Genomic DNA, 72,089 nt, shown 5'->3' with positions numbered 1-72,089 from the left:
CAACACAGAGACGAGACGGAGGCAGATTTCAGTTGCAACAGGTCCAGATTTTATTGGCCGTCCTCTTGACGACCGTAGCCATACACCGCAGTTCCTTTACAGACCTACGTACTCAGGCCCGGGTACCTTCACCTTCCTTCGGTCGTAGTGACGTTCCTCGCGGATCTTTCGCTGGGGCTGTCCTAGACCTATCTACCGCCAGCGCTCCACCTGCCCGAGGTCGTCGTCCAATCGGTACCCCCGGGGCCTCGTCTGTCCTGCGGTTCTTGATGTCAGGGCCACCCGCCTGACTGTCTCTTCCCGTCAGTCCCCTGGTCGAGCTCTCCTCCGTTGTCAGTCTTCTGCTCCTGAGCTCCTCCTGGGACTAGACTCGCCTGGAACCCTGTCCTGTCCTATTTATCCCCTCCCTCTGGAATTTCCCTCCTGGGTTCCTATCTCCCCGCCCCCCATGACTAAGCGGTTTCTATAGCCGTAAGCTGCTGTCAAGTCCTAAACTACGCTCCCCCTGCCATCTTGTGGTCACATCCAGGTATTGCACTCCCTTTTCTATCTTCCCTAGTTGTTACCCTTCTGTCATTGCCAATCTCCGTCTACAGTGCACAAACCATCCCTTCTTCCTTCAGTCAAGTCTGTCCGTCAAGTCACCTTCCCCACACAGTCCCCAGCAATAATGGTCTCACTCTTTCACTGTCACTTCCTTCAGCTCTCCCCCTGCTGCTTTCTCCACCCACACCCTCTACCCAGTCCCTCCCTGTGCCTGAGAGGTGTAGTGTTGGATGCAAGTGTCTGGGTAATGGGTAGTGCCACCTCCTTACCTGACAGCTGAGTACCACACTTCTGGCTGAGGTGCAGTACCTCTGTGGTGACTGAACCCTCAGGGGCGCCAAACTTACACTAGCTGTGAGGATTTTTTCCAAGATGCAGCCCAACTACTTGATAATTAAACAATTAATTTCCCTTTATCCCTTAAAGAGTAGCTGCCACCTGACAGAAATATAATACGGTGCAAAAGTTTTAGGCGTGAAAAAAAATGATGCAAAGAATGAATGTAGCATGGTCGATCAGTGGTTCTAACTGTTGCTTTGCACTGGGGTGCTGGGCTCAAATCCCACTAAAGACAACAACTGAAAGGAGTTTGAATGTTCTCTCTGTGTTTGTTTGGATTTCCTCCGGGTACTCTGGATTCCTCTCACACTCCAAAAACATACTCATACGGAATTTAGATCATGAGCTCCAATGGGGACAGCAATAATGATGTCTGTAAAGTGTGAAAAATATAATAGTCCTATAATAAATAAATTTTCAAAATCATAATAGTGTTAACAGTTTAGTTTTATCAATTAAACTGCAAAATGAGTGAAAAAAAGAGAAATCTAAATCAAGTCAATATTTGGTGTGACTGACCACCCTTTACCTTCATCAGTTCTCCTAGATACACTTGCACACAGTTTTTAAAGGAACTCAGCAGGGATATTATTCCAAACATCTTGGAGAACTAACTACTGATCTTTCAAGTAATTCCAGATAGACTGGAGGATGATGAGATCAGGGCTCTGTGGGGCCAAATCATCATTTCCATGACTCCTTGTTATTTATGCTGAAGATAGTTCTTAATGACTTTGGCTGTGTGTTTGGGGTCGTTGTCCTGCTGCAAATAAATTTGGAGCTAAGCAGATGCATCCTAGATGGTATTACATGATGGATAAGTATCTGTCTGTATTTCCCAGAGCCATTTGCTGAAATGCAGCCCCAAACTTGCAAGGACCCTCCACCATGTTTCACTGCTGGGAATTTTTTTCAACACCTGCCTAAATCTTTTCGACAGTAATTTTTCACTTGGAAGATGCACCTTGCTCCACAAAAAAGCAAGCCTTCATATAGCTACATCAATTAAAAATCCAGGTCCTGTAATGTGATAAGGAAAAGTAGGGCAGTCACAAGAAAATAATTTCAACTTTTTAAGACATTTAGGCCCTGATTCATCAAAGCAGTTAAGCCAGAATTTTGATGAAAAGACAATTTTGAAACAAATTTTCACTCCATTTTCGCTCAACTCCATCCAAATTGTGAGGAACTGGGGTAGGACAGTTGCGTGACACCACATCTACAGTAATTCATGATAAAGTGTGGAGTTCCTTACACCAAAAATCTTTCTCCAAACCCAGTCAGGGGTAAGATTTGTGGTGAGGCGCACATGGAGTCACATGCCACTTGCCAAGACACTTCTGATGCAACTCTTAATGAATAAGGAGCGCCTGACTTCACCACACCCCCTCATCAAAGCCAGTGTGAACATCTCCAGCTCCTGAACTGTCTTACCCAGACTGTTCTCATTTATCTCCTTATTGTTTCCTACAACTCCTCTGCTATCTCCAAGGACTTCTATTACCGCTTGCTCTACCTGCTCGTGCTCCTTTGGCCACTGGATTCCAGCAGTGCTACACCAGTATTGTAATAGGACACTCAAGTCTACCATCATGGAAGCCGCCGATGGAGGAAAATTGGAGGTTCGTGTAACTAGGTTGAACTGTTTGCTTAACAACATCTAGGCAGAAGCAAACAGTAACAATAAAATACAAGGCATTTGAAATTCAGACAGCCAATAAAGTTTTTGGACAAGCTACACAGGATCTACAGAATATTGTTCAAGATCTAAGAAAAATCATTGCACAGCAGTCTGAGCAAATCCTTCACTTACAAATTCAACCTATAGCTCCAGCCTCCCAACCCATCCTTCCACTCCCACCTTTCAGGATTAGTGGAGAGTGTGAATTCATTTCTTCATCAACCAGTGCAGATTGTACTTTGGTCCACATCCTGTTCACTTCCATACTGACAGATCAAAAGTATTGTGTATCATTATGCTATTTTTACATAAAGCTTTAGTCTGGGCCAGCCTTTTATTGAAACTTCTGATGATCGACTTAATGCATTTAAAGGGCTATTAAATGCAAATAGCGTGTGAGACCATTAAAGGAGGAACCTGGTTATGGTAAAAATTTTAAATGTGCAACACATGGATAGTTAGATTAATGTGTTGAGGCGGTAGGCCAGTCTGAAGAAATGCGTTTTTATGGCATGTTTAAAACTGTGGATATTGGGGATTAATCGAATTATCCTAGGTAGTGCATTCCAAAAAATTGGCGCAGCACGTGAGAAGTCTTGGAGACGGGAGTGGGAGGTTCTGATTATTGAGGATGTTAACCTCAGGTCATTAGCAGAACGCTTTATCCCCTTGATAAAGCTGTTGAGAAATGCGCATCGGGGGCAACGGCGAGGCGTTCACCTTCAAAATATTCCAAGTGAAAGAAAAAGGGGTGTGTATAGTGGACGCGATCTACCCAAAGATAAACGCAAAATATGAGCCATAATATATTATCAATTTTTATTTGGCATACAAAAAAACACACAAGTGACAAAAATACAATTAAAAACAATTAAAAAGGCCAAAACAATTTGGCCATGAATGACACTCCAAAAAAGACAGGTTATAGGTATAAACCTGTTATATACCCTCTCCAGTATGCTGGGCAAAGACCTATAGAATTATATTATATGAGAATATAAATGCAATGCATAAAGAAGACCTATAAGAGCCATGTATTAGATATGATATTGAACATGATAAAGTATTTAAAACACCAAATGCATGTAATATACACTCACTGGCCACTTTATTAGGTACACCATGCTAGTAAGGGGTTGGACCCCCTTTTGCCTTCAGAACTGCCTCAATTCTTCGTGGCAGAGATTCAACAAGGTGCTGGAAGCATTCCTCAGAGATTTTGGACCATATTGACATGATGGCATCACACAGTTGGCGCAGATTTGTCGGCTGCACATCCCTGATGCGAATCTCCCGTTCCACCACATCCCAAAGATGCTCTATTGGATTGAGATCTGGTGACTGAGGAGGCCATTTGAGTACAGTAAACTCATTGTCATGTTCAAGAAACCAATCTGAGATGATTCGAGCTTTATGACATGGCGCATTATCCTGCTGAAAGTAGCCATCAGATGTTGGGTACATTGTGGTCATAAAGGGATGGACATGGTCAGCAACAATACTCAGGTAGGCTGTGGCGTTGCAACGATGCTCAATTGGTACCAAGGGGCCCAAAGAGTGCCCAGAAAAAATTCCCCACACCATGACACCACCACCACCAGCCTGAACCGTTGATACAAGGCAGGATGGATCCATGCTTTCATGTTGTTTACGCCAAATTCTGACCCTACCATCCGAATGTCGCAGCAGAAATCGAGACTCATCAGACCAGGCAACGTTTTTCCAATCTTCTACTGTCCAGTTTCGATGAGCTTGTGCAAATTGTAGCCTCAGTTTCCTGTTCTTAGCTGAGAGGAGTGGTACCCAGTGTGGTCTTCTGCTGCTGTAGCCCATCTGCCTCAAAGTTCGACGCACTGTGCGTTCAGAGATGCTCTTCTGCCTACCTTGGTTGTAACGGGTGGCAATTTGAGTCACTGTTGCCTTTCTATCAGCTCGAACCAGTCTGCCCATTCTCCTCTGACCTCTGGCATCAACATGGCATTTCCGGCCACAGAACTGCCGCTCACTGGATTTTTTTTCTTTTTCGGACCATTCTCTGTAAACCCTAGAGATGGTTGTGCGTGAAAATCCCAGTAGATCAGCAGTTTCTGAAATTCTCAGACCAGCCCTTCTGGCACCAACAATCATGCCACGTTCAAAGGCACTCAAATCACCTTTCTTCCCCATACTGATGCTCGGTTTGAACTGCAGGAGATTGTCTTGACCATGTCTACATGCCTAAATGCACTGAGTTGCCGCCATGTGATTGGCTGATTAGAAATTAAGTCTTAACACACAGTTGGACAGGTGTACCTAATAAAGTGGCCAGTGAGTGTATATACCAGAGTGACCCTATTGGCAAATAAGAATGCCAAGGGTATGAACCCAACACATGGTTTGCAGTTCCCAAAATGGTCTATATGGAAAATCCTTGAGGCATATGCTGCAAGAAACACGGTTTATTAAACATGGGAAGCAAACAAATGACCTGGATGGTAAATCACCACAAATAACCATAAAGCGTTACCGCTAAGAAATATGAACACAGTACATGGATTGCAATTCCAAAAATAGACTGTCTAGAAAATACTAGAAGCAAATGTTGCATGAATCATGAATGGTCCTTATGGCATAAGGAATAAAACTATATCCCTAATAGCAAATGGCTATAAATAACCAAGGATACAAAGATACTAATATATGAAAAAATCATTTACAAATAACGGTATAAAACCAATGTGTGGTTCTAAATTCCCAAAATACACTGTATCAATGATCCATAAACATGTTATGCCACTAAGGAAAAAGAGGTCTCCTGTTGTGCATTACCACGTGCAAAATTGAAAATGTAACACATGGTGGCCTCAAAAGAAAACTGAAAGGTCCCTACAATAAGAGACATGCCTATGCAAAAATACCTGAAGATTGCAAACCCAAAGGAGTAAAAAAGAAGGTCTGAAAATAAGGTCAAATACCCGCAGAATCTAAAAAACTGGAGGGGGAGATGTTACCCCCCGCGTATCGCCACCTCTAGCGTGGCTTCCTCAAGGGAAATGGAGGTGAGTCATAGCCACAAACAATGTTCCTTTTATGTGCCACACAATTAAAATAAATAGCTTACAAATGGTAGGCGAGTTCGGCGGAGTTGAAGCCGGCGTCCGGAAATAACAAATGCGCAGGCGCTAGAATGAAATCAAAACTGAAACCTGAGGATCGGAGAACAGCGCAGGCATAGTCCGGATATATGCCGGACGAGCACGACTGTGCATGCGTCAACAGGAGGCCGAGATTCTGCAACCAAAAGGCTGACATTCAGAGAGTACAAGTGTGCAGGCGCCCAAGGCTGATCATGACTAGAGCCTAGAAATAGAATGTGGCACAGGCATAGTAATATATGAAGATCAAAAAGACATATATTATGCGCATGTGTAGGAAAAAAGAGCAAACACTATGTGATGTCATGGAAACAATGCTACACCATACAATATGTAGAAATATCGCAAAATAAAATCAAAACCTGTTGAAACTGGTTACATGGGCATATGACCTGCATAATAATAATAGAAGGTTAAGTAACATAAATGCATTCTAAAAGTACTGGTGCTACTGCATTGAATCCAAGTAGGTCAAAGGATATTTAGTATAATATAGTAGACGCATCCATAACAACCTCAAGGGAATGCCCCACTCACGTCTACCAAAGAGGATCCCCCAGTAATCATGCATTACCAAATAATGTTATATCAACACCCTATAAAAAATTGTCTAAATGCCTCCTAACCTAATATATATATATATATATATATATTTATATATTCTATTTCCAGACGCCGGCTTCCGCTCCGCCGAACTCGCCTACCATTTGTAAGCTATTTATTTTAATTGTGTGGCACATAAAAGGAACATTGTTTGTGGCTATGACTCACCTCCATTTCCCTTGAGGAAGCCACGCTAGAGGTGGCGATACGCGGGGGTAACATCTCCCCCTCCAGTTTTTTAGATTCTGCGGGTATTTGACCTTATTTTCAGACCTTCTTTTTTACTCCTTTGGGTTTGCAATCTTCAGGTATTTTTGCATAGGCATGTCTCTTATTGTAGGGACCTTTCAGTTTTCTTTTGAGGCCACCATGTGTTACATTTTCAATTTTGCACGTGGTAATGCACAACAGGAGACCTCTTTTTCCTTAGTGGCATAACATGTTTATGGATCATTGATACAGTGTATTTTGGGAATTTAGAACCACACATTGGTTTTATACCGTTATTTGCAAATGATTTTTCCATATATTAGTATCTTTGTATCCTTGGTTATTTATAGCCATTTGCTATTAGGGATATAGTTTTATTCCTTATGCCATAAGGACCATTCATGATTCACACAACATTTGCTTCTAGTATTTTCTAGACAGTCTATTTTTGGAATTGCAATCCATGTACTGTGTTCATATTTCTTAGCGGTAACGCTTTATGGTTATTTGTGGTGATTTACCATCCAGGTCATTTGTTTGCTTCCCATGTTTAATAAACCGTGTTTCTTGCAGCATATGCCTCAAGGATTTTCCATATAGACCATTTTGGGAACTGCAAACCATGTGTTGGGTTCATACCCTTGGCATTCTTATTTGCCAATAGGGTCACTCTGGTATATATAGTACATGCATTTGGTGTTTTAAATACTTTATCATGTTCAATATCATATCTAATACATGGCTCTTATAGGTCTTCTTTATGCATTGCATTTATATTCTCATGTAATACAATTCTATAGGTCTTTGCCCAGCATACTGGAGAGGGTATAAAATAGGTTTATAACTATAATCTGTCTTTTTTGGAGTGTCATTCATGGCCAAATTGTTTTGGCCTTTTTAATTGTTTTTAATTGTATTTTTGTCACTTGTGTGTTTTTTTGTATGCCAAATAAAAATTGATAATATAATATATTATGGCTCATATTTTGCATTTATCTTTGGGTTGATCGCGTCCACTATACACACCCCTTTTTATTTCACTTGGTCTACTTTTTTAGGTGTGTGGACTGCAGTCCCCTATAGATTATTTGTAGTGCCCTCAAGTTTTTTCCTTCACCTTCATAATATTGGCATTATGGGTAAGTGCTAACAAGCATATTGGTCACTATGGGTATTAATCCCGGTATTCTCATTAGCCACTTACCTACAGTTGGTGTATTCTTTATTGCATAGCTGGTGCTTGGTGTTTTAATATAATCATTTGGGCCTATTGCAATATTTACCAGTACCTTGTACACTTGTATCTGTATACTTGCACCTCTGTCCTTTTCTTTGCCTTAATTGAATTTATTGCGGCGATCCCTTGCTGTTTGGTTAATCTGGATTGCACCTCTAAAATCTCATGTATTATAAATGGTTGACATTTTAACGTAATAAAGATGTATTTTCTATTATATATACAGTGGGGAAAAAAAGTATTTAGTCAGTCAGCAATAGTGCAAGTTCCACCACTTAAAAAGATGAGAGGCGTCTGTAATTTACATCATAGGTAGACCTCAACTATGGGAGACAAACTGAGAAAAAAAAATCCAGAAAATCACATTGTCTGTTTTTTTTTCATTTTATTTGCATATTATGGTGGAAAATAAGTATTTGGTCAGAAACAAGCAATCAAGATTTCTGGCTCTCACAGACCTGTAACTTCTTCTTTAAGAGTCTCCTCTTTCCTCCACTCATTACCTGTAGTAATGGCACCTGTTTAAACTTGTTATCAGTATAAAAAGACACCTGTGCACACCCTCAAACAGTCTGACTCCAAACTCCACTATGGTGAAGACCAAAGAGCTGTCAAAGGACACCAGAAACAAAATTGTAGCCCTGCACCAGGCTGGGAAGACTGAATCTGCAATAGCCAACCAGTTTGGAGTGAAGAAATCAACTGTGGGAGCAATAATTAGAAAATGGAAGACATACAAGACCACTGATAATCTCCCTCGATCTGGTGCTCCACGCAAAATCCCACCCCGTGGGGTCAGAATGATCACAAGAACGGTGAGCAAAAATCCCAGAACTACGCGGGGGGACCTAGTGAATGAACTGCAGAGAGCTGGGACCAATGTAACAAGGCCTACCATAAGTAACACACTACGCCACCATGGACTCAGATCCTGCAGTGCCAGACGTGTCCCACTGCTTAAGCCTGTACATGTCCGGGCCCGTCTGAAGTTTGCTAGAGAGCATTTGGATGATCCAGAGGAGTTTTGGGAGAATGTCCTATGGTCTGATAAAACCAAACTGGAACTGTTTGGTAGAAACACAACTTGTCGTGTTTGGAGGAAAAAGAATACTGAGTTGCATCCATCAAACACCATACCTACTGTAAAGCATGGTGGTGGAAACATCATGCTTTGGGGCTGTTTCTCTGCAAAGGGGCCAGGACGACTGATCCGGGTACATGAAAGAATGAATGGGGCCATGTATCGTGAGATTTTGAGTGCAAACCTCCTTCCATCAGCAAGGGCATTGAAGATGAAACGTGGCTGGGTCTTTCAACATGACAATGATCCAAAGCACACCGCCAGGGCAACAAAGTAGTGGCTTCGTAAGAAGCATTTCAAGGTCCTGGAGTGGCCTAGCCAGTCTCCAGATCTCAACCCTATAGAAAACCTTTGGAGGGAGTTGAAAGTCCGTGTTGCCAAGCGAAAAGCCAAAAACATCACTGCTCTAGAGGAGATCTGCATGGAGGAATGGGCCAACATACCAACAACAGTGTGTGGCAACCTTGTGAAGACTTACAGAAAACGTTTGACCTCTGTCATTGCCAACAAAGGATATATCACAAAGTATTGAGATGAAATTTTGTTTCTGACCAAATACTTATTTTCCACCATAATATGCAAATAAAATGAAAAAAAAACAGACAATGTGATTTTCTGGATTTTTTTTTCTCAGTTTGTCTCCCATAGTTGAGGTCTACCTATGATGTAAATTACAGACGCCTCTCATCTTTTTAAGTGGTGGAACTTGCACTATTGCTGACTGACTAAATACTTTTTTTCCCCACTGTATAAATCTCTTTGTCTGTGGTTAATGGCTACTCCATTTTTCTGGTGTTCGGCATGGGTAGGGTGGTAGACTGAGACGATGGAGGAAATGTAGGGTGGTTCTGAGCCATGGAGAGCTTTGTGGGTGAGAGTAATACGTTTATATTGAATTCTGGAGTGGATGGATAACCAGTGTAATGACTGACACAAGGTAGAGGCATCGGTGTACGGAGGGGTGAGGAGTATGATCCTGGCTGCAGCATTCAGGACAGATTGGAGAGGGGAGAGTTTGGTAAGAGGGAGACCGATTAGTAAAGAGTTACAATAGTCGAGACGAAAATGAATAAGAGAAACAGTAAGAGTTTTTGCAGAGTTGAAAGTAATAATAATAATAATAATAATAATAATAATAATACATTTTAGTTCTATAGCGCCGACATATTCCGCAGCACTTTACATTTCAGAGGGGACTTGTACAGACAATAGACATTACAGCATAACAATAATCACATAGATTATAACAAATACCAAGAGGAAAGAGGGCCCTGCTCGCAAGCTTACAGTCTATGAGGAAAAAGGTAGACACGAAAGGTGGGTGGTAACAATTGTCCTGATTGTATGGACCAGCAATAATGTTACGTGTGTAACAGTACAGGCACAGAGGGCTAATGGATGCAAAAAGCATGTGGGAACATGATGCGGGGAACCTGGTTATGGTAAAACTTTTGGTTGTGCCACACAGGGATAGATTAGGTTAATGTGTTGAGGCGATATCCCAGTCTGAATAAATGCGTTTTCAGGGCGCGCTTAAAATTTTGTGGATTGGGGACTAATCGTATTGACCTGGGAAGTGCATTCCAAAGAATTGGTGCAGCACGTGTATAGTCTTGGAGACAGGAGTGGGAGGTTCTGATTATTGAGGATGCTAACCTCAGGTCATCAGCAGAACGGGGGGGTGGGTAGGGTGGTATACTGAAATAAGGGAGGAGATGTAGGGTGGTGCTGAGCCATGGAGAGCTTTGTGGGTGAGGGTAATAAGTTTGTACTGGATTCTGGAGTGGATGGGTAGCCAGTGTAATGACTTGCACAAGGTAGAGGCGTCGGTGTAACGATTGACGAGGAATATGATCCTGGCTGCAGCATCCAAGACAGATTGGAGGGGGGGAGTTTGGTAAGAGGGGGACCGATTAGAAGAGAGTTACAATAGTCAGGACGAGAATGAATAAGAGAAACAGTAAGAGTTTTTGCAGAGTCAAAAGTAAGAAAAGGTTGAATTCTAGAAATGTTTTTGAGGTGCAGATAACAAGAGCGAGCCAGTGATCGTATGTGGGGGGCAAAGGAAAGCTTGGCGTCAAGTATGACCCCAAAACAGCGGACATGTTGCTGGGGAGTAATAGTGGAACCACACAAGGAAATGGCAATGTCTGGTAAAGGTACATTTGTAACGGGAGGAAACACAAGGAGTTCAGTCTTCAGATATAGTGAGGACATGATGTTAGACACAGCGTTTAGACAATCGCTGGTGTTTTCTAGACAGGCAGGCATGATGTCAGGAGAAGAAGCATATAATTGTGTGTCATCAGCATAGATATGGTTTTGGAAACCAAATCTACTGATTGTTTGACCAATAGGGTCAGTGTACAAAGGGAAGAGGAGGGGGCCTAGGACTGATCCTTGAGGAACCGCAACAGTAAGGGGAAGATGAGAGGAGGAGGAACCAGCAAAAGATACAGTAAAGGAGCGGTCAGAGAGATAGGAGGAGAACCAGGAGAGAACGTTGTCTTTGAGGCCAATGGAACGGAGCATAGTAAGGAGAAGCTGATGATCCACAGTTTCGAATGCTGCAGAGAGATCCAAGAGAATTAGCATGGAGTAATAACCATTTAATTTAGCTGTTAGTAGATCATTAGAGACTTTAGTGAGGGCAGTTTCAGTAGAGTGTAGAGAGCGGACACCGGATTGGAGAGGGTCGAGAAGAGAGCTATCAAAGAGATAGCGGATAAGACGGGAGTGGACCAGTTTTGGTCAAGGGACAGTTTTTTAAGTAGTGGATGTATGATGGCATGCTTAAATGAAGAAGGAAAGATACCAGAAGAGAAAGAGAGGTTAAATATTTTAGTTAGGTGAGGGGTGACAGCAGGGGAAAGGGACTGGAGTAGATGTGACGGAAATGGGTCACCGGTGCAAGTGGTTGGGCGAGAAGATGCAAGGAGCCTGCTTACTTCTTCTTCTGTGACTGGTTCAAAATTAGAGAGTGAGCTAGATGCAGTGGGGGAGGGAGGACAGTGCATGGTATGAGATGATTGGGAGATAATTTCCTGTCGGATCTGGTCATTTTTTTCTTTGAAGTAATTGGCCAGATCGTCAGCTCGAAGCTCTGTGATTGGGGCCTGTACTCTTGGGTTGAGTAGAGAATGAAAAGTGTCAAAGAGATGTTTAGGGTTATTGGACAGTGAGGTGATGATGGTGTTGAAATAGGTTTGTTTTGAGAGGTGAAGGGCAGTGTTGTATGTTCGAAGCATGAACTTATAATGGATGAAATCTTCGTGTAGAAAGTAAGAAAGGGTCGAATTCTAGAAATGTTTCTGAGATAACAATAGCGAGCCAGTGATTGGATGTGGGGGGGTGAATGAAACCTCTGAATCAAGTATGACCCCAAGACAGCAGGCACCAATGTCGGGCATAGGTAGGTTAGTGGAGGGAGTAAACATGAGGAGTTCAGTTTTTGACAGGTTCAGTTTCAGATAGAGGGAGGACATGATCATCTTTCCCCCATTTCATAGATCCTCCTTACCTGACCTTTCTATAACAATTGACGACATCATGCTTTCCCCCCGTACCGGAGGTCCGCTGCCTCGGAATAACTATGCCCTGTCCTTCAAACCGCACATCCAAGCTCTCTCCACCTCCTGCCACCTCCATCTCAAAAATATTTCCAGAATCCATCCCTTCCTCAACCCTCACTCTACTAAAATGTGCATGCCCTAATCATCTCCCGTCTCGACTACTGCAACATTCTTTTCTGTGGCCTCCCTGCTAACACCCTCGCACCTCTCCAGTCCATCCTTAACTCTGCTGCCTGACTAATTCATCTCTCTCCTCGCCACTCCTCCACTTCTCCCCTCTGCAAATCTCTTCACTGGCTTCCATTCCCTCAGCGTATCCAGTTCAAATTACTAATATTGACCTACAAGGCCATCTATAACCTGTCTCCTCCATATATCTCTGAATTAATCTCCCGATGTCTTCCCTCACGTAATCTCCGATCCTCCCAAGACCTCCTTCTCTCCTCCACACTTATTCGCTCCTCACCCAACCGCCTCCAAGACTTCTCCTGAATAGCCCCCATCCTCTGGAATTCTTTGCCCCAACATGTCCGGCTATCAACCACACTCGGATCCTTCAGACGGAACCTGAAAACCCATCTCTTCAGGAAAGCCTACAGCCTGCAATGATCCCCGCTGCCCCCTCACCACTACTGGAGCTACCGCCTCACCATCACTGGAGCTGCTGCAACCCCCCAGACTACTGTCTCCTTCCCCACGCTCCTGTAGACTATAAGCCCGAAAGTGCAGGGTCCTCTCTCCCCTCTATATCAGTCTGTGATTGTTAGTTTGTTTACTGTAAGTGATATCTGTAATTTGTATGTAACCCCTTCTTTTGTACAGCACCATGGAATCAATGGCTCTATATAAATAAATATTATTAATAAAAATAATAATAATGTTGGAGACAGCAGTAAAACAATCACTGGTGTTTTCTAATAATGCAGGTGTGATATCAGGAGTAAAGGTGTATATTTGGGTGTTATCAGCATACTGTAGAGATGATACTGGAAACCAAATCTACTGATTGTTTGACCAATAGGGGCAGTATACAAGTAGAAGAGGAGGGGGCCTAGGACTGATCCTTGAGGAACCCCAACAGTAAGGGGAAGATGAGAGGAGAAGGAACCGGCAAAGATACAGTGAAGGAGCGGTAAGACAGGTAGGAGGAGAACCAGGAGAGAACGGTGTCCTTGATGCCGATGGAGCGGAGCATAGTGAGGAGGAGCTGATGATCCACAGTGTCGAATGCTGCAGAGAGATCCAGGAGGATTAGCATGGAGTAGTGACCATTAGATTTAGCTGTTAGTAGATCATTAGAGACTTTAGTGAGGGCAGTTTCAGTAGACTGTAAAGAGCATAAACCGGATTGAAGAGGGTCAAGAAGAGAGTTATCTGAGAGATAGCGGATTAGACGGGAGTGGACCAGGTGTTTAGAGATGAAGGGAATATTAGAGACGGGTCTATAGTTACCAGCACAGTTTTGGTCGAGGGATGTTTTTTTAAGTAATGGATGTATGATGGCATGCTTAAATGAGGAGGGAAAGATACCGGAAGAGAGAGAGAGATTGAATATTTTTGTTAGATGAGTGGTGACAGCAGGGGAAAGGGACTGGAGGAGATATAAGGAATAAGGTCACTGGTGCAAGTAGTAGGGCGAGAAGATGCAAGGAGCCAGATTACTTCTTCTTCTGTGACTGGTTCAAAGTCAGAGAGTGAGCTAGATGCAGTGAAGGAGGGAGGACAGTGCATGGTATGAGGGGATTGGGAGAAAATTTCCTGTCGGATATGGTCAATGTTTTCTTTCAAATAATTTTCTCATCAATTGTCTTACTCAACTATATAAAACAGTGGCAGTGATAGAGGATCATAACTTTTCCGATGATGAATCAGTCTTGTCTAAACCAGCGCCTCCATCACTGTTAGAAAAGAATTATGATGTGGGGAACAAAGAGCTCTTAGTTATCATTGCTGCTTTGAAGGAATGGAGAGCTCAACAAATTGTTGTTCTAAATGACCAGGTAAATTTGAGTTTATCTGGTCTGCTAAAGGTTTGTTCCCAGGCCAAGCTTCATGGAGTCTTTTACTTAACCGATTCAACTTTTTCCAGGACTAGCTGAAGAGCCCGGCGCTGCCCGGGCATAGTAACTAACTACAGTTAGTTATAACAAATTATAATGATTATATCTATATGTATAAAGCTGAGTGTAGAGCCCCACCCATTCTGCATAGCCACATTCACTATAATATCCCACATCATCCTGTCAGCCAGAGGCACTGGACTACTACCACTAATATCCCACATCATCCCGTCAGCCAGAGCTACCGGACTACTTCCCATAATATCCCACATCGTCCCATCAGCCAGAGCCACTGAACTACTACCACTAATATCCCACATCATCCCGTCAGCCAGAGCCACCGGACTACTACCACAAATATCCCACATCATCCCATCAGCCAGAGCCACCGGACAACTACCAATAATATCCCACATCATCCCATCAGCCAGAGCTTCCGGACTACTACCCATAATATCCCACATCATCCTCTCAGCCAGAGCCACCGGACTACTACCACTAATATCCCACATCATCCCGTCAGCCAGAGCTACCGGACAACTACCACTAATATCCCACATCATCCCGTCAGCCTGGAGTTAGAACTAGAGCGCTGAGTGGAACGGTCCTAACTTCCATACTGGGGATCCCTTTAAGAGAGACCTGGCATCAGAACCAGAGCACTGAGTGGATTTTCCCTGACTTCCATACCAATGATCCCTTTAATAGAAGCCTGCGGAGAGAATCAGAGCGCTGAGGGATTTACCCTAACTTCCATACTGGACATTCCTTTAACCTCTTTCTGCCATATGATGTACTATCCCGTCCATGTGCCCTGGGACTTAATTCACAAGGACGGGATAGTACGTCATGGCATTTAATGTGACATCACGACCTAAGTCGCAGTGATCGCATTAAAATTCCGACGCCATCTTACCTTATGGTAGATGGCCTCAGCTTCCTGGGGTCTGTCGCCGCCCTCCCTTCCTCCCGAGCGCTGTGATTGGCTGTTGAAACCAAAAACAGCCAATCACAGTGCTTCTCATTGTTTCAGCCAATCGGAGTGGCTGAAACAATGATGTCCTAGGCTGGGATCAAGTACCGATGTACTCGATCCTGGACCCGGTGCCTGGCAACACCAGGCACCGGCAAAATCCCCCCGGATTGGTGCGCCGCTGTGCCCTGCCAGTACCGGTCCAGATCGATGCTGTATTAGCACCGATCCTAGGCAGGGACCTGATACAGGCCCAGCAGGGCCTGCAGGAGCTGACTGGCGCGATCGATGAGAACCACAGGGCACAGCTGCTATCACTCTGTGACCGCTCTGTGCCCTGCTGATGACCTGGCCATGACCTGCCTTGGAATCAGAGCTGTGAGCTCTGATCCTAGGCGGTTGCCATGGTCACCAGACAGAGCAGGGATTGGTGGATCGATGTTATCATTCGATCCCACCAATGATAGGTCACAGTAGCGATGTGATCACTCTGTGACCTGTCCCTGACCTGCCTGTGACCTGTATGACAGTTCTGCAGGGGTCCTCACACTAGCTAAGGATTCCCTAGAGAGAGGTCATACGTCTGGATCTCCTGGTGTGCTGGGTATTGTGGTGCCACAGCAGCTTGTAGCATCACAATACCTGCGAAAGAAAGAAGAAAGAAAAACCCTACAACTGTAAGTATTGCCTGATCCCCGATCCCTGTCCAATCTAGCTTCATCCCCCCCAATCTAGCTTCATCCCCAATCCCCCCTTCCCCCTCTTTTTACCCCCCTCCACCCCACCTTTGCGCCACCTCCGTGCGCACATTTAGCAGCCGCCGAGCGTTGATTGGTGACGCAGTTCACCAATCAACACTCATGCTTGCTTTTTTCCTAAGCCCCCTTTGCGCCAGCTCCGTATTCGCATCCCACAGCCGCCAAACTTTGATAAGTGACATAGTTAACTTATCATAGCTTGTGCCTGCTGATTTTCTTTTTTTCACCCCCCCTTTGCGCCACCTAACTGCAAGTGTAAGTGCTAGTCCCTGGTCCCTGATCCCTGTCCGAACTCTCTTCATCCCACCTTCCCCCTCTTTTTACCCCCTCCATCCCCCTTTGCGCCGCCTCTGTGCGCACATTTAGCAGCCCCCTTTGCGCCAACTCCGTAATCGCATCCCACAGCCGCCAAACTGTGATAAGTGACATAGTTCACTTATCAGAGCTTGTGCCTGCTGATTTCCTTTTTTTTCACCCCCCCTTACACCACACCTGTATGCACACCCAGCAGCTGCCACTGAACTTTGATAAGTGACGCCGTTCACTTATCAGAGCTAGGGCCTGCTATTTTAGACTTTTCTTTTCACAGGTATTTTACTCCCCATTTCCTTTTTTCTTTTAGCTTTTTCTTTACAGAATTGTGTGCACCAATCACCTGCCCCCCACACATACACATAGTCTTAAATAAAGTACCCCCAAGCACCACTTTCACAAAAAATGTCCCGCCCATCGCGTTCCTCCCAACAGCCCTATTCAATGGAGGAGGCATATTCTTACCTTACCTCCGACACTGATAGTGAGGACGAGGATCCGACTTTTCTTTATTTTTCGGATTCTTCATCCTCTTCCCCCTCCTCATCTTCCTCCCCGGGTCCTGCGGAACCGCCACGCAGACGCTCCAGGACAGAAGATGAGGCAGCACCCACCATGACCGAAGCTGATTCAGTAGACCCTGTATGGACCTCGCCCCCAGAAAATTACGAGCCACTGATTCCTGATTTTGTGGCAGAATCAGGAATCAAGTTTGACACCACCGGCCTCACAGAAATAGACTTTTTCAAAGTCTTTTTCTCAGGATTTTGTTAACCTCATGGTGGAGCAAACTTATTTGTACGCTCGTCAGTTTTTGGTGCAAAACCCGCGTTCATCATATTCCAACTGGTCTCCTGTGGACGAAGTTGAAATGATGCAGTTTTGGGGCCTGGTCCTCCACATGGGGATACTGAAGAAGCCGGAAATTCAGCAATATTGGAGTGTTGATATTTTATACTGCACTCCAGTGTTCCGAATGGTTATGGTCCGGACGCGTTTTGAGGCCAACCACAAGTTTCTGCATTATACAGATAATGCACAGTGTCCCGCACGAGTTGACCCCAACTTTGACCGCCTGTTCAAAGTTCGGCCAGTCATCGAACACTTCAACAAAAAGTTTGCTGAAGTGTACGTGCCCCAAAGGGAGATCAGCGTGGATGAGTCCTTGGTCCATTTCAAGGGAAGGCTCGGATTCCGTCAATACCTGCCCAGTAAGAGGGCCACGTACGGAATCAAACTCTACAAACTTTGTTAGAGTACCTCAGGGTACACTCACAGGTTTAGAGTCTATGAAGGAAAGGACACCAGGATTGAACCCCCTGAGTGTCCTCCTGTCCTGGGAGTGGGAAAATTGTGTGGGATTTGGTTCACCCACTGCTGGATAAAGGTTATCACCTCTACACTGATAACTTTTATACCAGCATCCCACTCTACAAATCCCTCTCTGCGCGAGGTACCGCAGCCTGCGGTACTGTCCGCAAAAATCAGAGAGGCCTTCCGAAGACGCTACTTGGGCAGATGCTCAGAAAAGGTGAGAGCAGAGCCCAATGTAGCGACCACCTGCTGGTGGTCAAGTACAAGGACAAGAGGTATGTCCATCTCTTGACCACCATACACGGTGCTGGCAGCACCCTCTGCACTGTACGGGGTACCTCCACACAGGTCACCAAACCGACCTGTGTAGTGGGGTACAACAAAAACATGGGGGAGTTGATCTCTCCGATCAATACCGCCAACCGTACAATGCTCTCAGAAAGGCTAGGGCGTGGTACAAAAAGCTGGCCGTGCACATCGTACAAATGGCAATGCTCAACGCATTCCTGCTGTCACAATGTGCACGCCACACCGATACGTCGTATCTTCATTTCCAGGAGGTAGTGGTTAAGGCCCTGATGTTTGGCGCTCAGGAAGGAGCGGGTCCCAGTACTTCCGGAACTGAAGGTGCCCGTATCGTACCAGGTCAGCATTTTCCGGGGGTGGTCCCGCCAACTGGTAGAAAAGGTGAGCCACAAAAAAGGTGCCGAGTGTGTTACAAAAGGGGAATACACAAGGACACCATTTACCAGTGCGACACCTGTCCCGAAAAACCTGGCCTGTGTATGAAGGATTGCTTCAAATTGTACCACACCTCCATGCACTACTAATTTACATTAGTTTAGATGGGGGCACATCTAGATTTCTTCTTTGGGGGTCTAGTATCCAAAATGATGTCACATGTGGGTTTTTTCCTGTTTAGGCACATCAGGGGCTTTGCAAACGGAACATGATGCCAGCAGACCATCAAAGTCTGCATTCCAAAACGTCACTAATTCCCTTTCGAGCCCCGACGTGTGCCTTAACAGTTTTTTCCCACATGTGGGGTACCAGCGTACTCAGGACACATTAGATGACTTTTGGGGTCCAATTTCTCCTGTTACCCTAGGGAAAATTAAAAATTGGGGACTAAAAGATCATTTATGTGGAAACAAAATAGGATTTTATAGTTTCACGCCCGGGCATTATAAGTTTTAGCGAAACACTTGGGGGTTCAAAGTGCTCATCACACATCTAGATAAGTTCCTTAGGGGGTCTAGTTTCCAAAATGGGGTCACTTTTGGGGGGTTTCCACCGTTTAGGTACATCAGGGGCTCTGCAAACGGAACATGATGCCCTCAGACCATTTCATCAAAGTCTGCATTCCAAAACGTCATTACTTCGGTTTTGAGCCCTGCCGTGTGCCCAAACAGTGTTTCTCCCCCACATATGGAGTATCAGCGCACTCAGGACAAATTGGACAACAACTTTTAGCATCCAATTTCTGCTGATACCCTTGGGAAAATAACAAATTGGGGACTAAACATTCATGTTTGTGGAAAAAATATGATTTTTTATTTTTACGCCCGGGCGCTATAAACTTCTGTGAAGCCCTTGGGGGTTCAAAGTGCTCACCACACATCTAGATGAGTTCCTTAGGGGGTCTCGTTTCCAAAATGGGGTCACTTGTGGTGGATTTCCACTGTTTAGGCATATCATGGACTCTCCAAACGGAACATGGCGTCCGATTTCAATTTCAGCCAATTTTAAGTTAAAAATGTCAAACGGTGCTCTTTCCCTTCCGAGCCCTGCCGTGTGCCCAAACAGTGTTTCTTCCCCACATATGGGGTATCAGCGCACTTAGGACAAATTGGACAACAACTTTTGGGGGTCCAATTTCTCCTGTTACCCTTGGGAAAATAAAAAAATTGTTGCCAAAATATCATTTTTGTGACTAAAAAGTTAAATGTTCATTTTTTCCTTCCACGTTGCTTCTGCTCCTGTAAAACACCTGAAGGGTTAATAATCTTCTTGAATGTAGTTTTGAGTAGCTTGAGGGGTGCAGTTTTTAGAATGGTGTCACTTTTGGGTATTTTTTGCCATATAGACCCCTCAAAGTGACTTTGAAAGTGAGGTGGTCCCTAAAAAAATGGTTTTGTAAATTTTGTTGTAAAAATGAGAAATCGTTGGTCAACTTTTAACCCTTATAACTTCCTAATAAAAAAAAAATTTGTATCCAAAATTGTGCTGATGTAAAGTAGACATGTGGGAAATGTTATTTAGTAACTATTTTGTGTCATATATTTCTCTATTTTAAGGGCATAAAAATTCAAAGTTTGAAAATTGCAAAATTTTCAAAATTTTTTCCATATTTCCATTTTTTTCACAATTAAACGCAAGTTATATCAATGAAATTTTTACCACTAACATGAAGTACAATATGTCACGAGAAAACATTCTCAGAATCGCCTAGATCGGTTGAAGCGTTCCAGAGTTATGACCTCATAAAGGGATAGTGGTCAGAATTGTAAAAAATGGCCCGGTCATTAACATGCAAACCACCCTTGGGGTTTAAGGGGTTAAGAGAGGCCTGGGGTCAGTACCAAAGCGCAGAGTGGATTTTCCCTCACTTCTGTACCGAGGATCCCTTTAAGAGGGGACTTGGGTCAGAACCAGAGCACTGAGTGGATTTGCCCTAACTTCCATACCCGGGATCCCTTTAAGAGAGCCTGGGGTCAGAATCAGAGCGCTAAGGGATTTACCCTAACTTCCATACAGGAGATCCCTTTAAGAGAGCCTGGGGTCAGTACCAGAGCATTTGAAGGCAATTGCCCTGACTTCCATAGCGGGGATCCCTTTAATAGAGGCCTGGGGTCAGAATTAAAGCGCTGGATGGATTTCCCCTGACTTCCATACCGGAGATCCCTTTAAGATAGGCCTGGGGTCAGTATCAAAGCGCAGAGTGGATTTGCCCTAAATTCCATACCAATGATCCCTTTAAGAGACCCTGGGGTCAGTACCAAAGCGCTGGATGGATTTGCTCTGACTTCCATACCAATGATCCCTTTAAGAGGGAAGATGTGCCTACAGGATGGAGGATGTGTGATGGGGATATAGGCATGGGAGGGGGGATTCATTTCTGTCATGTGCTGTCTGTTCCTTTCAGGGGGCAGACAATGGCTGGGAGCTTATGTTCCCAGGGATGCTAGATTTCTCCCACCAAGTCAGTGTCTCCTGAGGTGTTGTCAAGTGGGAAAACTGTTGGTCATAGTAACCAATCACAGCTCAGCTACTTTTAACCAGCTCTGGTGAAATGAAAGATGCTTAGTGATTGTTTGCAAGGAAAACTGTTGCTCATAGCAACCAATCACAGCTCAGCTTCTTTTGAACAGCTCTGGTGAAATGAAACATGCTTCGTGATTGGTTGGTGATACACACACACACACATTCATTTTTATATATAGAGATGTACTCCAAAGATTCTTCTACAGCAGCAACACCAACAACCAATCTTCCCGAGTCCAACTTCCTGGGGGTGATCCATAGTAAAGACTTTCTGGAAGATATAAGGGAAGTATATGAAACAGACTCAATTCTTCTGCATCCACCAGATGATATATCTCTTACCTTTAAAAATAAATTATGGACGCATAATCATTGCATTTATATTCCAGAAACTGTGAGACTAAGGGAATTAAAACTGATCTATGACTCCAAGTTAGCATGGCACAAAGTAATTAAAAAACACAAGAATTTCTGTGTCACTTCTTTTGGTAACCTAGTTGCCAAAAAGATGTTAAACAATATGTATCTTCCTGTAGCACCTGTGCCATGTATAAAAGTCCTTGCACATCACTAATGGCAGCTTCTTGTCCTTAGCTCTCTTTGTCTATGGACTTTATTGTTGAACTACCAGTTTCAAAGGGGAAGATTTCCATCCTAGTAGTGGTGGACCGACTCACCAAAGTAGAACATTTTGTCCCCTGCACTAATTTGCCATCTGCTAAAGAGACTGCTGATCTCATAATCCAAAATGTGTTTTGTTTTCATGGGTTTCCAGATAAAGTAGTCTCTGATCGTGGAACACAATTTACATCCACAATTTACAACCATCGATCCACCAAACCGCTGCACGACCAGCTCTACCCTCAGCTACTCTATCCTCATCCAGCCCTTGTAGATTGTGAGCCCTCCCGGGCAGGCTCCTCTCTCCTCCTGTACCCGTCATGACTTGTATTGTTTAAGATTACTTTTCTTGTTTTTATTATGTATACCCCTCATCACATGTAAAGCGCCATGGAATAAATGGCGCTCTAATAATAAATAAATACATCGAGATTCTGGGAGAATTTTTGTGCACTGGACATTGATGTCAACTCTTCTACATTCCATCCCCAATCTAATGGTCAGACTGAAAGCACAAACCAGACCTTAGACCAATATGTCAGATGCTACATTTGTCATCTTCAGGATGACTGGGTTGATTGTCTTCTTATGGCAGAATTTTCAAACAAAAATTCTCAAAATGCTACGACCAAGCAAGCACCATTCTTCGTAAATTCGGGTTACCATCCAAGTATTCTTCCTAATTTTCCCAGAGAGGCGCCTATTCCTGCTGTCACTGACCAAATACAATCCCTGCAACAGAAATGCTAAGACACTTTAAGAATCACCCAGGAGAAATATAAGGAAACAGCGGACAAATCTCACAGACCTTCTCCAAGTTTCCACATGGGTGATGAAGTACGGCTTTCCACCAAAAATTTGAAACCCCATACACTCTCTTCAAAACTGGGCAAAAAAATGTATTGGACCGTTCAAAATCATTGGACAAGCTATCTTTTCATATTCAACATTCCAGGACAATGAAGAATGCATCCAGTATTCCATGTCTCCTTACTAAAGCCGTTTGCTGTACATCCTTTTCCAAAGTGTCATCTACCCCCTCCTGATACTATTTAAGTGGATGGGCAAGAACGTTACACAGTTGAAAAGGTCCTGGACTCCTGAATATTCAGAAATAAGTTGCAGAACTTATCAAGAGTACGGCCCTGAAAATAACTCCTGGGAACCTGTTGAAAATATCAATGCTCTTTGACTGCTTAAAGAGTTTAACAAAAAATACCCACAAAAACCAAGCCAAGACTCATCCGGAGGCTGCTGTTGAAAGAAAGAGTAATGTCAGGATTCCTATTCTCATTTTACTGTTTGACCACTAGTGGCTGCTATTGTTCACCTTAATAATTGTGCTGCGATTCCACTCCTTACCACTGGAGGCTGCTGTTGTTTTCTTCAATTGCCCTTTGCTAAGCTGGCAGATTCTAAACCTGTGGAATCCATCTTGTTTCTTGTTTGGGTCTACTTAACCTTTTCACGACATGTGCCGTACATATACGGCGTAAGTTTAAACGGGTGTATGGAGTGGGTTCAGGCAGCGAGCCTGCCCCAAACCCGGCAGGGGATATCTGTGGCAGTGTTTCATAGGAGACTGTGATTCCTGCTACATGCAGCGATGAAGCGATCAGATGATCGCTTCTTCAAGCTTCCCGCATGGGGGCTGGCTAAACAAAATCAGTAAAAAGTTTTAAAGTTTTAAAAAATTTGAAAAAAAAACAAAAGCAAATTATCCCTTTTTCCCCTCAGTGTAAATATATTAAAAAAATAATACACATATTTGGTATCGCCATGTTCAGAAAAGTCCAATCTATCAAAATATAAAAATAATTAGCCTGATCGGTAAACATCGTAAACGGAAAAAAGTCAAGAACGCCAAAATTAAGTTTTTTTGGTTGCCACAATTCCACAAAAAATGCTGCAACAAGGGATCAAAAAGTCACATCTATCCCAAAAGTAATCATATAATGAAAACATTGTTTCGCCTCTCAAAAACAGGCCTACATCTAGCTCCATTGGGCGAAAAATAAAAATGTTTTGGGACTTGGAAAATGGCAACATAACTTCACAAATTTCAGATTTTTTTTCACCACCAAAATAATAAAAAAAACTGGACATGTTGGGTATGACCGTAATCGTATTGATGAGGAAAACCATATTGCATTGTTATTTTTACCAGGAAATGTACCTCGTAAAAACAATTCCCCAAATAATGTCAGAATTATGTTTTTTTCACAATTCCACCGCACTTGGAATTTTTTTCCCATTTCCGAGTACACTATGTGCTAAAATGAATGGTGTCATTCAAAAATACATCTCATCTCACAAAAAGCAAGCCTTCATATGTCTATGTGGACAGAAAAATAAAAGCGTTATGGCTCTGGGAAGAAGGGGAGGAAAATACGGAAACGAAAATGAACTCATTGCTGGAAAGTTGTCGTCCTCCATCTTCGCGCCCTTTTCTGCCATCTTCAGAGTCGCCATCTTTGCCACCATTAAAGTGTCAGTCACATCCAGGGTATCAGTCACATCCAGGGTATCAAGTCACATTAATGGTATTCCTTATCACGTCCACAGCATTGCCATGTTGCAAGGTTGCGGGATCCTGCTGCACTACACCAAGTGTGAGGGGTACCAGGGCCATAGTCGTGGCTGACAAAGATTGCTCAATCATGCCCTAGCCTCCCGCCACATGCATACAATGTCCCCTTTGCGGCATACCTTTTGTTCCGTTTTCTGATCCATCCGGATCCTCTCTGATATGCTGAGGTTTGCTTCCTGTCGGCATCACACAAAGAAAGACGGAGTCCAGTTCCAACTTAACATAGACAACATTACTTGGTTCCATTCTCAGTACATCCAAATCGGTCACAGTTACATCACAGGGATCATCACAGAGTTCATACTCATTGCCTTTCCTGTGCTTTCATTCACTTCTTCCAGAATGTTCCAGGGTCGTACAAACTCATCTGGTACCGCAGCATTCCTTCAGGTCAGCCTAACTATCTTCAGGAGTTCCCCTGTCCGTTTTGCCCCAGACAAAAGTGCATCAGCCCACGTAGTTAGCTGCCACTTGTTGGAGCTGCCCTGCATTCTCTTTTTGTTGTGACCTTCTGCCACCAGGCCCCAGACGACTGGGCTCCTTTCTTAACGTTATGGGGTCCACCTGCCCTGTCTGGGCTCCTAGGCCCTAATAACTAGAATTCAGGAAGTCCTACAACTTACCCGCTGTTGGCCCTTCCTAATGTAACTATCTGCTATCTTTTCTAGTTGGTCCTAATGTGCCCCCTCTAGTGGGATAACTTGAATACTGCACACTCCCTATATGCAATGGACACATAGCAGCATTAAGATACATAAACATATATACAGAGTAGGACAGTTACATTTATCAACATTTAACTGGGATGTGAGTTAGGCTTAAAACAGTTTTTGTAACCCCCTTACACTCTCCCTTTAATAATGGTCATCCCCAACCATATTGTACTCAACAATTTAATATTTACAATATAATACTCCACACAGGGAGGTAAACATCTGAACGAGGTAGAGTTTTTTTTTTGCCCAATGTGAGCAAAGTCTTTTTAGCCCAATGTGTGTGAGGCTTAAAACAGTCTTTGTAACCCCCTTACATTTCCTGCTCCCCTGCTATATCCATGGACTTCTATTACCACCTGCTGTTCCTGCTCATGCTCCTTCGGCCACTGGATTCCAGCAGTGCTACACCAGTAGCATAACAGAGTCAGCTAGAGCAGATAGTGACTCCATGTGAATCATTAAAATGAATGGCCCAATATGTGGTTCTGCTGTAATCCCATTTCTCAGGCCTTCATACAGAACCTCTGGCAGACACACTGACGAGTACCAAAGACGCAATGTGAACCCGGCCTTTTGAAAATGTTTTTCTGATCGATATTTAAACAAATTAAATTCCTACTCTAAATAAATGTACTGATCTCCCCCACACCTTTGTTTGCACCACACATCCCAACCATGGGAGGTTATAAGGAGATGGTTCAGAAAGACTTCTTTAGCCCTGTGACCTAGTTACTGACCTGTGTAATTACCCCCTTCAAAATTGGAAAATTGGAAAACCTGAAATTCTGGTGTCATCCAAGAAAATGCAGCCTGTGTGTCTTCCTTTAGGGATTAATTAGATGTGCTTTGTGAAGGAATGTTTAATATGTACGTCAGACAGGGAAATAGGGATTGATATAAAGATGGATGCTTAAAAAAGTAAATGAGAACATCAGAATATATGACTGGGAAATCATAGTGATGGATACAGAGACTGAAGTGCTTGGTCCTATTATGAGCTCTGTCACTCTTTACCTGCGTTCCTAAAATGCTCATTTTAATATCAGAGTTATTCAGCCATTCTCATTTGGTTGGAAAAGTAAGTACACTGTTTCTTCAGGTCTAATAGAATTTATATACAGTTTATTCTGTAACATCTGGTGACATCCGCTTCAATCCATCCTAGGAGTGTGTTCACATGCTGTTGTAGAAAGTGCTGTAAATTAAGATCAGATCCATTGACTTGAATATTGTTGTTTCTGCACAAGGACATGGATTTCTATAAGCCTCATTCGGATAAAGGAAACAGGCTGGATTCAGATGATTGATCTCCTGGTAATCTTCAAGAAAATGGAGCCTGCGGTGGACCATCTGCAAATTCAAATCTCAGTAGAATGATGAAGTCTCAGTCTGCGCATGCGCTGCCACGACAACATTATCTTGCAGCCAGCATGTGAAATTAATCTGCGCAAGCACTGCCCGCAGCAAGGACGGTGCCAGCACAAAGTTTAAATCAGTAAGAAAATAAATATACCAGAGGCAGCGGAGGGGTCATGGCAGAGCCCATGACCTTACCTACCATCCTGCCCCACCATACGGCCCCGATGTATGAAGAAATGACAAAAACCAAAACTTGATGATTTAACAAAAGCTAGGCTGCGGATTTCTTCACTGAAGGTATCTATTAAATCAGTATGACAGCGCCATTATGCCCATTCCTTTAGTCTAAGGCCGGAGTAACACTACCATAGAATACGGACGAGTGCTATGCGAGAAAACATCACATAGCACTCGGTTAATCTATGGGGCTGCTCACATCAGCATTTATTTTCTCAGTCGTATTCAGCGTGCGTGTAAAATTGCAGCATTCTGAGATTGTCATCGATACTCGTCCGAAACTCACCAATGCAAGCCTGTGAGTGCTAGAAAAAGTCGCACAGCACTCGGACCATGGGAGTGCTGTCCAATGGTTACACACCGGTGTTTGGATGGCAGGCTGCAAGGTTGCAAGATGCGACCATACAGCCTGTCATCCAGCAGACGCACTGAGCACCGTGTGCTCAGTGTCTCCCTGTGAACTCCTTTTCTCTGAGCGCACGCAAGCGTGAGAAAGTTCTCCTGCTCATGGTGCCGTCAGACAGGTCCTGCAAGTTCACAGCCAAGTAACTCACTTCACCTATGTGACGCTAGCACGAGCGCGGTAGGAAATTTTCCCATGGCGCTTGCATTGACGTCAGAAAAAACGATATGTAAATGACATAGAGAATTGCTCTATGTAAAAGCTCATGTTAAAATCACATTGCAGTTAGATGTAAATCGGATGCTAGGTGTGAAAAATCAGATTGTACTCTCATGATACTCGCATTACACTCGTGCGACACTCGGCAGGGAGACTCGGACCGATTTTTTCATACGTAGAGTGTGACTCTGGCGTAACATGGATAATCCTCATGTCAGGTTCTCTTTTACTATTTTAAAGGGGGATGATGGCCTGGCACTGTCAGTTATAATTGGGCAATTTTGGACTTTAACTATAATTTTTAGGAGCACATCCCTAATTGATAACAACAATTTGTCAATTTATTATATATTTACAGAAGGACTAACAATGCCACTTTGCTTTGCCTACTTTGTCTTCACGTTGTAATATCCAAGGCTGCTCATCTCCTGGTTACCCACATCATAATTCCTCTCAGCAGAGGAAATTTTTTTTGAAAAGAAGGCACAGGGTCTTAAGTTAGTTAATGTGGTGGGCCCCTGGGACAACACAGCCCCCACTCCCACCTCAGAGGCGTCCACCTCTATGATAAATGGTTTAGACAAATCAGGTTGAACCAGTATCGGGGCAGTCATGAAACGGTTTTTTAACAAAGAAAATGCCACCACAGCTGGAGCTGATGAGTTTTTGAGATCAGCCCCCTTTCGAATGAGATCAGTGAGGGGTTTGTCCACTTGAGAAAACCCCTTGATGAATTTCCTATAGAAACCCAGAAATCGCTGAAGACCCTTGAGATCTCTGGGTTGCACCCAATCCACAATGGCCTGTACCTTCCTAGGGTCCATACGGAACCCCTCAGGAAAACATGACCCCTAGAAAGCACAATTCTTGTGTAAAAAATTGAACACTTCTCCGGTTTGGCAAACAGTGAGTTCTCCCTGAGCCTCTGGAGAACCGCACGAAGATGAACCACGTGACTCTTTCTATCAGAAGAATATATGAGTATATCATCAAGATAAACTACCACAAAGCATCCAATAAAGTCAGAAAAAACATGGTTAATGAAATTTTGGAATACTGCTGGTGCGTTAGTCAAACCGAACGACATGACCAAATTTTCAAACAGACCCTCAGAGGTGAGAAACGCTGTTTTCCACTCATCCCCCTCCTGCATACGGATGAGATTGTGTGCTCCCCTGAGGTCCAACTTAAAGAATTGCCAGGCCCCAATTGATTGTACAAATCAGGTATCAATGGGAGAGGATAAGTGTTTTTTATGGTCATCTTATTCAGTTCTCGAAAATGGAGGCATGGGCGTAAACCACCATCCTTTTTTTTTTACAAAAAAGAACCCCGCCGCCACGGGAGAGACAGATGGCCGAATATGCCCTTTATGGAGGCTTTCAGAGATATACCCCTTCATAGCAGCCCGCTCAGGGCCGGAGAGATTGTACAGATGGGCTTTGGGCAATTTGGCACTGGGAACAAGATCAAAAGCACAATAGAATGGGCGGCGTGGTGGTAGAACCTCCACCTCCTTTTCGGAGAACACATCCTCAAAGTCATTCAGGTACTCCGGAATACCCTCCAGACTGATGGATGACAGACACAGCAGCAAGACAATTTTCAGAACTAGGTCCCCATTTAACAATATCCTGGGACCCCCAGTCAATAACCGGGTTATGCCATTGCAACCACGGAAACCCTAACACCAGGCCAGCAGGGAGGTTATCCAAAACAAAGCATGACATGCCCTCCTGGTGTAGGGCCCCCACCCTGAGGGTGAATTCTTTAGAAATGAAATGGAGACCATCCTTAGTGAGAGGTGTAGAGTCAATAGTCACAATTTTTAAGGGAGTCTCCAACCTAACTGTCCCTAATCTACAGCAGGCCATCAGCTTAGAGTCAATTGGGTTCAGGGATGACCCACAGTCTTCAAAAGCCAAAGTATGGAAAAAGCTGTTCTCAACACCAAGTTCCACCTTTAACAGAATCTTTGAAAATTAAGAAAAAGGTACCTGAGCGTCTCGGTGACCTCTACGATGATCACCCAGACTCAGCCACTTGTTAGTCGGTGGACAGGAGGGGCAGTCCTTTTTCCAATGTCCAAGATTTCCACAGTAAAAAACACAGCTTTCCATCTCGTAGCCGTTTCCTCTCTTTCTCCTGGAGGCCGGTGGCTCCCACCTCCATAGGTTCAGACAGAAGCAAAACATCAGGGTTAGCAGGGAACAACGGAATCCCCCGCTGTGTAATACCTCTCTCCCGAAGCCTCCGATCCATACGGATAGCCTGAGGCATAGCCTCCTCCAATGAGCTGGGAGGTGGATGGGGAGCCAGAGCATCCTTCAAGCAATCTGACAGTCCCTTCCTTAACAGACCTCTCAGTGCGGAGTCATCCCAGGACACGTCAGTGGACCATCGACGGAACTCAAAGCTATGCCATTTGGCTGAGTGCTTCCCCTGAACCAGACCCATATTAGTATCCTCTGCCACCCTAACACCGTCGGTTCATCATAAATAAGTCCTAGGGCCTCAAAGAACCTATCTACTGACATCCATTCAGAGGCAGTAGGGGGCAGCTAGAAAGCCCAAGATTGTAAGTAAGGAGATAATAATCCCTACCCGCTGAGTCTCATCCCCAGATGATCGAGGTCTAAGAGAAAGCCATAATTTACAACTCTCCCTGAATGTGCGAAATTTATCTTTTTCGCCAGAAAACGTGTCAGGAAGTTTAACCAAAGGTTCAGGAGAATGCAAAACAACAACTACAGAGTCACCAGGTAGACTAACAATATGAGAGGTGTTTCCCTGCATGGTATTAATAGTCTCAGTCAGTTCTTTCTGTAAGTGGGTATGAGACATGACAAGGGACCAATGATCCACAGAAAAATCCTGCACCATCAGCCTCAAACTGGACACCTGATCTGCCAAGTTATGCAGCTGATCCATGACCAGAGAAAAAAAAGTGCAAAATCCCATTTAAATGTACGGGTTAGTAATATTGTAGTGAAACCTCCACCAGGGGGAGCTGGTGAGGGAAGAGAGGTTACATACTAAGTGTAGCAACACTGAGCAACCGCACAGGTGTCACAGGTAATGAGAGAATAGTCAGACGAACCGAGTCAGAAACTATTAGGAACAGACGTACCAGAAGTAGTAGCAATACACGTAGTCAAAGTACCAAGCCGAGGGTCAAAAAGCCAAACATAAGCGCAGGGTCCAATAACGTGAGATGGAAGATGTGGTCGGGGTACAAGCCGGGGAATCAAAAGCCAGTCAGAGAACGTAGCAGCAGAGACGAATAACAAGAGACCGGGTCAGAGATCAGTCCGGGTCATATACGTGGATACAAGTCAAAGGCAGGAGGAGCACCAAGGTACAAGGGTCAGAGGCTCTGAACTGGAAGATAGAGCTATCACTAACACTGGTAAGCAGGCTGTGACAGACTGAAATATCCCAGCTAGCTCCTGAACGAGGCCGAGCAGATTAACCCCCGCATGACCAGTCCAGAGAGAGAAAAGCAGAAAATAAACTCTGGACTGGACCATGACACCTTTAGGGCTGGAGTCGGTTGGAGTGAGGAACAGAAGGATGCTGAAGCTTCACAGGGAGTGGTACAGATGGGTCGGATGCTTTTCCAGAGGCAGCCAAGCCAGGTGGCGGATGACTTCAGGTCTGGGGTGAAACAGGCAGAAGGAATTGTCATCGTGGTGATGTTAGGCCAGGAAGAAGCTGGGAAGCAGTCTAAGACGGTCCGGTCTGGACGTGTGCCGTATAGAGACATCAGCAAACTAGGGAGAGCTGAGGAAGCAAGTAAAGATGAATGTGTAACCTATGATGTGCCAACTGTGGATATATTGTGTGAAGTTATCAGTAAAGAAACCGTTCAAGTTACTATGGACTGTGTCTCAATTACTGGGAGTCGCCTCGGAGAAGGGCCATCGCTGCTTGGGAAGTGCCCAGGGGGACCCAAACCTGGGGACGCAGGTACGCTGAACAGTAAAATGCAATTTTCTGTGAGGGAAGGCTGGGACACTGATGCTTTAGTGTCTCTGGCCACGACTATAGTCCTGGCTGGCACTTACAACAGCACTGGGAAGCCTGAGCAGAGGAAAGAAATAGCACTGGAAAGCCTGAATACAGGAGAGTAGCAGCACTGGTAATCCATAGCACATGAGACCAGCAACACTGGAAAGCCATAGCACAGGAGAGGAGCAGCACTGGGAAGCCATAGGACAGCAGAGCAGCAGCATTGAATAGCCGAAGCAGCATCCCTGGAAATCCAGGTCACAGGAGAGCAGAAGCACTGGAAAGCCAGAGTACAGCAGAGCTGTAACACTGGAAGACCAGAGCACAAGAGAGCAGCAGTGCTGGACAGCCATAGCACAGGAGAGCAGCAGCACTGGAAAGCCATAGCACAGGAGAGCAGCAGCACTGGAAAGCCATAGCACAGGAGAGCAGCAGCGCCTGACAGCCATAGCACAGGAGAGCAGCAGCACTGGAAAGCCAGAGTACAGGAGAGCAGCAACACTGGAAGACTAGAGCACAGGAGAGCAGTAGCACTGGACAGCCATAGCACAGGAGAGCAGCAGCACTGGAAAGCCATAGCACAGGAGAGCAGCAGCACTGGAAACCAGAGTACAGAAGAGCAGTAGCAATGAAAATCAAGAGTACAGGAGAGCAGCAGCACTGGAAACCAGAGCACAAAAGAGCAGCAGCAATTAAAATCCATAGCACAGGAGAGCAGGAGCACTGGAAACCAGAGCACAGGAGAGTAGCAATACTGGAAAGCCAGAAAAAGGAGATCTGACTAACTAACTAAGGAATAAAGAGAATGACTCCTTTTCTATGTGCTGTGCTGTTTATGGCAAATGTCATTGAAGTTAGTCTCCTTCCAGTAGCTTAGACTGGACTGCAAGTTAGGGCTCATTCAGATGACAGTGATTTTTCTCACATGAGAAAAACGATCTGAGTTTCATCAGTACTTTTGATCAGTTTGGTCAGTGTCAGTTTTTACCATCAGAGTTTGGGAAATGATATTAGTTTTATTCAGATGGAAAAAAAGAGTTTCAAAAACTTCTCATGTCAAATAGTCCATGAATATCGGACAGCATATGGATGGCATCTGAGTGTTGCCATTGTTTTTACTTATTCATAGACATGCATTGGCAATTTTTGATCTGAGAATTGGATCAAAGTAGGGCTTCATCCTTCTGTGCAGACCAAACAGTCCATGGAAAAAATTCAACATGTGAACTACCCCATATACTTTCATAACTAAGAGTGCTGTGTGTGTAAAACATTGATTTTCTCACTGGTCTTGATGAGGTGGCATGTAGGAATTAGACGTCCCCGATTCAATAAGAGAAGCACTCCTCATAATGAATTAGATTCATCTGACGAGTGGTGTACTCCTCCGTACGCCAAACCTTTAATTTTACTCCAAGAAACACCACAGCTCTTCATTAATTAGACGACTGTGGCATCAGGCCTTCGCCCATTCTGGTGGAGCTGAAGAAGTTAGCTTCAAAATGTGAAAAGTTACAGCATTTTTGCCCAATATTGAGTTGCGCGAAAAATGTGCAACTTTTCAAAGATTTTTACGTGACATTCCTGGCATGAAAGTTTATTTATTGTCAATGTGTCTAAAATCTCTATTGCAATTTAATCCCATTAATTTATTTGAGGTTGAGATGGAATATAATGGACTAGAATTGCATTGTTTTTTTAGCTAAAAGCAACTATGTTTTTTGGGGTTTTTTTGGTTATTTTTTTACACTAGTGTAAATATGTGCAAAATCCAAAATTACTGAATCCCAGAATTGAAACTCTCAACATCTGAATTCCAAATCAGAAAGTATTGCTGCATCATAATACAAATAAAAAAGTTCAGCATCCTTTGGAATTGCATTTTTCTGACAGATTTTTCCAGTTATCTCACATAAATAAACTTTAAAGACCTTCATAATTAGTATGCCATTATTTTAAAAGGCTTGTTCGATGAAAAGATGCTTTTTTTCACCCGTCAACATGATAGTTGTTCTGTCTAGCCATATAATTTCTGTCTAGAAGGTCTAGTCATTTTTTTATGTCTTTCATTATTACAGACATTGTATTTTTGTGTGTATTAATCCTTCATATATTTCATACTGTAAGGTAACAGCACCACCTGCTGGCCGTTTAATGCATAGATTCTAGTTTAATTTGCAATGTATTGTGGGATTGTTCCTCTTACATCATAGTCTTGTTTATGACACTGTGAGGGGAACAGCAGCCTTTATTTCTCCATGTGTCTTAGGAGAAACTACACCATTCGTGTTCTTCATGTTTCTTAAACAGCCTGCTCTAAGCATAGTTGGTAAGCACTATCTAGGTTTTATAATGCTGTGTTTATAACATTTGTTGTATTAAATAGGTAATCATCAGCTATGTATTACCTCATGGTACCTATGTATTACCTCATGTTACCTATGTATTACCTCATGGTACATATGTATTACCTCATGGAACGTATGTATTACCTCATGGTACCTATGTATCACCTCATGGAACCTATGTATTACCTCATGGTACCTATGTATTACCTCATGTTACCTATGTATTACCTCATGGTACCTATGTATTACCTCATGGTACCTATGTATTACCTCATGTTACTGTGTATTGCAGACTGTATTTTATGCTCTGTGCAGTTATGTATTCTGAAATGCTCCTGTTATTGCATCCTATAGTTTCACCCTTTCCTGTCACATCTGCAATCAATAAAAGAAGATTACAATTTTACAGCCTTTTTTCTTAAAGAAGACAGGCGGTTTAGCTACATGTCTCATTGCACACCCTGCTAACGTGTATGAGGACAGTATAGTGAAACAACTGCTGAGAACATGCTCAGAAGATCTGACGTTACAGAACCCGCCATTATCCAAGCATACGGTTATTGCATACGGATATTGCAGCAACCTCCTAACGGTTGGACCGAATAATCGGACCATACAGAGCCCGCCATTATCCATGCAGAGCCAACAAAGGGATATCACAGCGGTCGCCTATCTGTTGAATCATATCACAAGGATGAGCATCCTCTTTCAAGACGAGATCACGAGTTGGTTCCTCCAAGGCATCATCCGTTAGCAATGCCGCCGCTATTGCCTGCGCAAAAGCTGAAGCGGCAAAAGCAAGAAGCACCTTTGCTGAGCAAGAGATAGAATTGAAACTACAACAAGCATGCCTGGATGCAGAAAAAGCACGCCAACAAGCATCCCTGGATGCAGAAAAAGCACACCAACAAGCATGCCTGGATGAAGAGAAAGCGCGCCTTGAAGCAACATTACAGAAACTTGCTATTGAAAAAGAAACAGCAGCTGCCATAGCAGAAGCCTTAGAAGCTGCCGTATATTCTGAAGACGAACGCAGCAGTGTGCTAGGCCTACAGCAAGTTACTCACGATCCATTGCAGCGTACTGCAGAGTACGTCCATCAGCAATCCAAATCAAATGGCGATCCAGACCCACAGGCAAAGACAGAGCATTTTGTCAACAAGTCAAGCCAACCAGATAATTCGGACCCCCAAAAAGCCAACTATCAGTCTCCCTACCAAAAGCAAGGAAATACACATTGAGATGATACTGACTACAATAATCTTTCTCTAGAACAGAAGATCCGGATGATTGGCACTGATGCCAGCTGATGGAGTGTTGTCAGAGTACATGTGTGCTGTGCGATCATACCTGTTAGATGTGTCTGGTTTGGTCTAACTGCTGTAGTACCTTTCTGAAGTGAAGGGATGCTCTTTAAGCCGGGACAGATTAGCCACGATGGACTGTGCCAAGTTCCTTGCTCAATGTGAGTTGGTCACTAAGGGACTTGTAAAGTTCAGTGATCACGCTGAAAACTACAGGGCTTGGCGAGCCTCCTTCAAAAAATACTATAAGAGACATAGGTCTATCATGTAGTGAAGTGGATCTCTTGGTAAAATGGCTACGAAGTGAGTCTGCCGAACACGCAAAGAGAATCAGAGACATTAATGTAAATTATCCAGATGTCGGCCTCAAAAGAATTTGGAATAGACTTGATGAATGCTATCGCTCAGTAGAGGTTATAGAAAGTGCCTTTTTTAAAAGAATAGACGACTTTCCTAGAATAGCGAACAAGGATTATTCGAAGCTCAGAGAATTAACTGACTTGTTAATGGAGTTGCGTGTAGCAAAAGCAGAAGGAGATCTTGTGGGGTTGACATATCTCGACACTGCTAGAGGTGTGAACCCCATAGTTCAAAAACTCCCATATTACCTGCAAGACAAATGGGTTACATATGGTTCTAGGTATAAACAGACTTACAATGTACCATTTCCTCCATTCAATGTGTTTGTAGATTTTGTCTCAGAACAAGGAAAAATTAGAAATTATCCTAGCTCTGATTTCATGCTGTCATGTGCCAATAACTCTGTTAGTAAACCTCGTAGAACAACTGTAGAGGTCCACAAAACTAACATTTCTTCCACATGTTCATTTCGCAAAGAGTTCAGCTCCGGTCAAGGAGAAGACAAATCCAAGGACCCAAGCAAGCAGTGTCCCTTACACAAGAAGCCACATTCCTTACTTAAGTGCAGAGCTTTCAGAGAAAAGTCATTTGAAGAAAGGAAGGCCTTCCTTAAGGAGAACCGCATCTGCTACAAATGCTGCTCTTCAACATCCCACTTCGCCAGGGACTGTGAGGTTAGTGCAAGGTGTACCGAATGTGACAGCACCAAACATAACTCAGTTCTACACTGTGGACCACCATCGGATGCTTTGCCCCAAGAGCATAGCGGGGAGCTGAATGACTCAAATACTGACACTCCAGCCATTACTTCTAAGTGTACAGAAGTTTGTGGAAATCTCATAGCAGGCAAGTCCTGCTCTAAAATTTCCCTAGTGAGAGTCTACCCGGAAGACGAAAAGGACAAAGCCATCAAAGTATACGCGATTTTAGATGATCAGAGTAACAGGTCATTAGCCAAGTCTGCCTTCTTTGATAGCTTTAACGTCAGAGGACCCAGTGCCCCATACTCTTTGAAAACTTGTGCCGGTATAGTAGAGACAGCTGGTAGGACAGCAACAGGCTACGTAGTCGAGTCTATAGATGGCCAAATGCGTCTGCCCTTATCAACCATATTGGAATGTAACCAGATTCCTGACAACAGGTCAGAGATACCTACACCTGAAGTGGCATCATATCATCCTCATCTGAAGCATAAAGAACGCCTGATTCCTAACCTTGACCCAGACGCTCAAATAGTCTTGCTCCTCGGGAGAGATATTCTACGAGTACACAAGGTTAGGCAGCATATCAATGGCTCTCACAACGCTCCATATGCCCAGAGACTCGACTTTGGGTGGATCATTGTAGGAGAGGACTGTTTAGGAGAAGCACACAAACCGACAGTGGTTAACAACATGCTTACCAGCACGCTTGATCTCTCTCTCCTTCAACCATGTGAAAATCACTACTTCATAAAGGAGTTGCTACACAGCACTTCAGTACCAAGTATCTTAGCGAGTCGTGCCAATAATGATTGTATTCAGAATTGCGACCAAGATCATCTTGGGTGTACTGTCTTCTGTAAGACCAAAGAAGATAATAGTACAGCAACAGCAATGTCATTTGAAGATAGACTGTTCCTAGAGATGATGGAGCAAGGAATGGTGCAGGACAAAACGAAGAGCTGGATTGCATCTTTACCCTTCAAGCCTCAAAGACAATACTTGCCTATCAACAGAGATCAAGTTTACAAACACTTTGTCCCTCTCATGCACAGCTTCTGTAGTAGACCAAAGATGAAAGACCATTTCTTAACCTTCATGGAGAAGATATGTAAGAACGGTCAAGCAGAGTTAGCACCTACTCTTCAAGACTTTGAGAACCACTGGCACCATGGTAAACACGTCCACACAGCTCTACAGCTAGAGCAGTCGAAGAATATAATTATCCGAGCTGTACAACGGGAAAACTATGCCAAAGAAATCGACTGTTTAACCAATCAATAACCAATACCAAAGGATAGTGTTCTGAGGAAACTCAGAGCAGCAAGAGAACTGCAACTCTCTTCCAACTTTGATATGAATGACGTAGAAAAATACCTAAGTGTACAAGAGTGTACTCGGACATTCAACCCACAACATTCTTCACATATGGGAGGTGTATGGGAGAGAATGATAGGTGTCACAAGGAGAATCCTCGATTTAATCTTCTTACAGGAAGGATCTGCAAGACTGACACACGAAATCGTGACAACATTCATGGCCGAAGTGTCAGCCATCATAAATGCCAGACCGTTGACTCCAATTTCCAGTGATCCTGATGACTAGAGTTGAGCGATACCGTCCGATACTTCAAAGTATCGTATCGGATGGTATTTAAAAAAAGTATCGGTATCGCCGATTCCGATACCGGAAGTCCCATTCAAGTCTATGGGACTTCCGATATCGGAATAAGAAAAACCCTTTCCTGCCCTTGTACAGCCTCTCTGGGGTCTGTACGGGCCTTTCGGGGGGCTGTGCCGGCCTGCCAGGGGGTCTGTGCAGGCTCCGGTGGTCTGTGCCGGCCTGCCGGTGGTCTGTGCAGGCTCCGGGGGGCTGTGCCGGCCTGCCGGGGGGCTGTGCCGGCCTGCCGGGGGGCTGTGCCGGCCTGCCGGGGGGCTGTGCAGGCTCCGGGGGGCTGTGCCGGCCTGCCGGGGGGCTGTGCCGGCCTGCCGGTGGTCTGTGCAGGCTCCGGGGGTCTGTGCAGGCATCGTCCGATGGGACTACAAGTCCCATCGGGCGATGCCTGCTACCATGACAGTGATTGACACATTAGCCAATGATGGGACAGTAGTAGTCCCATCATCCGGCTAATGTGTTAAATGTAAAAAAAAAAAAAAAAAAATTACATGCTACATACATACAACATGCATACTACATACATGCTACATTCATACTACATACTACATACATGCTACATACATACTACATATATACTACATGCATGCTACATACATACTGCATGCTACATATATACCACATACATACTACATACATACTACATGCTACATACATACCACATACATGCTACATATATACTACATGCATGCTACATACATACTACATATATACTACATGCATGCTACATACATACTGCATGCTACATGCATGCTACATACATACTACATACATACTACATGCTACATACATACCACATATATACTACATACATACAAGACATTCATACAATACATACATAGACATACAGTACATATAACATAGAGTAACATACTTACCAATACTTGTCACATTGTTCCCCGAAGCCATTGTCGTCTACGGAATAAATATTAACATAACAAACCACAAAAATACTCACCCACGATCCGAAGCAGTCCACGAGTGTGTCCCACGACGATCTTGGGTAGAGAACTGCAGCATCAGCTGTTGCTGCCGTTCTCTACGGGCTGCAGGAATCCAATGACGGAAGGTAGGTATCCTTCCGCACTGTATTCCTCCGCCACTTAAAAAAAAAAAGTCCCTAGTCTCACTTTATGCCATTGCTGTGTGGGAAATTCCCACGCAGCAATGGCATAAAGTGAGACTAGGGACTTTTTTTTTTTTAAGTGGCGGAGGAATACAGTGCGGAAGGATACCTACCTTCCGTCATTGGATTCCTGCAGCCCGTAGAGAACGGCAGCATCATCTGATGCTGCAGTTCTCTACCCAAGATCGTCGTGGGACACACTCGTGGACTGCTTCGGATCGTGGGTGAGTATTTTTGTGGTTTGTTATGTTAATATTTATTCCGTAGACGACAATGGCTTCGGGGAACAATGTGACAAGTATTGGTAAGTATGTTACTCTATGTTATATGTACTGTATGTCTATGTATGTATTGTATGAATGTATTGTATGTATGTAGTATATATGTGGTATGTATGTAGCATGTAGTATGTATGTAGTATGTATGTAGCATGCATGTAGCATGCAGTATGTATGTAGCATGCATGTAGTATATATGTAGTATGTATGTAGCATGCATGTAGTATATATGTAGCATTTATGTGGTATGTATGTAGCATGTAGTATGTATGTAGTATGTATGTGGTATGTATGTAGCATGCAGTATGTATGTAGCATGCATGTAGTATATATGTAGTATGTATGTAGCATGTAGCATGTATGTAGTATGTATGTGGTATGTATGTAGCATGTAGTATGTATGTAGCATGCATGTAGTATATATGTAGTATGTATGTAGTATGTATGTAGTATGTATGTAGCATGCAGTATGTATGTAGTATGTATGTAGTATATATGTAGTATGTATGTAGCATGCATGTAGTATGTATGTAGTATGTATGTAGTATATATGTAGTATGTATGTAGCATGTAGTATGTATGTAGCATGCATGTAGTATGTATGTAGTATTTTTTTTTTTTTTTTTTTTTTTTTAACATTTAACACATTAGCCGGATGATGGGACTACTACTGTCCCATCATTGGCTAATGTGTCAATCACTGTCATGGTAGCAGGCATCGCCAGATGGGACTTGTAGTCCCATCGGACGATGCTTGCACAGACCCCCAGACATCAGCACAGCCCCCCGGCAGGCCGGCACAGCCCCCCGGCAGGCCGGTACAGACCCCCACAGGGTGCACAGACCACCGGCAGGCCGGCACAGCCCCCCGGCAGGCCGGTACAGACCCCGGGCAGTCCACACAGCCCCCCGGCAGGCCGGCACAGCCCCCCGGCAGGCCGGCAGAGACCCCCGGAAGGCCCGAAATGACGGCGCATCATGATGCGCACACACCGCGCATCATGATGACGTCAGGCCGTCAATCAACTGAACTTCCGATTCCGATGCCGAATTCTGATATTGAAAAAATATCGGAAGTCGGTATCGGAATTCCGATACAGCAAGTATCGGCCGATACCCGATACTTGCGGTATCGGAATGCTCAACACTACTGATGACCCAACTGTTCTCACCCCAGCCCTGCTGCTTACGCAGGAGACCGACCCTAATTGCTCTCCACCTGGAGAATTTAATGTTAAAGACCATTACAGGAGTCAATGGAGACAAGTACAAAGTCTCTCCAATGCCTTTTGGGACAAGTGTAAAAAGCAGTACCTGCCTACTCTGCAACAGAGGAGAAAGTGGCAAACCAGAAAGCCTAACCTCCAGCCTGGCGATATAGTACTAATGACTGTCAGTCTCAGAGAAATGAATGGCCATTAGGTCTCATTACCCAGACATTCCCAAGTAAGGATGGAATCGTACGTAAGGTGGAAGTAAAAAATAGGAAAACAAGGTGAGACCAAATTGTTTCTCAGGCCAGTAGGGGAACCCATTCTGCTGTTCTCGTCCAATAAACACAATAGTGACGTCAGCTGACGTCAAGCGGGGAGTGTTCTGTCCAGCCATATAATTGCTGTCTAGAAGGTCTAGTCATTTTTTTATGTCTTCAATTATTACAGACATTGTATTTTTGTGTGTATTAATCCTTCATATATTTCATACTGTAAGGTAGCAGCACCACCTGCTGGCCGTTTAATGCATAGATTCTAGTTTAATTTGCAGTGTATTGTGGGATTGTTCCTGTTACATCATAGTCTTGTTTATGACACTGTGAGGGGAACAGCAGCCATTATTCCTCCATGTGTCTTAGGAGAAACTACACCATTCATGTTCTTCATGCTTCTTAAACAGCCTGCTCTAAGCATAGTTGGTACGCACTATCTAGGTGTTATAATCCTGTGTTTATAACGTTTGTTGTATTAAATAGGTAATCATCAGCTATGTATTACCTCATGGTACCTATGTATTACCTCATGTTACTGTGTATTGCAGACTATCTGTATTTTATGCTCTGTGCAGTTATATATTCTGAAATGCTCCTGTTATTGCATCCTATAGTTTCACCCTTTCCTGTCACATCTGCAATCAGTAAAAGAAGGTTACAATTTTACAGCCTCTTTTCTTAAAGAAGACAGGGGGATTAGCTACATGTCTCATTGCACACCCTGCTAATGTGTATGAGGACAGTATAATAGTAGATAACTTACAGATCAGTGAGGGGCTGAGCGCTGGGACCCTCCCTGAATAACAGAATGGGGCACCTACTGTAATGGAGTTGCAATGTGCATACTTGACCACTGCTCCATTCGTCCTCCATGGAGACTGCTGTAAAAAGCCAAACACAGCACTCAATGGTGAAAAAAGTGACTCATTCTGCTGGTGGGTGGGTGTGCCGACAGATGGAGCCCCACCAAACTATAACTTGTCACCTATTCAACATATAGGGGATAATTTTTTCTCCAGCCAACCCCTTTAAAGTTGTAGTAAAGTCACATTTTAGAATCTGTATTAGGGTTCACACGAGCACACAAAAAAATTGTCTGATTTTCATCTAGATGTTTTTCATCCATGTGGCATCTGCTTTTATACATCAAATTGAAATTTACGAGACCAAATCCAGTTTCCTGTGATAAAGAATTGCAATGTATCTGTAAAAATCAGATGCTTTCTGGTTGATCTAAATGTCATCCTAATTTTTTGCACACCCATAGACATGAAATGTGGAGAAGACACGTGCATGTGTAGGGATGTGGACTGTCTTACTCTGTTCCTGCCCCTGAAGAAGACGCGTTTTGTGAATACCCTCATGCGGTTTTATATGTAAAAGTAAAGAGTGTCTAATGTAATGTATTATGGTGATGCACAGTATATACGGTGTTAATGCATAATGTGAGTATAGCATAGGGATAAGTTTAGGACAGCATAGGATATAGAATATGGATAAGTAGGTTTGGCATGCAAGATAGGAAATGGCTAAGAATAGGATTAGCTCAGTGGGTGGGCACTCGTCTTGATAAAAAGAGGGGCACTTCCTGGTTAGGGGAAGTTCAGTGTCAGCTACTGAAATGCACAGTGGAGTTCAAGTTCAGGTGTGGTGGGTTGCTAGGGGCAGCATGGACCACACGTTTGAGGCAGATGGAGGCCAAACAGGGTCACCTGATGAACATTACTGCAACATCTGGAGCTTAGGGCTCGGGACAGGTACCAAGGAGCTGGCCTGGTCTTCTGACATCATGAAGTTTGTGGATATGGAATTACATTGAGGTAGGTGGTCAATCCCAGGTGCACTGCCAGAGTGGATAAGTTCCTGAGGCTGATGGAGATGGCGGGCTTGGAGGAATTTCAGAACGAACAGGTGGCAAGACAGTTGTACTAAGGAGGAATGAAGTGTGACTTGCTGTGTCCTATTCCATTTGTTCCCACCTGATGAACTTGGACTGTTTAGTAAAAGTTGGACTGTTACAATCAACTTGGTGTACCATGTATTGTGTGTGGCAGCTCCTGAGGACGGAGGCCTGAGGAATCAGTGACCAGTGGTGACATCATTGAGGTTACCATAGGTCACTGTGGCTGCGTTCCCAGCTGGGCTCCTGATCTGCGGTGACCTCAGCACCTTGAGAAAAAGTTGGTGAGTTCACCGCAGCTCAAGCTCAGTGAGTTCACTGCCGTTCACCGTGAACTGTGGATCATGCTGAATTGCGGTGAACTCACTGAGCTGAACTGCTGTGTACTCACTAACTTTTTCTCATGGTGCTGAGCTCACCGCAGTTCGGGGACCCTGCTGGGAATGAAGCCTCAGTAACGTGCGGTAGATGCCCTTCACTTTGCCCTCTTCTTTCCATACTGAGACCCCTCTACACACTGTCCTCTCACACTGTGTCCCCCCTATACTCCCCAGTCTCCATACTATGCCCCCTCACTACCCTCCGCCTCCTTGACTGACTATCCTTTCCTGGCTGTGACCTTACAATGTTCCCCTCCATGCTACACCCACATTTCTCAGTCTTTATTCTGTGTCCACTCTTTTCTCCCCCATACTGTCTCCTCACACTTTTCCCTTCAACAGTCTCCTCACACATTTACCCTCTCACTCTCCATACTGCCTCCTCAAACATCCACCTGACACCTTACACTGTGTCTGCACCCATCCCATCACCCTTGCTCCCCATACATTGTCCGCATATATTTTCCCCTTGTTCCTCATACTGTGTCTGAACCACTCCCCCATACTGTTTCCTCATATGCCCCCATCTCACCCCTTGCTCCTGATAAATTTCTCCCACGTCCCATATTGTGTCTGCACCTGTCCCTTCCTTACTCCCCAAACTTGTGTACTTAAGTCATCTGCCCGTTATACTAAATCTCCCCACCACAGTAAATACCCCCACACACAGTAAATCTTCCCCAGCCCTGTTACACTAAAGCCCCCGTCACACAGCGAGATGGCTAGCGAGATCGCTGCTGAGTCACAAGTTTTGTGACGCAACGACCTCAGCAGCAATCTCGCTACGCTTGACAGGTAGCAGCGACCAGGCCCCTGCTGTGAATCGCTGATCGTGTCGGAATACCCTGGACATTTTTTTGGTCGTTGAGGTCCCACTGGGTAGCATGCATCGGTATGTTTGACACCTTTTACCAACGACCTCGTCAGCGACTCAGAAGCGAGACACATGGCGTGACATCGTTACACAGATCGCTACGGGTCGCCGGATCGTTGCTGCGTCGTTGGGAAGATCTGACTGTTTGACATCTCACCAGTGACCACATAGCGATGCAGCAACGATCCTTATCAGATCGGATCGTTGTCGGGATCGCTGTAGCGTCGTTATGTGTGACGGGGCCTTAAATTACACACAGTAATTACCCCCACAGAATCCAGTAAATACCCCCTCACTCCGCTTCCCGTAACATTCAATCTTCATTGTCTTCAGCTCCACACTTACCACCAATGTGCAACTCTGGGTACCGGCGAGTGATGTCAGCAGCGTGATCACATGACCTGATCAAGGTCCTGACGTCGCTCTGACCCTGCAGTCAGAGCTTCAATTGTACTCGCGTATGCAACAGCCAGCTCAGAGAAGTGCTGACTCCCAGTCCGGGGACTGCAAAATGCAGCCGCTAGGGGATACACTTCGGACCGCAACCATTAGAAGGCCCAACTGCACCCCCTGCCTGCTGTGCCTGGGGTACATACCCCTTCTGCCCCCCCAGATACATCTCTGAACAGCCACTAATAATATGTGCTTAATTAATTTTGTGCCATGAACCTTTTAATGAGTTGGCTGAGTCTTATTTCTGTTTCATTAAGACTAGCCTGTGAAATGCCAAGCTTAGGCCTCAGCCATACTGCAGTTTTTCTCGTGTATTGAGAAAAATGGACCGATTCTTTCTATCAGTGTGTAAAGGAGGGCCCGGACTGTAGTCGTGACCTGTATTCTGGTGGCAGCTGTGTCTAGTCCTTCCCCTACATGAAACAATACTCTTCTCCTTGGCATACCAGCTGTCACAGTCAAATTCTTGAATCCTTGTCAGATTCTGGATTCCCTCAGTTAAACCTTTTTTTTCCTTTCAGGCCTTTGTGGACTTATGGGTTTTTTCCCCCGGTGGCCATAGGTCTAGTTACATGTCTGTTTTGGTTTCCCTGCTGATGTGACCACTCCCTTGGCTATATAAGGTCACATGGTGTATCAGCAGGTGTTGGTTATAGCAGGTCCTTTTTTGGATTCCAACCATGGTGAAGTTAGCAGCTCGCTCTGAGGTGTTTAGCCACTGCTGAAACTTTAATGGTGCTGAACTCTGCCTGCCCGGTGTTTGCAGCAGAGAAAGAGGTGAAGGTGGCAGCTGGCTCTTAGGTGTCGAGCCACTGCTGAAAGTTAACCTGGTGCTGCACTCTGCTGCCTGGTGACTGCAGCAGAGAAAGATAAGTGTTTTGGTGTTTTCCCCTTTTTCCTTGGTGTGTATTATTGCAGCAGTGGGACCAGTGTCCTCACTATCCAGTTCCCTAGTTTGGGATAGGTGCAGGGATAGTGAGGGATTCAGGTATCCTACTCGGTGACAGGTGAAAAGCCTGTATAGGGAACGTTAGGAGTGTCTAGGGACACTGCCTCAGGGGAGTGCAGGAGGTCTACACTTCCCCGTTCCCTATTGCAGGGCCCACCGTTGTAACCATTTCCCCTGTGTTCCCCTTTGTCTTGTTTTAGTTACCAACCTGCGGGTCGTGTCACACAAGACAGGTACACGTGACAGTTTGTCTTGTTGTTTCAGATATCGACCTGCGGGTCGTGTCACACAGGACAGGTACACATGACAGTTTATCACCAACCATTCATTTTTTCTGGTGAGCCATGGGCCAAGTACAGACCTGTGATCAATTGCTTCTGGTCCTCACTGAGGAGAGTGAGGTGCTGCATGGTGTGTTTGAGCAGCAGCAGTTGTCGGGGTCTGGGGCCTCCCCTTTGGCTCAACCAGAAACCCAATGTGCAGCTTTGGCGAATGTGCCCCCTGTAGTCCCTGCTAGGGAGCAGGACTTGCTCATGCACGCAGATGCACTCAGGTAGATGGGAGGAGTTGGTGTCCCCGTGGTGCTGCCTGATGTTTCCCGTGGTGAGGGGGCAGGTCCCTGTAGGGAGCAGACTGATGATTTGGTCCGCGGGGCTCACGCCGAAAATTCTACACTATTGAAGAAGCCACCCCCTCCTGGTCGTGTGGATGAAGACAACCATGGAGAGTATATTTCCTTCTTCCTTCCCTTCCCATTTGCGGCTCTGGCATACATGCCCCCTGTAGTCCCTGCTAGGGAGCAGGACTTGCTCACACACGCGGACGCACCAAGGCAGGTGGGAGGAGTTGGTGTCCCCGTGGTGCTGCCTGGTGTTCCCCGTGGTGAGGGAGCATGTCCCTGTAGTGAACAGACTGATAATTTGGTCCGCGGGGCTCATGCCGAAACTATACCATCGAAGAAGCCGCCCCCTTCTGGTCGTGTGGGGGAAGACGACCAGGGAGTCTATATTTCCCCCATATTCCCGTCCCCTTCTCCTCCGGTAGTGGCAGCGGGGGTGCTGCCAGGGAGTGGGGGCAAGTCGCAACCCTCACCGCAAACTGCCCCTCAGAGTCGGAGTCCTCTTAGGAAGGGGGGCAGAGAGGAGTGGTTACCTCTGAGCCTTGTAGGGGGGGTGAGTGTTGCGACGCGGGGGGACGCCTCTGTTGTCGGTTCTGTGGGGAGTTCACCATCTAGTGGTAAGGGAGTGAATGACAATAAACGTTCAGGTCCGGACCTGGGTGTGTACATGCTTGTATGGGTGTCTGAGTTACCCTTTGTTATACCCAGGCCCAGCTCATTCCCCAGGTCAGCGCTCTGGAGATTTGTGGAACCTCCGGAGTATACGTCGCCACTTCCATCTGACCTCTCTTGCCATGAACCGCAGTGTCAGATGATTGCTGAGGTGACCTATGGTGGAACAGGGCGTCCTCACTGTAGGTGGTCTGGTGAAGTGTGGATTTGAGGGTCCGGAGGCCCCTAATTGAGGGAGGTATACTGTCACAGTCCAATTCTTAGATCTGTGTCAGATTCTGGATTCCCTCAGTTAAACCTTTTTTTTCCCTTTCAGGTCTTTGGGGACTTAATATGGGTCTTTGCCCCCGGTGGCCATAGGTCTAATTACATGTCTGTTTTGGTTTCCCTGCTGATGTAACCACTCCCTTGGCTATATAAGGTCACATGGTGTATCAGCAGGTGTTGGTTATAGCAGGTCCTTTTTTGGATTCCAACCACGGTGAAGTTAGCAGCTGGTTCTGGGGTGTTTAGCCACTGCTGAAACTTGAATGGTGCTGAACTCTGCCTGCCCGGTGTTTGCAGCAGAGAAAGAGGTGAAGGTGGCAGCTGGCTCTTAGGTGTCGAGCCACTGCTGAAAGTTAACCTGGTGCTGCACTCTGCTGCCTGGTGACTACAGCAGAGAAAGGTAAGTGTTTTGGTGTTTTCCCCTTTTTCCTTGGTGTGTATTAGTGCAGCAGTGGGACCAGTGTCCTCACTATCCAGTTCCCTAGTATGGGATATTTGCAGGGATAGTGAGGGATTCAGGTATCCTGCTCGGCGACAGGTGAAGAGCCTGTATAGGGAACGTTAGGAGTGTTTAGGGACACTGCCTCAGGGGAGTGCAGGAGGTCTCCACTTCCCCGTTCCCTATTGCAGGGCCCACCGTTGTAACCATTTCCCCGGTGTTCCCCTTTGTCTTGTTGTTTTAGTTACCGACCTGCGGGTCGTGTCACACAAGACAGGTACACGTGACTGTTGTGAATTTGCTTTCTGGCCTACCTCTGGTTACTACTGAAGGTAGTGGAGCTGGTCAAATTGACAGAGGGGTTGCGAGTTCTCTTTCTGAGCTCCCTCTGGTGGTTACTGGAGGTAATGGAGCTCATCTGATTAACAGAGGCCTGCCACCTGATAATGAGGACGACGATTGGAGATCTGGGGTTTCAGACTGGGATTTAAGACACCCGACTCCCTCTATCCCTGCTGATTTTCTTCCTGCCTCCTGAGGTCTTAGTTTCCAGCTCAGTTCATGCATGTTCATCTAAGTGTTCATTTGCTATTCTGTTTACATTTGATCTGGTTTTGTCTATTTCAGTTTTGTGTGGGTCAGCCAGCTCTGGCTGGGGCCAGTTTGTTTTTGTCCCTTATTAGATTGGCCTCTTTTTGCTCTGCTTTCAGAATATACCAGAGTGCTGATATAGCGGGCGAAGTCGTGCGACTTCAGTATATTTTGCATCAGACGTGTTGGACCTTTTTGCAGGGTTTTTTGCGTGATTGCAGACAGTGTCTTTCCTTTCCTGTCCTGTCTAGTCAGTGTGGGCCCCATCGTTTGCTCAGTCTATTTTCCTATCTGCGTTTGTGTTTTCATCTTGTCTCACCGACAATATATGTTTGGGGGCTATCTATTCCTTTGGGGTCTGCTCTGGGGCAGTTTAGATTTCCCTTTCTTGCTTTAGGCTGTTAGCTCTCTGGTTGTGCCGAGGCGTCTAGGATCATCGTAGGCACGCTCCACGGCTACTGCTGGTTGTGAGGATAGGATCAGGGGTTTGCAATCTGCTTAGTTACTAACCTCTCTGGTTTTCTGTGGCTTAGCTTGGGCTTGCTCTCCTCCTCGGTGACCCATTCATAACATGTGACACTTTGTCTTGTTGTTTCAGTTGCCGACCTGCGGGTCGTGTCACACAGGACAGGTACACGTGACACCAGCATCTCCAGATTCAGCTTCACCCGAGCACTTCCCAGGCCCTCTTATAGGTGACCCCCATCAATCGAGACACAGTCTGAGACAACTTTAACACTTTCTTTACTTAGAATTTCACACGTTACATCCACTGTTTGTACATTATAACATTTGCTTGCTTCCTGATCTTTTCCTTGCTTGTTGTCACTTCTTTGCAGTACACGTCCGGACCGCACCGTACTAGACTGCTTCCTATTTCCTTCCCGGCCTGACCTCACTATAATGACATTTCCTTCAGCCTGTTTTGCCCCAGACATGAATTCATCAATCACTACGTTTGGTGACCCCTGGTGAAGCATCCAGCCCGTCTGTACCAATCTTGTCGAAGCTCCATCTGCTTTCATCTCTTTAGTCCAGCCAACTTCTGCCCTAAAACCATTGGCCCAGGCAGTAAGACGCCACATCTTCCTTTTCCTGTTCTGACCCACTGCTAAGACCCGCAGTGGCCGTGAGTAACATGGGCAATAACGACTTAAAGTTACGTGACTGCCAAGCTGTCTGGGCCTACAGCCCATGTGGAAACTCGGGCACCCTGGCACCATCGGACTAAACCGCTCTTCAACACTAACCTTAACTCTCAGCAGCCCCTTCCACAATTAACCCTCTAAGAAGCTCCTATCAGGCCCCACTAGTATACCCCCATCTAGTGGCCCGCAACTTAACTACAACTATCCGGTCTATAGGGAAACCTATATAATAAGAGTGCCCTCCTCTAATGTCCCAAGGAGGGTACACTAACTTTCCCTGACTGTAAATATACAAAGAACACATAATATGTAGGCAATATTATAAAACAAGAATGCCAGGCAATATATACAGTTTTCTATACAATGATAACACATTCAAGTGGTAATACCATAAGCAATGAGCGGTAAAACATAGTTATACATGTAGCAGTACCGCAGGCAATTATCATAAAACACATCTGTAAACATTTAGTACTGAAAGACAATCAGAGGGAAGGAGAGCATGAAAGACATCATATCTTGCCCCCTTACAAGTGTTTGACCAGAGTGTCATCAGTTATTCTCACATGTGGAGCAAAAAAAAAAAGTTTCTCCACCTTCTTTCTGACAGTTCATGAAAATCAGATGTTACCCGAGTGCAGTCCAATTATTTCATGCACTTATAGACATGCATTGCCGATTGTGACCCAACCGGTTGTATGAAAATGGGATATGTCTCTGCTATTTTCCATGTTTTTATTGTCTTTTGTGCATGCTGACAAAGTTTAGTGTCCCCCTCAAAAAAAAAATCCACGATGCAACTTCCTTAGGTTTTTGCACCAAAAACCTGATACCTGCATTTTTTGCTGCATTTTTTTAACTTACTCACTGGTTTCTATGCAGCAGTTTTCCAATTCAGGCAGGAAAAAAAAACAATGTGTGTGTACGAGATTTCTGAAATGTCACAGCTTTTGCTGGCATAGTAAAACGCAGCTGAAAATTTTAATTTTAAAAAATGCAGCAAAAAAAAACGCAATGTGTGAACATAGCCTTTTAAAAAAAACAGCATTTTTAACGTAGTTTTTGCGGATTTTTTTTTTTTTCTGTAAAAAAAAAAAAAAAAAGCAAAGTGATGACTGATGAGATATTTGCTAGGAATCAAAAGGGAAATATTAAATGCAATACACACACAGTGCATTTCTGTTTTATTTCACCTATATTTTTGTGTTGTGTTTTTGTCTTTGTCAAAATCGCCGTCTGCTTCAGGTATGATATTATTATTAATATTATTTATTATTATAGAACCATTTATTCCATGGCGCTTTATTTTATTATATTTATTTGTGACGTTTTTCTTTAAACTGTAAAGCGCTGCGGAATATGTTGGCGCTATATAAATAAAGATTATTATTATTATTTGATATACTGTATATACACGATGCGTCAGAACAGTGTGATTACTGAATTAATGAATTGCACTTTTTTTTATCTTTTATTGTTGTTATTTTGCTCATTTTTTTTCTTTTCAAATTTGAAAAATTCATGTGTTATCGTGATTTGTTTTTTTTGCTTATTTTTTGTGCAATTCTTTGTTGCGATTTTGACCTCCCGTATCGCGTGACTCGGCGCAATCTATAAAAATGCAGATAATAAAAAAAAAAATATTGAAAAGAAAGCGCACCCAAAAAAATACAAAAAGAAAAAGAGAAGCAAAAATGACAGACAAAAACATGCAAAAAAAAAAAATTTGTAAACTTTTATTTTATAGTCTTTATCAGTCCAAAACCATACTGATAGGGAATTTAGATTGTGAGCCCCATCGGGGACAGTGATGATAATGTGTGCAAACTGTAAAGCGCTGCGGAATTTGTTGGCACTATATAAAGATTATTATTATTATTATTACTATTATCATCAGTCCAACCACAACAAGGTGACCCTAAAGTCATAGGAGACATAGGCAAAAATGCATATTTTCAAGAAATGAAAATTATGAAATAACTTCTTCCATATGATTTCCATCAAGCTTAATGCAACTTTGCAAAATTCTATTATAGTTAATTAAATTAATTAAAATGATAGTTAATATGAATTCCTATGTGTCCAGACTTTAAAAACAATAGCGTATAATATGGGTGGAGGTATCACGTGCTAAAGTCCCGTTGAACAAGGTAAACACCAATATCTTTTTCTTCTTTGTTTCTTTAGATTCCGCAGGAGCCATTAGCGTGGATTGAGGATTTGTGGTGAAGGCACATTTGTAGGCCTTTAAACTTCCACATTACTTTGTTGTTAGAAGTCAGATGGAGAATGAGGGGAGTCAGGCTGGACATGGAGGCTCTGCACCCATGCTGGGCTCCAGTCTCTATCATTGTACTAGAACTCTGGGTACCAGACTGGCCAGGGTCTTCTCAGCTCCTGGAGGAAAGTGGTCTTTGTTCGACCTTCAAGCATCTGCAGACTGCTTTGACACATGATCTCCCTACTCAGCATGGCCACTTATTAGGCCGATTTTCACTTCAAAGTTTGTATTATCAGCCGTCTCTAAAGGCAATTAGGAATGGGCGGCTTAGGGTATCAACCACTTGGTGACACTAAGTGACTCATCTCTATTGCTTCTTTTGTCCTGGTAGACAGTGATTGAGTCGAATGACTGCGGACTACCTGCCCCTTTGACTGGTAAATACTGCATAGAATAAGCTGTGTAATTAACTGACAGTTAATATAGGTTCTGCCTGGTGTTCACTGCAGCACAATGGGAGGAAGTGGCACAAAGACCACAAAGCTTTAGGGGCCATTGACACGTCTAACCAAAGCAAGGTAACTGTATAATCAGACCGAGACCCAAACAAACACAATCCAAATGGATTATTGGAAGGATTAATAGTAAACTCGCAGAATCGGAAAGGCCATTTACTAAAATGGAAAAATTTAGGCACTTAGACTTTTTTTTTTTACACTGTTTTTTCGAGAAAAAAAAATATCATTTTAACAGGCGCAGAAAATTTGCAAAATCAAAAGCTCACCGTGGGAACGTAGCCTCAGGGTCCAATTCATTATTACATTTGTGCCTTTTTTTGTCTAGTTTTGGCATTTTTTTTAATCTTTTTTTTTACTTGCGCGTTTGACCTTGCGCAAAAAAAAAAAGTAGGGTCTAAGGCTATGTTCACACAAGGCTTTTTTTATGCAAATTTTAAGTCGTGTTTTACATTACCAGTAAAGTCTACGAGTTTTCAGAAATCTCATGCACACAGCTTGCTTTTTTTTTGTGTGTCAGTATTTTGTGCCTTTGCTTGATTTTTGAGGAATGGAACATGTCACTTCTTTCAGGGTTTTTTCACCATTATTCACCCATTGAAAGCAAAGGGTGGTGAAAAAAGTGTCATGTTTTGCCGCATTTTTTGTGTCAAAACCTGATGAAGTGGAATAAGATTTTTTTTTTGCACTAAACTTTATCAGCATACACAAGAGACAAATGTAGCATGACAAAAAGCAGCAAAAAACACAAAAAAAAGGAAAAAACGCACGAAAAAACAAGCAAAACCTGCTTTTTTACTGCCAAGAGAGCAAGTTTTGATGCAGAAAAAAAAAAACATTGAAAAAACATCTAGTGTGAACGTAGCCTAGCAGTTCCAACAACGTGGATGGGACTTATGGAAATCTCATGCCCGCTGTGCTTTATTTTTAACGCAACAGAAACCGTTTGTTTTGAATTTGAAATATGTTAATTCCCTTTGCGGGTGCGCTGAGTTTTTTGTGCGGAATTTCCCCCTAGACTTTCGTTACATGCAGAAATTTTTTTTATTTAGGTTTTTATAAAAGAAATTTATGTAGTTTTATTATTTTTTTCTTGCGTTTTTTTGCCTTTTTTTGGTGTCATGTTTTAAACAAACCTGCTTTGTTTTTGATATTTCCTGGTATTTCGCTTTCACAAAGCTTTATTAATACAGTAGATTACATGTGTTTCTGATGTGTTTCCATCTGGGAACAGCACTAGAAATGCAATTGTGTTTTCTACCTGCAGATTTTACACATCTAATGAAAGTCAATGTGGAAAATCTGCACAGAAAAATCAGCATATACGCAAGAGAGACTGTTAATAATTAATTTTTGCAACGTTTTAAAAAGAGGCAACGTACTCTGTACTTTTTTAGTACAAATTATGCATCATTATGGTGGAAATTGCAATGTTTTGTTCTAAAAAAATAAAAACACAAAAGTAAAGAGCATGTTACAGTTTGCAAACAACAATTACAAGTATAAAATGAAAAGTGATCTAAAAAAAACTGAAAAGATGAATTGGGGCGCTAAGTGCATTTATCAGTGCTTGATCTCATATTACGTTTGGTCACTGGTTCTGGAAAATCTATTGCTTGAAAAGACTAAGTAAGATTCCTTCTCCCTTTATAAAATTTAATAGAAGATGCGAAAAGTGTTTGTTAAAAGAAAATATGTAAAATATAGAAATGACTAATTGCTATTTCCACTGGGTGGCAAGCACCAGCGAGAGAGTTTTCTCTCCTTTCAGCTAACAGGAGATATCTAGTTTACCTGTTTTTTACATGGAGCATTGATTGGTCTCCTTAAGGGGAACTACTAAAGAGGTGGGGATCCAAATTTCTTAGATCTAATTAATATGTTAATGAGGCTGGACTAGTCCTGTGGGGTGTCTCTTCCTCCAGGATAATTCTGCCTGGCTTCTTATAACCACTCCTCCATGGGTGTGTAATGAGCAGCCTACATAACAACCCTCCCATGAGGGATCATGTATGGAGGCTGTCAATCACACCCAAGAAGGCATGATTAGAGGATCCAAGGTGAGTCTAGTCTGGGAAAAGAGACGCCCTGCTGGACTAGTCCTGCTTCATTAGCCTATTTGTTGTTAGGGCCTGCGGCACGCACCAAATCATATAAAAGGAGATATGAGGTGCGTTCGCAGCCCGGGGTCCACCATGCAGAGACGGAACCTGCTGCTGAGTAATGGCGGAACTAGATGGTGGATGAATGCTTGCTCACACGTTGGTTAACTTCACCCAGTGTGAATGGAAGCGAACTCTGTTGCTCCACAGAGCCGCCAAAGCAAACGCCGGAGCCTGTTGAACTCACAGAGCTTGGCTGAGTGAGCGCTAATTAGAGGTCACAGAGCTCTATCCTAAAGGCACAGGACTACAGCTCCTCTAGACCATCAGCGCTCGCCACCACGGCTGCGGTGCCAGCAAAAGGTAGGAATATATATAACCGCGCCAAGTGCGCACAGTACCGCTTCGGCGGACGCCACTAACCACCCAGGGTGGGGAGGAAAGCGCAAGAGGTGCGCACGGCGTCGCACTGGCGGTTACTGCTACCTGGTGCGGTACGACAGTGCCCTGAGCAGGGAGGCACAGTTGGACGCTAGATAGTGCAGAGGACTGGGATGCACTGTGGCGTATAGCTTAGCCACTGACAGGCGCTGACTCTAACCTCTAAGCCCCAACAACAATCACAACCAAGGGTAGGGGTTTCATAATGAGTCATTCGCAGTCACAAACATACGTCATCATACACGCCACAAGAGTCTATACTAACGCATGGCTGAGCGGCAATGTGACTCTTTTATAGCGGCGTCCTTCCGGGACCTTCCCATTAGTGGACCAATCAGAGCAGGAACGGGACCTGTGCATGTGACCTCTGACCTCCAATGAGAGGTCGTCGCACGGGCATGCTCAGTAGGCAAAATACAGGACTTTGTCCCTGGAGCGTCTGCTTGCTGCTGACTCAAGCATGGTGTTACAGCAGAGCCTGAAGGAACAACCAGATGCCTAGCATTAGCCTGGGTAATATGCCTAGACCAATGTCTCTGCTGAGCAGGAATCTCTGCGGCCGCAGAGGAATGGGAGACCGCAGAGGACATGTCTTGAGATTCCCCCTGTGCAGTGGGGGAAACTTGACATCTAACATTTGCTGCCCTAGAATAAAACTACATCCCTCAAACCTTGCAGCATTGATATAACACATAAAACACCTTATCATAATAATGAAATCTCCACAGAAGCATGTATAGATGAAACAAAAATTGGGGTGTCAATGATTAATCATGAAGCCAGCCCATTTTCCACCACTGCTGAAGGAAAAAGATGGATGGCTTAGTCAATGTACTGACCCTGTCAGACAACCCCTATAACTATTTCTTCACCATGTAACATAAAAGCCTATGGGTGCAGAGATTTTGTAGAGCGAGCAAAGAAACATATCCCTTCCATACACAACGCTGCCAACTTTGGTCAACGAAATATATGTCCACCTTTGGTCTGTTGTTGGCAGGTTACTAATGCAGCATAACCACTTAGTTCCAGTGCATGGTTATGCAGAATGGATGTGCCACAGGCAGGGCTTCATAGGAGCTTTATTGCTCACCTGGTGAGGTGGTTTCATTAAGCTGCAGGCTAGGGTGAGCACACGGAAGGAAAGGCAAGGTCATAGTGGGAAAACCCTGCTGGATGGCAGGTGAAATAGTGAGGATGAGGACAACAATGAAACCATGATGACAGGCAGATCAGGACACACCAGGGGCCAAGAGTATGGACATACATAGGAACTAAAGTAATTATAGTATTATAGTAACTCCTTGAATTTCATTAGCATTCATACTGATAACTAGTCAAGAGGAGAGTTTGTTATGCTTACAGCAGACAAAGGGTTAATCAGCAACCAATAAATAGTCACTGGCAGATTGTTTATAGAGAAGATACACTCTGATGCAGGAGCTTTTGAAGTGTGAGCTACTCCAGATAAGGCCGGGATCACACATGGGAGGAATACAGCCGAGTCTCGCATGTTAATACTCGACACTGCCGCTGGCACTCATATTGGAGCGTGCGGCCGCATAGAAATACGTGGAGCCGCACGCTTCGCTCCTGAGTGCCGGCGGTAGTGCCGGGTTTTAACATGCGAGACTTGGCCGTATTCCTCGCATGTGTGATCCCAGCCTTAAGCCCCCGTTACACACTGCGATATCGCTAGCAATATCGCTGTAAAGTCACCGATTTTGTGACGTTGCAGCGATATTGCTAGCGACATCGTTGCATGTGATACTTACCTCCGACCGGCTCCACCGCTGCTCATCGTTGGTCGCGCGAGAATTCCCTGGACCATTCCTCGTCGGCCACTTCCTGCTGCGCTTCCTGTGGCACCGACGAGCGAGGCGTGGAGGTGGGCGGGAGGGCGCCAGGATCGCCGCGTCTGACAGGTAAGTACCGACCCCTGCTATGTCGCTTGTGAGATCTGCCTGTGTGGCAGCTCACTAGCGACCACTTAGCGATGCACCAGCGATCCATATCGTTGTCGGGATCGCTGGTGCATCGCTAAGTGTAACGGTACCCTTACAGTTTATTATGCATGCAGCAGATAAAGGGTTAATCTGCAGGTCTGAACCTGGAAGTAGATGCAATTTGTAGAAGCCACAAAAGTATGCAGAGATGATTGCTACTGAAAGCAGCCAACACCGAAGCATTCGATAACTGAACACATATCTTATTCAATACTCAGACACAATAATGGCATCACTGAAGTTCACCAGGCAAATTGTGAAATCCATTGTGGAGCTCAAAAAAAGGCAGTGGCCATATGGGAAGAGAGCAGAGTCCTGCTATGGAGCTGAGAAAGTTGCGTAACAAGGAGCTTATAAGATTTATATTAAACTGCAATACAGACGTATTGCAGTGTATTGTACCTGCAATAAAATAGGGCAGCACGGTGGCTCAGTGGTTAGCTGGGGTCCTGGGTTCAAATCCCACCAAGGACAACATCTGCAAGGAGTTTGTATGTTCTCACCGTGTTTGCGTGGGTTTCCTCCCACACTCCAAAGACATACTGATAGGTAATTTAGATTGTGAGCCCCATCGGGGACAGTGATGAAAATGTGTGCAAACTGTAAAGCGCTGTGGAATATGTTAGCGCTATATAAAGATTATTATTATTATTAAAATGATGCCCCCTAATGAAGCTTAGGTGAAACGCGGGTTGGGGATTCAACACTGTACCATTACCTTACATGATTTGATGTGAGTACTATGCCTGCTCCTTTAACACCTCTCGGTTATTGGTACATACCCCTCTACTTATCATAGCCGTGAGCTGCAGGCTGACAAACTGTTGTCTGTGTACTTGTTATATGTCTTTTATTACCCACATATATTTTTGTATAGTGTTTATTTCCCCTGTTTTTTGGTACTCTGCTCTACTGCATTCTTTATTTTCCATGTATTATTTTAATATTTTCAATAAATTGTATATTTTATGAGACTAAGTTGGCACTTTATTTTATGTTGGTACTTGATTGTATTAATGGTGCGTCCCTGTATGTATTCTTTACCCCATCTCGCATTATTTTTTGCTGGTACTAATAATACAGAAGTATTGCATTGTATTGTACCTGCAATAAAGTGACTGTATGTTCAAGTCCTGTCCTGCAGCTTGTACTGAGCAGGGTGAGATTTCAGCAGCACGGAAGATAATGAGGAGCTGTCAATAATTCTATAAGAGAGGAGACTGAGTTTAACTTTTGAAAAGTACATACCGCCATCCTGACAAGGATTTACAAAGTAAAGTGGTGTACAACATTTCTGTAGTCTCCTGTGTGAGAAAGGGATGGATAAGGGAAATGTTTTTGCAGATGTGAGGTTTAGTGTAAAGGCTGTGTCAAATGTTGCCCCTAGGCACTGCACCTGTGTAGAGAGGTATAATGGTGTTGTTAGCAGATAAACACATTACAGGTCAGGGAATCTATTTTATATCAGCCTTAAAAAAATACTTCCAAATACTGACCGGAATTCTGTGGTGTGAAAATGGTCTCAAGCCAAATCTGTCATCAGACTTCACAATACATTGTTATTATATCTCTTAGACCTGATGAGAATAATGTATATTTATTCTTAAATCAATGTCAGTATATACCTGCTATTAGGATGGGCATTTGTCTGATGAGATCCCAATGTAGTCTATAATGAAGTGAAGTTAAGCCTGCTGACTTGTCCATCCATCAGCCTTGCTTTATACTTCTGCTCTAATTCTAAGAACTCACCTATATGGAGAGCTGATCTCCATTACAGCAAAGGAACGAATGATTATATACTACAATCAATTTATATACCAGTAAAGCAAATTAAGATCTGTTTGTAGCTAGCTGCCACAATGTACTGAGCAAAATAAATAACAATAGGGGGACAGAACCTAAAGATTTGCCTTTTGGACTACCACTTATATAATACCCATCATATACAGTATATAACCACTTAGATACATTATCAGACTGGCACATCAGTAGACTGGGGAATTCCTTGCTGGGCCCTTGAGCCTGGCTGTAATCATCGCAATTGCAGATGGTGTGACCATGACCAGGTCGAAAGCTCCATTGGTTCCACTCCTGTTCTATCTTTAGCTGTATATATGCTCTCAGATGCACATCCAGTTGAAAACTATTGCGGAGCAGCAAACCACTGGCTCCATGCCCTGCAATATCTGTATGCCACTGGCCTATTAGAGGCCAGCAGCAGTAGTTGATTTCAGGCCATTGCAGATGGTGCAATGACTTCAATGTCAATGGCTGCTCACTTTCCCCAGGCCTGCTTGCTCAGTGCCTCGGGGTGATCCTCGACTCTGCCCTCTCTTACATGCCACATATCTAAGCCCATGCTTCCTCCCGCTGACTCCAACTCAAAAATATTTCCTGGATCCGTACATTCCTTGACCAAGAAACTGCAAAAACGCTTGTGCACGCCCTCATTATCTCCCGCCTCGACAATTGCAACCTCCTACTCTCTGGCCTCCTCTCTAGCACTCTTGCACCACTCCAGTCTATCCTAAACTCTGCTGCCCGACTAATCCAGCTGTCTCCCCGTTATTCCCCAGCCTCTCCTCTCTGCCAAGCCCTTCACTGGCTTCCTATTGTCCAGAGGCTCCAGTTCAAAACCCGAAGTATGACATGCAAAGCCATCCACAACCTGTCTCCTCCATACATCTGTGGCATGGTCTCAAGGTACTTACCCACATGCAATCTTCGATCCTCTCAAGATCTCCTTCTCTACTCCCCTTTTATCTTCCTACAACTGCATACAAGACTTCTCCCGTGTTTCCTCCCATACCCTGGAACTCTCTACCTCAACACATCAGACTTTCGCCTACCACGGAAACTTTCAAAAGGAACCTGAAGACCAACCTCTTCCGACAGGCCTACAACCTGCAGTGATCTTCAAGTTCAGTCTAATGAACCGCCGCACGACCAGCTCTACCCTCTCCTAGTGTATCCTCACCCATCCTCTGTAGACGGTGAGTCCTCGATGACAGGGTCCTCTTTCCCTCTGTACTTGTGTGTGCTTTGTATTGCTCATGTTTATTGTACTTGTCTATGTATGCCTATTTTTCACATGTAAAGCGCCATGGAATAAATGGCGCTATAAAAATGAATAATAATAATTGCACCACCTGCTCCAGACACTGGAGAAGGAAGACGCTCCTTTTTTAATTGCCATGTAAAGAGCGCCACAGAGGTGGTAATTATACTAAATGGGCCCACAGAATAGGACATTATACTGTATAGCAGCCACAAAAAAGAAATTATACTATATGGAGCTCACTTTGGGGGATATTATACTGAATGGGGGCCAAAATGGGGAACATTTTTATTGGACTGAGGTGAAAAAGGGTGATATTTTACTATATGTGGGACATGGTTATTATATTCAGGCTAAAATTGGAGACATTATACTGTATAGGGTCTATTCTGACTCATGGATATGTAGAACGTATGGTGCCATGGATAGACCTCTCTTTCTGGGCCCTTTCCGTATCGACCTGTACTCACGTTCATACCGATTAATCAGACAGCTTAACTCAGCCACGATCTCATGTAAGAAGACTCCAGGAAAAGAGGGATGCTTTAACTGAAATTCTTGTATTATGATGAAAGCAGCAGGTAAAAAGGAATATTCTTCAGAGGACATGTAAGAAGATGCATACAGATGGGGGGACGATCACAAAATGGAGAATAAAGGAGGGACCAAACATACATCACAGGACTACAGGGAGAGAGTTGGAACAAAATACAGGGAAAGGCAAACTTCTGCCTAGCAACAGATGATGCAACGCAAACAATGCAAATATTAAATGATTTCCCAAGTCGTGGGACATGACACTCCCCGTCTGAAATCCTTGGATTTCACGATGTCCTTAATTCTTCGAAGTCGTTCGAACCTGAAAAACAAGAGAAAAAAAAAACATGCATGCAATAATAAACATTTTTAAAGTCCAACTCGTTGTTGTTGACCCGTAGATCACACCGGAAGATAAGTCCAAGTCTATTAAACCCATCTTCGGATTGGGGAAGCCGCAAACATGCCATCTCTTCCACCAACCCAGCAATCGAATGGCAATGTTCAAAGTTCAATCCAATGGAAAATGTCAATGTTCAATAAAACTGGGGAATGAGTAGGTATGCTCCCCGCCGTGAGCAACGTCCAGGAGCAATGTTCAGTTCATGTGACGTCCTCCTTTGGTAGAAGCAGCACGAGATCAGTGACCGGACGGAAGAAGGTTCGGGTAGAGCCCCCTTTTGTCACCTTAACTTCTTTCTTACGAGTCTTTCCGTCCTCGCTGGGCATGACCTTGGTGATAAGACCCATTGGCCAGTCGTTACGATGAGCCTCTTTGTCTTTTAAGAGAACAAGGTCTCCTTCTTGGAGATTGGGACTGGGTGTCTGCCATTTGTGATGGTTTTGAAGCAGGTGCAAGTATTCGGTCTTCCAACGGTGCCAAAACACGTTGGCTATGTGTTGTACTTGCTTCCACTGACGTTTGTAAATGTCCTTGTTATCGAAATTCCCGGGAGGAACTGTAGCAGCTCCAATCTTCTGTGTAAGAAGTGTAGCTGGGGTAAGAATCATTGGAGAATAACAACGTGGGACTTGGAGTTGCTCTAAGAACTTCAAGGACTTCTTCCATGTCTCCCACCTTTGCTGTTTCTGAGTCGGAAGCGGGGTGTCCCAATCAGTGTTCTCGGCAGTGAGCTGTCTTAACAGTATCTTGCCTTGAATAGTGATGGATGCTACAAACCCGAGAGGATCGTAGATGCTGTTTATGACATATAGGACTCCTCGTTTGGCAAAGGGTTTGTCACAGGGCGACACTTGGAAGGTGAAGGTGTCCTGTTTGATATCCCACAGTAGACCAAGGCTGCGCTGTGTGGGAGGAACATCAGAACCTAGGTTGAGGTCCTTTAGGTTCGTGGCATGGTCCTCAGATGGAAACGCGCTCATTACTTCTTGACTGTTAGAGATGATCTTGTGGAGTCTGAGGTTTGATGTGGATAGCATTTCCTGTGTCCTGGAGAGTAGGTCAATTGCCTCTTCACTTGTGGGCAAGGACTTGAGCCCGTCGTCTACGTAGAAGTTCTTCTCTACGAATTGACGAGCATCGGATCCGTACTCTCTCTCACCTTCCTGGGCTGTCCGTCTCAGTCCGTAGATCGCCACAGCAGGTGAAGGACTGTTGCCGAAGACATGGACCTTCATCCGGTAGTCTATGACTTGACTGTTGACATTGTTGTCTTTGTGCCATAGGAACCTAAGATAGTTTCTGCTGTCTTCCTTCATGATGAAGCAATGAAACATCTGCTGGATGTCGGCCATTATAGCAACAGGTTCTTGTCTGAAGCGGATCAATACTCCAAGGAGGCTGTTGTTCAGGTTGGGTCCAGTTAGTAGCAGGTTGTTGAGAGAGAGGCCTTCATACTGAGCACTGGAGTCAAACACCACTCTGATCTGGTTAGGCTTGTGAGGGTGATAGACGCCAAAGGATGGAAGGTACCAACATTCTTCTCCTTCCTTCAGTGGTGGCGCAGGTTCAGCATGATCTTTGTCAAAGATGTTCTGCATAAAGTCAATGAAATGCTTCTCCATCTCTGGTTTCCTCTTTAGGGTACGTTTTAAGGATGAGAACCTTGCAGTTGCTTGCTGCAGGTTGTTTGGCAACCTCGCTCTTGGGAAACGAAAGGGTAAAGGAGCTACCCAACTGTTGGAGTCATCTTGAACAAATTCTTTGTCCATAACCTTTATGAATTCATTATCTTCCCTTGTGGGTGCTAACTTGTTGTCTTCACTTGTGGAATCGAACACTGTTGACCCGAGGTTTTCGTCCCAGGGCTGGAGCATGTTCATGTTGTTGAAGGATTCCTGTTGCCTCTTGGTGTTGCTCACTTTCTCTTTCACCCAGTAATGATGTGGGCATGGCTGAAAATGAGTGCTGCGACCATTTGGCAAGATGTGTGTTTTGTAAGAGGAGATGTTATTAGGTCTCTTCATCTTGTGTATGCAAACATCGCCTATAATTACCCAGCCTAGATCAAAGCGTTGGGCAAATGGTGCGTCGTGTGGTCCGTTAATTTGCTGACGTACCTTGTGCAGCCGGAGAATGTCTCTGCCAAGCAGAATCAGGATATCTGCGCTGTTGTTGAGGGCTGGTATCTTGTTTGCTATCCCCTTGAGATGTGGGTGATGAAGAGCAGCCTCTGGCGTTGGGATCTCTTCTCGATTGGATGGAATCTGGTTGCACTCGACAAGTGTAGGTAAGGGTATCTCCACGGTGTTGTCAAGGGATGTCGCTATGAGACCACTGGCCCTTCTCCCAGAGACCTCTGTAACACCGCTGCAGGTACCTAAGGTGTAAGGGTAAGCATTTCCCTTTAAGTTAAACATATCAAAGAGTTCTGACCTTGCAAGTGATCGGTTGCTCTGATCATCCAAGAGGACGTACACCTTCACGGCTTTCTCTGGGTGACCGTTGGGATATACGTTCACCAGGCAAATCTTCGCACAGGACTTGTCCCAGAGACCTTCTCCGCAGACTTCTGTGCATGAAGAAGATATTGTGGTATGACTTGCAGTTTGAGCTGCGTCCTCCCCGTCATGGCTCGTGGTGGGGGAAGGAGTACGTGTAGAGTCAGGACGGTATGGGTGGAGTGCTTGTACGTGATCCTCACTGTCACACTCCATACACTTAATTGTAGTTTTACAGTCTTTAGCAAGGTGTTCAGTAGAAGCACAACATCTGTAGCATACCCCGAACTTCTTTAGAAGTTCCTTGCGTTCTTGGAGCGGTTTCTTCCTGAAGCCGATGCACTTTTTTAAGGGATGTGGCTTCTTGTGGATGGGACACTCACGATTTGGGTTCTCTATCTTTTCACCCTTGTTGCTCTTGCCTGGGGCTGATGTTGGTAAGGGAAGAATATCCGTCTTCTTCACTGAAACTGGACTCCTGTGGTTTCTGTCATTCGAGCGTGTGCTCACGTATTTAGAGGGAGGTGAAGCTGGGCCACTGGATTCTCCGTAGGAAAAGCTTGGGTCGTTCTTACGCTCTGCAATGTCTTTTATAAACTCACAGAAGTAGGAGAACGGAGGAAATGACACTTGATGGTCTTTCTTGTATTTTGACCCTATTGTAGTCCACTTCTCTTGTACATTGTATGGTAGCTTGGAGATAATGGGGTTTACTCCACGAGCAGTGTCCAGGTAGCTGAGGCCAGGTAGGTGGGTGTCTGCCTTGGCCAGCTGGAGCTCTAACAGCAGGTCACTGAGCTCTAGGAACTTTGAATTGTCCTTGCTTGATATCTTTGGAAAACTCTGTAGTCGCTTGAACAGTGCATCCTCCATGGCTTCTGGACTGCCAAAGTTTCTCTCTAGTCTTTCCCATGCAGCCATGAGACCAGCCGTTGGATTACTGATATGTACAGACCTGAGTCTCTTGACACGCTCTGTGGATTGTGGTCCTAACCATCTGATCAGCAGGTCCAGCTCTTCCGCAGCAGTGATGCCGAGGTCACCAGTTACGGTTCTAAAGGCACTTTTCCAACCTCTGTAATTTTCAGGTTGGTCGTCGAACCTTGTGAGACCGGTTTTAGTAAGTTCACGGCGAATCATGTACCTTGCGAAGTCGGACATGTCTGTTTTTTCTGACTTAGGATGCACAATTGTAGGCTGAGCGGTGTTGTACATAGAGGTGGAGACGTCTTGGCCTTGAAACATGGGGAAGTATGGAGTGGCATATGCATTTAGTCCAGCAACTGGTTTGGTGGGTATAGTTTCTGCTACCTGCGGAGGTGGCACTGTGTGGTTGTCGAGGGTATAATGACCTGCCGGCATATTGGGTTGCATGTAGGTATTAGCCTGTGGAGTTTGGTGAGATGCAGGGTTTTGGCACATACTGGAATATGAAGGAAGTTCAAGTTTGGGAGCATTGTACTGACCTTGAGTGCAGGATTCTGTAAGTGGATCGGCATCCTGGTGCTCTGGAGAAGCGTCAACACCATCAAGAGTGTTAGTGATGATCTGCGGTTCGCCATCTTGGCTTAGCACGTAGTCTCTTGTGCGTTCGATAGGGTCTTCTGCCTCCATTTCACACAAATTGACGCTGTCTCTTTGACTCCCACTGATAGCCTGCTCGAGTACCTTTAATTCTGCCATGGCTGTTGCATGCTCACATTCCTTCTCTAGAGCTTCCATGCGTGCCGCTTCAGCATCCATTTCTGCTCTCTTTTGTGCAGCAGCTGCATCCATTTCTGCTCTCTTTTGTGCAAAGGCAGCTTGTACCTTAGTAGTTTCAGCCTTAGCACGTGCTCTTATAAGCTGCTCAGTAAGAGTAGAATATTTTGATGAACTTGACCTAGATGAACGTTTTGAGTGCTTACACGATTTGGATGTGCGAGTTGATGCATCTGGTGTTCGTGCGATTCTAGCCTCTATCTTGGCTTTAATGTCACGTACAGTGCAGTCTCTTTCAGAATTAAGCTGCTGGAAACCTTGCAATTCGTTTAAAGTCTCTGGGAGATTCAGTTTCTTCAGGAGAATAATATATTGGTCACTCTTCTCCATATACATTTGGTATGCTGTGCATAATTGTTCTAGGACTCCCTCTGGTGGTAACTCATGAGAAGCAGGCCTTGATGCAGTGTCTATATGACTCAGCACTTTCTTCCATACTGAAGACACATCACTATATAATTCACATTTTGCAGTCTCTAAATTCTCCATGACTTTCCATGTGGGTTTGACTGTACGTTTTCCCCTTTCGCTAGATGGTGGATGGGGGTCTGGGTCTCTTTCCTGTGCTTGTAAGTCTGGTAGGGACATTGTATTCCTTGCTTCAGACATGATTAGATTGCAGGCAGGAAGAGTTGATGATGGGGTTATACTTCCCACTGTTCAGCAACAGGAAATACACAGAGACTCTGCACAGAGTTGATACTTTGTATCTAATGCTGGAGCAGCTGCAGGGTCCTGTGTAATGATGGGAGTTATATTCCTCTCTGTTCAGCTGCAGTGTGTGGCTTCTATGCACGCTGGGGTCTGGCTGGAACTGGGTTACAGTCTATCTGGGAAATGTCTTTTTCCACTGATTTAGCAGACCTTGAGTTACTGTCTCTGAAGGCAGGTTATTCCTTTTTACTATTCTGACTCATGGATATGTAGAACGTATGGTGCCTGGATAGACCTCTCTTTCTGGGCCCTTTCCGTATCGACCTGTACTCACGTTCATACTAATTAATCAGACAGCTTAACTCAGCCACGATCTCATGTAAGAAGACTCCAGGAAAAGAGGGATGCTTTAACTGAAATTCTTGTATTATGATGAAAGCAGCAGGTAAAAAGGAATATTCTTCAGAGGACATGTAAGAAGATGCATACAGATGGGGGACGATCACAAAATGGAGAATAAAGGAGGGACCAAACATACATCACAGGACTACAGGGAGAGAGTTGGAACAAAATACAGGGAAAGGCAAACTTCTGCCTAGCAACAGATGATGCAACGCAAACAATGCAAATATTAAATGATTTCCCAAGTCGTGGGACATGACAGGGTCAATTAAGGTATGTACGGGGCCAGAATGAGGGACATTAATTATGTCTCTCATTGTGCCCTTATACATGAACAATGCCCACCACAAGGCCTTATACCATATTAACTATTAATATATTTGGGCCACAATTTTCAACATTCCAAGGATATCAAAGCAAAAAAGATGGTGCTATTGCTGTATGGGGCAAAAAAGGTATACTATAAGGGTGCCACTGAGGAGGGAGGTGCCACAAAGATGGACATTACTAGTGATCGGGGCAAAAAGAAGAATTATTGTGTTGTATGCGGGCCCCAAAAGGGGATGTATGTATTGATAGTGTATGGGGGCCATAGAGCAGAACATTTATACTACGAGGGAATCATAACATGGGACAACATCACTTTAATACATTTGATTTTTTTGGAATATTGCAATTATAGGTGGACAAATGGGAGGTGCTGTTATTTTACATGGTGCTGGGGCAGATCTATAACACTTCATTTTTTTTATCTAGTGCAGTGTATAAGTGGCGGAAAAGGTATGAAGGGTACTCTAGAAGCAATCAGCCATAAATGTCGGTGTTTTACATTTTGCAGAGACAAGTCCTGGCTAAAAGAAGTCACAGCGAATGAAGAAGAAAAACAAAAATGAATTGTTTCAATTGGAGACTTTACCAGTGATCACTGCATTACCTGTAAGAGTTTGGATGGGCTGATCACATTTCCTCCTCAGAGAGGTAAGTTTTATTGTTGTGTGATGTGCTGTAGTGTGATATAATGTGAATAGTGTTGTTAATGATATGTGAGGTGAACTGTGTTGTGAATTGTGATATGCGTTGCTGTATGAAGATAGTTGATTATTATAGCTTTAGTTTAGAGTTAATGTTTGGGAGTGGCCAATAGTGGAAGGGGCTAGTCTTAGGGAGAGGAACTCCTTCAGGCTAGGAAGGCAGATAGGGTCTAGAGTGCTGAGTGAGCAGTGCCGCTTGCAAGGTTCACCCTAAGGGAAAAGAGCAGGAGGGATAGCAATATCTTGAAGATAAGTGACTAAGAAAGACAGAGTGGCCTTCCGGAGACGGGTTCTAGGAGAGGACCCCTAGCCAAGAGACCTTGGAATTATAACATTGAGAGGTAATGGGCCTAAACAGGACTGAGTACAGGTGACTGTGACTAGTGAAGGGTCCCGAGCAGACTTTCCAGGGTGCCAGTAGTGTAAGAATAGGACGCGGAACCACTGAACAAGTAAAAGAGGCTTGCTGATCAGAATTGTAGAGATAACGCTACGTTGTGGCGAAGTAGGGAGAAACTTCAGACATAAACAGCCATGAAATATAATATAGAGGAAGGATACTATGTGGAAAATGGTTCATGTTGCAAAGGAAATGTCCATAAGACTTTTTACATGCTATCCTTTGTATATAACCATTACCAAGTTTAGTAAAGATTTTTTTTTTGAATGGTGGTCTCCTTTTCTTGAATTATGAAACAAACCTGGCAAACCAGCAACATGCGGCCTGCACGGGCATAATTCCCTCTTAGCACAAGTCCACACACCTAGCCAGGATCTCCACTTTCATGTAACGTGCCAGGGTGTCTCAGAAGAATGCCTCGCCTGCGGCTACCACCCCGCACCGCGTTACACTAGGCGTAGTCGTTAGGTTCGAGTCTTGAGGTTGAAAGAGCAACACCATGCAGGGAAGACTCAAGTTGTTTGAAAGATGGTGACTGTTACGCAGTCTAAGATGGCACCAAACAGGGGCTGCAAAATGGCAGTGAGTGGTGCGAAATGGCAGGAACAATCTGTCCATCGTGGGAGGATGGCGGGAGCACCAACCTACAGCAGCAAAGTGACGTTGCAGCTGAGTGAAATGTGAGGAAAAGATTAACCCAGTAAAGTGTGGCCTGAGGAAATGGCCAGGGGCAATCAAGAAATGGGATGGTGAGTCAGAGAGGACTCCATCAAGTGAAAAGTGGGGCCATGGCGGGCCTCAGGAGGTGGAAGAGTTGGCAACAAGATGTGAGAAGTGAAGGACGCATGAGCCGCACAAAGAGCTTGTGGTAATCCCTGGAGTAGCGTCACCTGAGAGCGAATGGACACCAGAGCAGGCAAAACATCATTGGTCAAGCAACAAAGTCCAGGCATTGCTGGTCAAGACTCAGCATCCATACTTCGTTGGTCAAGACCCAACGTCCATACTCTGCTGGTCAAGCATCGAAAGTTGGATGCTAATTCCTGGAAGGGACACAGCATATTTTGTGCTGAAGAGAAGTCCTAGGTGAATCAGGCCATTACCTCCAGCGTAGATGTATGGTACAGGGTGTGGGCCAGGGCCATGCTTCAGGGAACGAAGGCGGTCAGTGTAAGGAACGCACTAGGTACCAAGTGACTCACATATCGGGTACTTGTGGCCTAACGGGAAGCATCGGTGACCCCAATTAGGGCAAGTGTAACAAACAGAGTTGCCTACGAGAGCATATGATGGTGTCGGGCCTAGCATCGGGCGAAACATCTGTTAAGCTGAGAAGATGTATAGAGTACGAGGGATCCGCTTTATGGTAGACGCTGGTTCACACAGAGGACTAAATTTGTTGAGTCAAAACAAACAGGCGGTTTATCAAAAGTTCATAAACTATTAGAGTTAACAAAACCAAACTGCTCTTCCAGGAAAAAAAGCTATAACAGAAAAAAACAAAAATAATCAGTCCATACATAGCACTGTCTCACCCGTTTAAATGTGAGTCTTTTACCCTCAGACCAGCAGGATCTGAGCAGCACATGCAAGGCCTTCTCACCTTGCAAACACAGACAACGTGAGACAGCACCAGCTGTCTTAAATCAGACGTTTCAAGATCTGGACTAGAGGTAGGTGAGCAACTGATTCCCCTCAGCTCTTTCAGATGCTCATAAAACCCGGACCCATTATCCGGGCACATTAAAATACCTCTCAGCACTGTGTGCTGGAGCCTGCTATTCCGTGACCTACATCACCGAGGCTTGGCAGTTCAGGGACATATACCACTTTACATACCATCCTCCTTCCAAAAGCAGGGGGCTTGACACCTTCTGCCAACATACAATAGACCCTTGATAGGGAATCTGCATTCCCTTGTTGTTTCCCAGGCATATGCTCCACCTGAAATCTAAAATCTTGTAGGGCTAGGAACCTCCTAGTTACTTGGGCATTGTTTCCCTTCTTTTCTTGTATGCATCTCAGTTGGGCATGGTCCAACACTTACCTGAACCTTCTATGTAATAGGTAATACCTCAGAGTATCGATCACCCACTTGATGGCCAAACATTCTTTTTTCACTATTGAGTAGTTCTTCTCACATGTGGACAGCTTCTGATTGAGGTACATTACAGGGTGTTTTTCTCCGTTAATCTCCTGGGACAAAACTGCTCCCAGCCTGACATTCAATGCGTCCATCTGTACTGCAAACTCTTTGGAGAAGTTGGGCGCCACCAAAACTGGCTGTTTTACAGAGGGCCAGTTTCAGTATCTGGAAGCTGGCTCATCTTCCAAAACCACTTAGCCATACCCACTTTCGTCTCTTTCAGAATATTTGTCAGCAGGGCTGCTACAGGACAAAGTTAGGGACCATTCTTTGATAATAGCCCACGATACCTAGAAATGATCTGACCTGCTTCTTCAAGAGGGGCTGTGGCCAGCTCTGGATTGCCTCTATTTATTTGAAATTTTATTTCACCTTTATCTACCACATAGCCCAGATACTTGGCTTTCTCCATAACATTTTTTTTGGTTGATGGTAAAGCCTGCCTTCCTTAGGGTGTCAAGTATGGACTGAACTTTGCCAAGATGACTTCCCCAGTACTGGCTGAATAAGACGATATCATCTAGGTAAGCTGCTGCATACTTTTTGTGGTGGTAAGATCCAGTCCATGACTCTCTGGAAGGTGGCTGGAGCTCACTGCAACCGAAACAGCATCCTGACATACTGATAACATCCATCTGGCATTGAGAAGGCAGTCTTCTCATTGGCCTCTTTGGACAGGAGAATTTGCCAGTATCCTTTAGTAATGTCCAGGGTGGTGATGTACTGAGCTGTTCCTAGCCTCTCAGTAAGCTCATCTAACCTAGGCATTGGGAAGGTGTCAAACTTTGAGACCTCATTGAGCTTCCTGTAGTCATTACATAACCGCCACTTCCCATCTCATTTTGGCACTAACACTATGGGACTATACCAGCCACTTTTGGATTCTTCAGTGATTCCTAGAGTTAGTGTCCGTTAGTGATACAGCTTCAGATTGACGTGAACATGAGGCTCTGTGAATACCTCAGGCTCTATAGCCTGGTAACTCAGAAAACAGGTCTTTATTCCTCTGCAACAGCTCCCGACAAGGTGTCCGCCATCTTAACATCTTCCACGCGAGACTTCGGACTTGGTCAACAGATAAGGATCTGTGGTGCCCCTGAGGGTTCAGTTGCCACAGAGGTACTGCACCTCCTCCTGAGGTGTGGTACCCCACCATCCAGGTGAGTTGGAGGCTCCTAACCACGCTCCAACACTCGCATCCCACACAACACGGTAGTTCAGCAAAGCCACATTGCGGCTCCCTACTTGGAGTGTAGCAGAGCACCTTTGGTGGCTCCCTGCTTGGAATACGAAACGTGCTGGGAGGCGGGTGGAGTTTAGAATACATAAAATAGCGGGAAGGTTTGAGATTTGGGGTCAGTTAGTCGGAGAGTCACTCAGAGAGGAGTGAGGAAGGAAGATCCCTGAGAGAGAGATGGAGGAAGGAGTGCTGCAGCTGACTCAGTGATCTGAGCCATCTGGCACAGGAAAGGAAAGAAGGCGAAAGACATTGAGCAGAAACCTAATCTTCCATAAGAAGGAAAGACTAGTATGGAACGTAGGAGTAAAAGGGAACAGAGGACGTGGGTTAGAGGAAGAACCCTGCCTAGAAGTTCTAAGCGCAAGGCCGGGGCCCGATCCCCGAGGTTGTATGGACACTAATGGTTCTGCAGCAGACATCGGTGGAGTAGTGGGCTGTAAATGCACTACTCCCATCTAAGACTTGGGGGCACAACAGCAACATTGATAGTGAGCCGGGATTCAGGAGTACGGAGTCCCCGAAGCAGCCTACAGCTGTCTGCCGTACAAGTAGAGTTCTTGGGAACACCTGTCAGGAGGAACTCCAGTGTAACTCAGTACTAGGAGATCTTCACACTTAAAGGCGCTATAAGAGGAGAAGTTCAGAAAGTTACATGTTGGCGGAGCGTTGGAAGGGAGCATTCCATCTGACCTGGAGGTTGATTGAGCCTCTGACCCGGAGGACACAGTACGGAGGCAGGCACCGGTGTGTACTACAGACTGTGAGTAAAGCTTTGGAACTACAAGCCCCGGTGTCCTCCATTCATTCCTACGCCAACACCCCTGGTACCGCTACATCTGTGTACCGGCCTCTACACTGCCCATGCCTCTCAGCTACCCCTACATCCACACTGCCCTTGGACTACAGCTCCACTTGTGGGGAGCTTCACCATCTTGGCTGCAACACACCACCAGTCCCAGAGGATCTGCATGCAGCGTCGGCTTAACATCTCCCTCGCCGAGCACCACAGGTGGCGTCACGAACTATTCATCAATTCTATTTCATTGTTCTTTCACCCCCTTTTGCCATGGAGCCCCAGGGCCACGGACCGGGTCACAGCTTCCGTGACAACTCCCATTGAGATTAACGGGCCCGGTGCCGAGTACCCCGATAGCCCTGGCCGGGGCGCTCCAGATCTTCTACTGGTTCTTTGCCCTGCCATGGTTTAATAGGGTTAAAATGGTAAGCCTGGTAGGGCTTCCTCTTCCCTGGTTGGTGGATTTTATAGTTGACTTCACCAACTTCCACTACCACTTGATAGAGGCCCTGCCACTTGGCCAGGAACTTGCTTTCCACCATGTGCACCAGCACAAGTACTCAATCCCCTGGGTTGAACTGTCTCAACCTGGCTGACCTATTATACACTCCATATTGTGCTTCCAGTGCCTTGGGGAGGAGCTCCTTTACTATGGGCATCATGTTGGCCATCCTCTGTTCCATCTGGGCGATATGCTCCACCACGCTTCTATAGGGTGTGATCTCAGATTTCCAGTACTCTTTCATCAAATCCAGAATTCCGAGAGGGTGTCACCTATAGAGTAGTTCATCAAGTGGGTATGGTAGAAACCTGTGGAAGCTTGGGGAATTTCTCTGATGGAGAAAAACAGATAGGGAAGCAGACAGTCCCAGTCTCGACCATCCTTCTCCACTGCTTTCCTCAACATAGCCTTCAAGGTTTTGGTAAACCTCTCCATCACAGTCCATTGTCTGGGGATGGTACACTGAGGTTCTGAGTTATGAAATCTGCAGTGTCCTTGCACAACTCCCTCATGACCTTTGACATGAAGGAGGTCCCTTGATCCTCAGCATCTCCTTTGGCATTC

Source organism: Dendrobates tinctorius, unplaced genomic scaffold, assembly GCF_039654945.1.
Source record: "Dendrobates tinctorius isolate UK_male_01 unplaced genomic scaffold, ASM3965494v1 ptg000039l, whole genome shotgun sequence".
NCBI classification, from domain to species: Eukaryota; Metazoa; Chordata; class Amphibia; order Anura; family Dendrobatidae; genus Dendrobates; species Dendrobates tinctorius.
The sequence above is the reverse complement of the archived record's forward strand: the minus strand, read 5'-3'. Positions refer to the sequence as shown.